Source organism: Vigna unguiculata, chromosome 5, assembly GCF_004118075.2.
Source record: "Vigna unguiculata cultivar IT97K-499-35 chromosome 5, ASM411807v1, whole genome shotgun sequence".
NCBI lineage: Eukaryota > Viridiplantae > Streptophyta > Magnoliopsida > Fabales > Fabaceae > Vigna > Vigna unguiculata.
In genome coordinates this window covers 34,879,023-34,951,111 of record NC_040283.1, presented here as the reverse complement: position 1 = coordinate 34,951,111, position 72,089 = coordinate 34,879,023, and the positions used below count along the sequence as shown (strand labels likewise).

The window sequence follows — 72,089 nt, the reverse complement described above, 5'->3', positions numbered from 1 at the left end:
CGACGTGGATGTTGTGCTAGACGGTTTTGGATGCAGTGATGGATTACGCGAGGGATTCTACACTTCTTTAGATGGAGGTCTTGATGCGATGCTTTGTTGGGGCCCAATTATGAGTGTAACTTGTATTGGGGTAACACGTGGCCACTCGAGGTTGTAGTGGTAGTTTTGGAAGTCTAGTGGAGTGTGCAAGATCGTGGCTCGTACGGTAGGGTTCCGAAAGATTGCCCTCTTTAGTGTATTTGATTGAGTTTGGTAGTCTGGGGACAACTACGGACTGCGGTTCATTTTGGGGAACTCCACTTGGTGTCGCAGATTGTGGTCATGGCAATTTATTTTTGTGTTTGGACTATTAGGTGGTGGCCTGTAGTCAGAGGGGCGAGTAGACACTCGTGCAACAAAGATCGATCAGTGTACTCATTAAAGGGTGTAGAATCAAGAGGCGTCTAGAGAAAGATTTGGACGTCTAGGATTAAGGGTTGTGGCTTGTGTAGCGCTCTTACTTGGTTTTGGTGAACATGTAAGGGTTATTCTCTTGCTAGGTTTTGGTGAGTAGGCAATGGTGGTTGCTTGTAATCCTAATAAAAGTGATGTTCTTACCGAGTTTTGGTGAACATATAAGGGTTGTTGCTTATTCTTCCCAAAAGGTGTTGGGGTGCAGGAAAGGAAACAAGTTGGTTATGAGAGAATAGTATACTATGTGATGAGACTTGGGAGTATTAGAAGTGTTGGAATATGTAATGGTTATTTATTATTTTGTGTAGTGCACTTTTATTCTTTTGAGCTCACCCTATCTGCTTGTGTTTGACGATGATCGTGTAATACTTTACACGGGAGCAGATGGTGTTGCAGGTGTTGCTGGTGAAACATATTTTCGGAGAGGGGCTAGCTTGGGAAAAAGCCTTTATGATGCTTTCTTGTTTTATGGATTTTAAACATTTTGTAAACATTTATCTTACTAGACTCGGAATTTGTAATCGACAATTATAGTTTGTGGATTTTGGTTTGTTATGGTATAGTAAATGTTTTAAATTTTCCCGCGTTTTGGGAATAGGAATTATCATAAATGTGATTTTATACTTATTTCCCTATTTTAATTATTTAAATTAGTAATATCCGGTCGGGATGTTACATTTGGTATTAGAGCAATGGTTTTCAAAAGATTTTTAGGCCTTGGGCAGTGAGCTTGTCATGTTTCGGTTGCGAAACTCTTTGTGTTTGATTAAATTGCTAAGTCACCTTGAGTGAGGCTCATGTGTTATGTTGAATGATAGTACATGTTGGGGTGCGAGTTTATAGTCTCGACACCAACATCTAGGTAGTTTTCAACCAATTTAGGTTGTGTTGGATGTCCCATCTAAATAGTAGGCCGCAAGTTCAAGGTGAATCTCATAGGCTTGTTTTTTGGAGGGAATGGGAATGAAACTTGAAGCATTAAGAACATAAACTGTCTTGGTAGAGTGATGAGGGTGCACACTCATGACTATATTAGAGATAATTTCCTTTCTTAATACTAAAGGTTTTGGTATAAGGGAGGAAAGTATAGTTTGAGTTTGTTTCCTATACTTTTCTTATGTTTGTGCTTTTGTGGGGGCGTGTTTGCTATCTGTAGGGACAGAGGAATGCAGATTCAAGGTCAAATCTAACCTACTTGCTTTGCAAGGGTTGGGTAAGGCCCTTGAGACAATCTCTTGCTCGGAGAGGTGATTATGCAAAAGGTTGAGAATCGGTGACCGAGGAATATTAGGTGGTGGTTTAGTGGGCAGAAGGCAACATCGGAGTTTAAAAACAACACATTAAACCAAGGGATCTTCTGGAACAATTTCTCGGGACTAATACCACAAGTTGTGCAAGAGAAATTGAGTTCAAATGTTAGATTAAGAAAAGGTATCAGTGCATGCGTGTGCAACAAAGTTAAGAAGTCAAATTGGTACTACATCTAAGCATAGGTCTGAGGTCAGAGGTGGAAAGTGGAAATGTTTGAGGCTAAGGCTAAAAAAAGGAGGTAGGAACTAGGAAGGGAATAAGGGAGGAAGGATCTCAAGAGGTTATTAATGAATTTTCTTGTAGTGATGGGCATTTTCAATATGCTTGATTTGTCTAGACATAACCTTTCTCATTTAAGCATATTGATGTTCAATGTCACTACTCATTATGGAACAATGAACTCAGTGCACTAGAGTTACCTTGTGGGTCCTACGCCTTTACACTTTTTGAGGTCACTATTATCACAAGTCTTAAGCCTATGGTTGAAACCTACCGCATTGTAGCCTTCCCCCATGACACTACACTCGAAGTCAAGATTCAATGGGACATAGACACTTTTTGGCAAAGAACATCATTGATGACCCCACCATGCTTGTTAGTCCTTAAGAACACTTGGCTTTCTTGGTGTATTGGTTATGCACCCATATTTTTTGGCCTTGTTCGTTCCAAATTTTCCTTAACTTTCTCAACTTAGCTTATATTGTCCATAACGACTCCCTATAAATCTGCCTACCCAAACTCCTCCTAGTCAATGTATATACCATCTTATTCAAGGATATTGACCTCTACAGCTCCTCAAAACCACAAGAGAATTTTTATGGGTCCTTGTGGTTTATCCACCTTTGGTTAGTTTTAGTCTTCAAGCCCATCATGCCCCTTGCAGAACCTCACCCTCATAGTCATCCCCTTGAGGGAACCATTTCAATTCCCCTACAAAAATTTGGGTAAGTTATGGCATTTATTTATGTGTATTGTGACATTTTCAAATGCTATTATTTATGTGTGTGGCATTTTCTAAAAATGCATAGATCTTGCCATCAAAAAGTATAATATGACATTTTAAAGTGAAATGCTGCAACAACCAACACTTTACACATTGTATAAAGTGGTGTTTTAAAGATGACTTATTTAGTTATTGAAAAACAAATCCAATGAAAAAAATGACACTTAGAAACACTATAATTACCATTACAAGAAAATCGTGTATTTCAACGACATGATCCGTCGATAAAAGTGGATATCTGTTGGTAAATTGTAATTTCTGACAGATTTTTGACGGCCAAAATTCACTTTTGCAAAATGTTTCACTCTTCTCCAAAGTTGCGATGGAGTCAACCTCGGAGGTGGCCCATCCGTTTCAACTTCTCCTTTGCAAAATGCCCTAGTGTTCCTCCTAAAAGGATGATCACTGGGCAAGAACCGACAATGACAATCAAACTAACAACTTTTCCTTTCATAATTTAACGTGAATGACTAGTGTGCACCATGCAATATGAACAAGCTAATCTATCATGTGTGCTCCAACCGAATAACATCTTATATGCAGGAAAGTCATTAATAGTCCACATCAAAGTTGCCCTCATTCGGAAATTTTGCTTCCTTGAAACATCATAAGTCCAAATACCACTCCACAGCTTATTCAAATCATCAATCAAAGGCTTTATATAAACATCTATCGATGCCTTTGGATTAGATGGACCTGGTATTAGACACGTCAAAAACATATAAGACTTAGTTATACACATCTTAGGTGGAAGATTGTAAGGAGTAACAATCACATGCCAACAAGAATAGGATGATGACGATGCCTGAATGTACGTATTAAATCCATCTGAACATAGATCAAATCAAACGTTACGGGGATCACTAGCAAAGGATGGATGCTTTCAATCAAAGTGCTTCCAAGCTTGCCCATCAGATGGATGACATACCATGCCTTGTATTTTGTTCTCATCATGCCATGTCATATGTTGTGTTGTTTGCATTGAAGCAAACTTTCTTTGTAGTCTTGGAATTATAGGCAGGTAGAACATGGACTTTAAAGGAATTGTTTTTTTTGTTCTGGCTTGGATGGATTGTGAGGTTGCCCACAAAATTTGCATTGGAGCAAGGATGCATAATTTTTTCCATTATCATTGTCATAGAAAAGCATACAACCATTCACACAACAATCAATCTTCTTAGACTCCAACCCCAACTTTGAAACTAATTTCCTTGCTTCATAATAATTGTTGGGCAAATAATTATTTGGTGGTGTTAGATCAAAAATGAGTTTTGCAATGTTGTCCAAGGCTTGATTGGGAACGTTCCAGTTGGATTTGAAGGACAAAACTCTAATGCATATTGACAATTTTTACTTTGTTACCCCTTCAAATATAGGTTCATTTTCCTTTGCTAATAAATTGTAAAATCTCTGAGTGAACTCATTTGGAGACTCTTTTAAATGACTATCGTCTTCTTCTTCAAATGAAGCATGTTGGCCAAGAGCATTATTCAACATCTCTTGCATATACATAGCTTGATTCATCTTAGAGGTATGATCAACTCTACTTGAACTAGGAAAATGTCTTTCATGTTCACCCGAATAAATAAAGGGCACTTCTTCACCGTGAAATGTCCAAATATAGTAATCTGACATGAATCCTTTTTTTGTATAGATGAACTTTAACTTCCTCATCTTTCAAAATGTAAGTACATTCGCACTTGAAGTAGGGACATTTAATCCCTCCCTCAAGAGCATAATATTTAAATTGTCGAGCAGTCTAGATAAACTGTTCAACTCCTATCACAAAAGTTTCCTTCAAGCCTGTCCTACCACTATAACAACGGTCATACACTCAACGATAGTGGCTGGGAACTTCGGCCATGTTCTATGACAAGGCAAACAAGGACAGTGTTACTTTTGTGGTAGTGAAAGAACATAGGACTTAACTAATAAACCTATTACTACTTAAGTCCAACATGAAAGGAAACCTTGGATTACCAATTCCTATTTCGTATCTTACAAACCTTCAATGGTAAGATACGTCAGAAGATAAGAGTGACAAAGTGCAGTAGAAAAGAATGAGAAGAAATTGAGGAAAGAGGTTTAAATTGATAAAAATTGTGTATAATTGGGAGCTAGTATATGAACTTTTCAACACTTAGAATTAATTGTAGTCTTATTTGAGTGTTTTAAACTTTTATAAAGTAGTATATATATTAGAAGTTGAGTTTTATGTAGATTTTAAAACATGAGTTGATCCATAGCTTTATTTTACCATGTCTTATTTGACTGTTTTAAACTTTTAAAAAGTAGTATATATATTAGAAGTTGAGTTTTATGTAGATTTTAGAAAATGAGTTTATCAATAGCTTTATTTTACCACTTTAAACTAGGTACATAAAATTAGCTTAGTTAGTGAATCTAGTGCATTAAATTATGTCTAGTTTTCATTCTTTTAGGTGAATAAAAGACTAACATGTATTTGGTAACTTGTGTGCAGGATAAAACATTCTAAATAATGGTTGAAAATTGATTGGAAATTTGAATTCGTGGCATCTAGCAGCTGCACATAAAGATGAAGCAAAATTTAATAGCATTTCTAGAATGGAAGTTTGACCTTAGGGTTGACTTTTAAATATGAAGGCTGGATTGGTGATTCAAGAGTTGGAAGCCCTAAAGAACACTAAAAGGGATTGGAATACAACGAAGGTGTCATGAAATCAACACTCATTCCACCAACCATAGTTAGTTTAGTTAGCTTTTGGTAATGACTCTATGGTATTTTTAACTAGAGTAGGTAGTTGACAACTAGGTGTGTTATTGGCTGTATAAAACACTCAAAATAGAAACCAAATCATGAATTTAAAAGTTCACACTAGTTTTAACACACAAACCAAAGACATCAAAGCTTCTTCAAAATAATAAGTTCATAACTCATACCAGAATCACCAAAATTGAATCACCTAGACTGCCCAATTAAAGTCCAATTCGAGAATAGTCTTTCTCCAATTAATCACAACCAATTTGGCACCTAACAAATCAAATAGACCAAATTTCTCAACTAGGCACAACATTTCTAATTCAAAAGTGCAATTAGAAACAAACATAATTAATAAGTAAATAAATATGCAACAATTCAGATAAAGTAACAAACATGTGACAAATTAAATTTATACAAAGATAAAAAGAATTTATGTGCAGTAGGTTTCCATAAATTTGCCAAAATAGGGAGTAGAGAACTCCATAAATCTTCCAAAATCACCTTATAAATCTTCAAACAAGTTAGAAACAATTTGATTAAATTATGTGCATCATAAGTTAATCAAGCCTTACTATTAAGCACTCCCCAAGTCCATAAATCTGCCTCAAGCCCCAAGTGAATAAATCTGCCCTAAATCCATCTCAAACACTAACACTTTAAATGCATGACTACCCTAATAAACCCCTGCACTAAACACTACCAGGCAATATCAACATTTTACAACTGAACTCAACAAATGCATAAAAAGTAGAGCATTGCACAATCTGCAATGGGAGACCGTGATGCATATGACCCAAAAACAACCATAACAAAACCTATAGGTTTTAACAGCCTATATGAATTACCCACAAGCCAGATGCAACCACAACAATTCATTCATAAACAGCCAAACAACCATCAAACAACAAACACAAGATAAGCACTGTTAATATTAGAATTTATGAACAAAACACAAATTTGGCAGTGGGTGCATTCTCAAACATTGCGACTTACCTTCCTCGACGATGCAACCACAAAATCAGCAACCTCCCTCGCAGCCCCGGTCACGTGAACATCCTAGCCTCCCTCAGCAATGATCCACATCTTTGATGTGCAGGACCTACAAAACACATTACGATTCAGACGTGATGGATTGGATGGCGAAAAAAAGAAGAAAAAAACTCATCGTGTCCGTCAATGATGTGCCGACGTGAGGCTTGCAATGGCGTCAACGATTACCGAGAAGAGAAGGCTTGAGAAACGTTGATGGCACTGGCACTAACAACACCATCATTCTGATCGGATCTCCGCGCCCGACCAGCTTCTTCCAGGCGGGGCGAGAAGGCGAGGCGAGAGATTGGAGAGAGTTAGGAGAGGGGATGTTGCGGGGAGATGACCTGATTTAGGGGAAGGAGTCTTAAATGTTTAAGTTTATTCTCGACTGACATACGGAAGGATTTACCGATGGAAACGACCGTCAAAAAAGGTCAACTGCCGTACCGACTATATTACCGATGGATCAATGGTCCACTATATATTCTCACCGAATTACCGACAAATGTTTCTATCGATAATTTTTTCATACAAATCCACCGATAAATCCATCAGTAAAGAAAAATTTTTGAAAGGAAATTGTTCTGTCGGTAAATATCTGCCGGTAATAATACATTTTTTGGTAGTGTACATTATATTACGACATTTATAAATGCCATTATTATAAATAATTCTTAAGTAAAATATTTTATTATTTATTGTTATCCACCTATATTTCTAATTCATAATTAAATATAATATTTTTAATAATGACAATTTAAATTATATAACAAAATTATGAAACTCAAATATGGGACTGTATACAAAAAAGAAAAAAAAACATATTTTTGTTTTGTTTCATTTATTGTTCAACAATTTCAATGTCTTCAAGAGGGAAATATCCAAACTTTTGTCAAATCATATTACAATTTTACATTTAAACCTATTTATAATTTGTTTTGCTTCTACCACTATATCATGCTACATCATTTGGAGATGGTGTACCATATTCAACATCATGAGCATGTAATGAATAAAGAATATAAGTAATTAAATAATTTTAAAATAGCAATACAATAAGTTTAAGTAATTTTCTTGTGAAAATTATACCTCATTACCAGATGGGTGTACCAAACCAACAACCATTTCAGCGAGAGGTTCTAGAACATATTCTTTAGGAGCATGTATGCAATCAATGTTTACATTTGGTTCTTGATAGTTGAAAGCTCACTATCAAGAAAGATACATTTGCATAAGTGTATCTTTCTTAAATTATCATTTGGCCAAAGTTCCCACCTTATACCCATTTCTTTAAGAACCTTTCGAGCTTTTAGATTTTCTTTTGATTTCGTAAGATCTTTAAGCAAAGTGTATATAAACCATTGTCACAAATGTTGTCCTCAATAAGCATGACATCTAGACAATGGTGCAACAAGTTGTTCCCAATAAGGAAAGTAAAAAATATACTTATCTTTCTCCATTATTCTACTCCAACAACTTCATCATTGTTTCCTCAACCTCTCTTATTTGTATTATATATTTCTAATGGATTTCCAAATGTAATTGTGACAACAAAAATCGCAACAGGATGACGAGCTAAAAATAAAATTTGAAAAACCAGACTTTGGAGTTGCCATCATAGTTTATTCTAGAAAACTATGAAAAAACCGAAAAGATAAGACAAGCTTTGCAAAAACTGGATTTTGGGTCCGAGAGTTGGTTACGCGTAGAGAAAGTGTTAGCACCCTACAACATCTATCCTAAGTTGGTACCTTTTATTAAATATTCAAAAATATATGTGGTTTTCAAAGTATTTAATTTTCTCCAAAAATAAGATAACATTCTTAAAGCAGAAATTATTTTTATTTTTATTTGGACTTAACAAGGATGTACCTCATTCCTATGTATTTTGTTTCAATGGAAAGTCAGGGACCTGGTATTTCTAAATGGAAACCTATTTAGAAAACTGTTTGGGGCACATTTTGATTATTTTGAAAATAAACTCGACAAGGATTGACCTTATTCCTATGTATCTCCATTCACAATAAAAAATCAAGGATCACATAGTTCTGAACGAAAACCTTTTGAAACATGTTCATTTTTTTTATATTTTTTGGTATTTTTTGAATTAATTGAAAACAAACACAAAGAGAAATGAGGAAATATTTTTTTTATGATTTTTAGATTAAGATATTTGTGAATAATAGAATAATCCCTACAAGAAAAAGGCAAAAGTTAGGTGTAAAACGAAAGTGCGTACAATATTAAAATAAAATATAATAAAAGTCGGGAATGTATAAATCAAAGAAAAATATCTGACAAACCTTCCAAACTTTTCAATTCCTTTTCTTTTTTATTAATCTCTCTTTAATTCCCAACCTTACAACTACCTTTTATAAGGTTATTGTTTTTCTCCCAAAATAGGTAAAAAAATGAGGTATGTTTGTGGAGTGGTAATTGGAGATATAGATAGAAGTGTAGAGAATTATTTTTTCGATCCTCTTTCATGTGACAGATTGTATATTTATATACACAATATAATACCAATGTAATCCTGGCCTTAATTATAATACACAATATAGGAAGGGATTAATCATGATAGCAGCACATTGCAGGATCAAAATCAAACATAATATCAAGGATTTTGATTTTAATTATTATCAAGAATATTGCTTCTAATTATTAGAGTCAAATGAATACTTTCTCTAATTGAAAAAACTGATGCAACACATCATAAAAATCAAATCATAGCAAAATATTAGGATATTATTCTAATTATTATCAGAAATATTGCTTCTAATTATTAAAATCATACATTTCTCTAAAAACAATATATTTTCTAATAGCCACGTCACATGAAGAGTATTGTGATGAGTGTAAATAACAAAGATTGGGGAAAGATATATATATATATATATATATATATATATATATATATATATATATATATAACCTTGGGTTAATGAAAATGAGTGTGATAATTGAAACAAATCGGGCTCTCCCTTCTCTCTTTTTTTTTCTTATTTTATTTTTTAATTATTTTTGTATTATACATATTTTTTATTCTTTTTGTACTAAATTTAAAGTTTGAAAATCTCTAAAGAAAACTTATTTCACCCTTTTACCCACCATCAAATAAAAACATTTTTTTTTAAAAATAATTTTTTTACTTGAACGAAATTGGTTGTTGACTGTTGCCCCTTTTTACTTATATTTTACTAGATAAAATGAAAACTAACTTTCTCATGTTATCAAAGTAAAAGATAAGTAAGGATAAAAACACTGATTTCGTCCGGGTTCAAAGAAGAAACAATGAAGAAAGAAGAGAAATTAAAAAATGAGTAATTTAAAACTGATATAGATACGATGGCCAATTCCATGAAAAGGGTAACAACCATTCCCATTGAGAGGGTTTGATATAAAATTTGAAGCTTTTTTTTACCTGTTTGATATATGGATTAGATCAATCCTAAGGAGAGGGCCTATGTCAAAATGATTTTATGATCATTACCAAGTAGTGGGCCGCGGTCCAAAAAGAAAACCTATTCGACCATCCTAAAGGACAAACCATGATCCAAAAGGAGAACCTAAATTTGACCATTGCTTAGCAGATGATTGACATCTCTAAAGGACAACCTGAATTTGATCATTGCCTACTAGAGGATTGATATACAAAAAGAGAATCTGAATTCGATCATTGTCTAGTAGGGGCCTATATACAAAAGGAGAACCTAGATTCAACCATTGTCTAGTAGAGGGCCAATATCCCTAAGCAAAACCTAAAATCAACCATTGCCTAATAGGGAGTTGACATATAAAAGGAGAACTTGGATTCGACCATTGCCTAGCAGAGAGTCGATATCCCTAAGGAGAACCTGAATTTGACCATTGCCTAGCAAATGACCGACATACAAAAGGGGAACTTGGATTCAACCATTTCCTAACAGAAGGCCGATATACAAAATAAGAACTTAAATTCAGCTATTGCCTAGCAGATTGTCGATATACTAAAAGACAACTTGGATTCAGCCATTCCTAAGTAGAGGGTCATTATCTGAAAGGATCTGGTGACCAAAACCAAGTAGCGGGTCTCGATCCAAAAAACATGGACTTGACCATTCCCAAAGGGAAGCTCGTTATCCAAAAGGAGAACCTGGATTTGATCATTTACAAGGAAAAAGTTTTATCCAAAAGAACATAGACTCGACCATTCCCAAGGAGATGGTTTTTATCTAAAAGAAAAACTTGCACGATGATGTGTACATGATATATGAATGTGTGGATGCATGGGTGGAATTCATATGAGACATTTGCTTTTCTTTTCTTTTTCATTTTTCATTTTTCTTTCCTTATCCATTTATTTAATTTTAGTACTTGTTATTTTGGGGACCATAAAAATTGGGCTTAAAGGTCATAAAAAACTGGGCTTGGGACTTGTGTAGAAATTGGGCTTAAAGGACCATAAAAAACTTTTTAAATATCAATATATATATATATATATATATATATATATATATATATATATATACTCAATGGTTGAGAAATAACGAAAATTGTTTTAGCAAGACAAAAGAGTTCTTTAAATGAAACAAAAATTAATAATAATAAGTAATTTTTTTTAACATGACCTAATAAATGAAAGGTTTATGCTATTTAACACTTAAATTGAGAGTATTAAACATACTCATATGAAAGGAAAATATACAATAAATAAAAATATTAAAAAAATAATAGTAATATTCAAATATGAGACATAAAAAGTTTTTAATTGATATACATCATTTTAACATAATTATAGAAAAGTTATAATAAGATGAAAAATATAATTGAAGATACGAATGTGTTTCATGACAAACCAAATAATTAGAAGAAATATATATATATAGGGTTACTTAATTAATTGTGAATATTTTAATAATTTAAACGAGGACGGAGATATGGTGGGGACGGGTATTATGGCGGGAATATGTACATCTTCATACCCATCCCCAAAATTCAGGGATTACCCATACACGTACCTAGGGATGGCAACGGGGCGGGGCGGGGCGGGGACGGGTTTCAGTATCCCATACCCATCCCCGTAAAAAAAATTCATCCCCATCCCCGTACCCAAACCCAACGGGTATCAAAGTTTTATCTCATCCCCATCCCCACCGGGTAACGGGTATAATCTTGTACCCATACCCGTACCCATTTCCTTACTACTTCAATATAAATTTTAATTAATTTTTATAAAATAATAAAAAATTACGATAAAGGAAACATAATATTATCAACTATTTAATATTAGGAGGATGGTTGTTTCGTCGATATCAAATACTTTGAAATGTTTACATTTTATATTGGAATACCAAATTAAATTTAATGATAACTAAAACATTTATTAAATTTGCAAACTGCAAACATTAATGAAGCCTAGTTGATAACATTTAAAAATACTTTTTTAAAAATTTAAAGGAAAACAAATATTCAATTAAAATATATTTTAAATGTTTGTTTACTTCAATTTTTTAAATTCTAGTTAATCTCTTTTTTTATACACTAATAAAAATGATAATACATCATTTAATCAAAATGACGCAAATAATAAATAATAAACATAATAAAAAAATTAACATGGATATTGTATCCAGGGATGGCAACGGGGCGGGGCGGGCACGGGTTTCGCTATCCCATACCCATCCTCGTAAAAAAAATTCACCCCCATCCCCATACCCAAACCCAACGGGTATTAAACTTTTGACCTATCCCCATCCCCACCGGGTAACGGGTATAATCCCGTACCCATACCCATACCCATTTTCTTAATACTTCAATATTAATTTTAATTAATTTTTATAAAATAATAAAATTTTTATGATAAAGGAAACATAATATTATCAAATATTCAATATTAGAATGATGATTGTTTCTTCCATATCAAATACTTTAAAATAAATTATAATTGTTTACATTTTATATAATAATACCAAATAAAATTTCATGAGAACTAAAACAATTATTAAATTTGCAAATATTAATGAAACATAATTGATAAAATTTAAAAATATTTTTTAAAAAATATAAAGAAAAACAAATATTCAAATTAAAATATATTTTAAATGTTTGTTTACTTCAATCTTTTAAAATCCTTTTTTATACACTAATAAAAGTTATAATACATCATTTGATCAAAATGATACAAATAACATAATTGATATTTTAAATGTTTGTTTACTTCAATCTTTTAAATTCTAATAAATATCTTTTTTATACACTAATAAAAGTTATAATACATCATTTGATCAAAATGATACAAAGAACAAATAATAATCATAATAAATTATAATTGTTTACATTTTAGATTATAATACCAAATAAAGTTTCATGAGAACCAACACATTTATTAAATTTACAAACATTAATGAAACCTAGTTGATAATATTTAAAAATATTTTTTAAAAAGTATAAGCGAAAAACAAATATTGAAATTAAAATATATTTTAAATGTTGTTTACTTCAATATTTTAAATTTTAATGAATATCTTTTTTATATACTAATAAAAGTTATAATACAGCATTTGATCAAAATGATACAAAGAACAAATAATAATCATAATAAAAGTTTAAAATAAATTATAATTATTTACATTTTAGATTATAATACCAAATAAAATTTCATGAGAACCAACACATTTATTAAATTTGCAAACATTAATGAAACCTAGTTGATGAAATTTAAAAATACTTTTAAAGAAATATAAAAGGAAACAAATATTCAAATTAAAATATATTTTAAATGTTTGTTTACTTCAATATTTTAAATTCTAATGAATCTCTTTTTTATACATTAATAAAAGTTATAATATATTACTTGATCAAAATGATACAAAGAACAAATAATAATCATAATTATAAAATTTTAACATAGATCTTGTATCTTTTGAACTTCAATTATGTTGGATGGTGATAAAAAAATATTAATGACAATTACATTAAATTTTTATATTGTAGTAAATAAAAGTTATTTATATAATTATAGTGAAAAAATTATAGTCTGATTGATAATGAGTTAAAAAATAAAAAATAATTAAATAAAATATATTGAAATAGTATTATACATAATGAAAATAAACAAGAAATAAAAATATTAAAAAATTAACAAATGTTTACAAACAATTTGAGAGACTATTAAAAGAAATCGCACAAAAGAAAACAAATGTATAATTAAGGGTATGATAAGTTGAAAAATATCTTAGAGATCTAAGAAAACTTTTCAAATATCAACATATATACTCAGTAGTTGAGAAATAACAAAAAATGTTTTAGTGAAATAAAAAAGTTATTCAAATGAAACAAAAACTAATAATAAGAATAATAAGTAAATGATTTTTTTTTATATTACGTAGTAAACAGAAATGTTTGTGCTATTAAATACTTAAATTGAGAGTATTAAACATTTTCATGTGAAAGAAAATATACATTAAATAAAAATATTAAAAATAATAGAAATATTCAAATGTGAGACATAATTTTTTTTAATTAACATACATATTTTGAACATAATTACATAAAGATCATGACAAGATGAAAAATATAATTAAAATGCAAATGAGTTTCATGACAAACCAAATAATTAGAATAAATAAAAAATAATATATATATATATATATATATATATATAGATGTGTGGTTATTTAATTAATTAGGAATATTTTAATAATTTAAATGGGGACGGGTAATATGGCGGGTATATGTACATCCCCATACCCATCCCCATACCCAATTGAAAAAGTCGGGGATTCCCCATACCCATACCCATACCCAGTCAATGCGGGGATTCCCGTCAAAACGGGAACGAGTTTATTTGTCATCTCTAATTGTATCTTTTGAACTCCAATATATGTTGGATGGTGATAAAAAAATATTCATGGCAATTACGTTAAATTTTAATATTGTAGTAAAGAAAAGTTATTTATACAATTATAGTGAAAAATTACAGTATGATTGATATAATGAGTTAGAAAACAAAAAATAATTAGATAAAATATTGAAATAGTATTCTACATGGTGAAAATAAACAACAAATAAAAATATTAAAAAATTAACAAATGTATGTCTTAGAAACAATTTGAGAAACTATTGAAAGAAATCGCACAAAGAAAAATGAGTGTATAATTAAAGGTATGATAAGATGAAAAATACCTTAGACATCTACGAACACTTTTCAAATATCAACATATATATACTCAATGGTTGAGAAATAATTGTTTTAGCAAAGCAAAAGAATTCTTCAAATGAAACAACAATTAATAAAAATAAGTAAATTTTTTTTATATTACCTAGTAAATGAAAGGTTTATGCTATTAAACACTTAAATTGAGAGTATTAAACATACTCATGTGAAAGGAAAATATACAATAAATAAAAATATTAAAAAATAATAGAAATATTCAAATATGAGACATAAATTTTTTTTAATTGACATACATCATTTTAACATAATTACATAAATGTTACGATGAGATGAAAAATATATTGGAAATGAGAATGAGTTTCATGACAAACCAAATAATTAGAATAAATAAAAAATTGAATATATATATATATATATATATATATATATATATATAGGGTTACTTAATTAATTGTGAATATTTTAATAATTTAAATGATGACGGAGATATGGCGGGGACGGGTATTATGGCGGGGATATGTACATCCCCATAACCATCCCCATACCTAATTGAAAAAGTCGAGGATTCCCCATACCCGTAACCATACCCAGTCAATGCGGGGATTCCCCGTCAAAATGGGGACTAGTTCGTACAATACCCACGGAGACGGATTTATTTGCCATCTCTACACGTACCGAGTCAATGCGGAAATTTTCCGTCAAAACGAGAATGAGTTGGGACAATACCTACGGAGGCAGGTTTATTTGTCATCTCTACTTGTCAAAAAGTTAACACACTAAACAAGACTGAAGTAAATTTAAGCTGTAACATGTTAAAGTTAAGCAATTATGTAGTAAGATAAACTTTATTAATTTGATGAATTTTAAAGGAATCCCGAAACAAGCTAGCCATCAAAATGCAAACTGTTCCCATTAACTAATGGAGCTGATTCTGCAGATGATAGCGTGGTAACATGCCTCGAATAATTGAAATCATGTTCGTAGTCACATAACAGATTGTAATCTGATGCGTGTAACTGGTTGTGAACAACATGATCATCCGGAATCATTTCCAGAGGCTCCTGTTTTGTGGATGAAAAAGGTGTAGATGAATGTAATTGGTATTGTTCTTTGGTTGGGAAAGGGTCACTGAAGCTTAAAAACATGGAAGAGTCAGAAGAAGAAGCTGTTTCCATCATTATCTCTGTCCTTAAAGAACCTTTGCAATTGTGTTGGCCATAATATGTTGCATTAGTATAGTACACTGAACCAGTTACAAGTTACAAGATTTGAACAACAAATAACATGCCTACCTATAACAAGAGACACAAAAACCACTACACCAATTATATCAACCTTAATGTCTTTACAAACCTGCTATTGTTAGAATGTGACACAAAAAGCATTTAACTTTATAATAAAGTGAAAAATGGGTGGATATTCTTTGGTATTCTACACTTACAAAAATGAAACACTTGTCCATATAAATTTACTTCCTTTCTATAATTTTATACAAAACAATATTTTTAGAAATAAATTCAGTTTACCCTCTTCCAGGTTTTTGTAAGCTTTTAAACTTGGAGATGCCTACCCATATTATTTTCGTTATTTTTTATAATATGGTAATGTTCTCTTTAAAATTGAATAAAAATGATTAGAATCCATCAATTTTGTTGGATATCACTACCCATTTAGTTATTTGTTTTCGCTTTGTTTGCAATTGAGATTCATTAATGAGAAACTTTCAATAAATTTCAATCAATTACAGAAAAATGTAAATTTTATACTTTATGAAATTACTTTAATTTTCATCTAAACATCATATTAATGATTTGTTTTTTCTAGAAATTGAGTCAAACCTTAATCCAATCCCAAAAAAATGTTTTGCAAATTAAGTTATTTTCTATAGTAGAAAGTTTAGAATAATATTATGTGACAACAAGTGATCTGACTAGACTATCTGAAAAACGTTAAAATACATTTTCGATACAATCTTATAAATAAGATCAGGTCTGACTAAATATTATAAAATATATTTATAAAGCAAGAACTTTCTACTTATAAACAATTTTTTAATTATTACAACCCATTTAAATTGTTTAGATAATTCTCTTATGAACACTTATTAGGAAAATAAATAAATGTAAAAGCTAAAATAAGCTTATGCAAATTAAAAGTGAAAATTAAAAAAAAAAAGTTATATAATTTTTTTAATTAATTTTAGTTTTTTAGATATACTTTTATTTCCTATTTCTCTCGCATAATTCTTTAAAAAAAATATTTATGAACATGTACTTACATAGTGTGGACATCCCCACATCATGTTGCAATGGAATTTCTACTCCTTAATCTCACTTTTCAGCATAAACTTCCCCTATGTATCTGCGACAAATCATGTGTGCTAAGAAATGGCAGAAGCTGCATTTATAAGAAATTTTAAAAGAAGTTAAATTACAGAATTTGTAGGTGATCATAATAAACTAACCAATGTCCAAATAACACAACTTAGCACCCTGATAATACCCGAATTCCATTTGGTGCCACTTTGGAAGGTGGATAATTCCTTATCTCTATATAATTTCATGAATAATTCCATGTTTTAATATATACCTAGTTGCTATAGTCAGCCTTTCTGGAACGTGACCAACCAATTGTCTTCTGATTGGTCAATTTGTTGAATGTTAATGTTTAAATTGGAAAATAATGGTGATTATCTTTTATAAGTGGACCATGTAAGCAAGTTTTATTTAAAAATAGTAATTAAGTCGTCCCCACTGTATAATATTAAGTTATTATTTTAAATATAAGATAAAACATCCTTTTAAGTAAACATATTTTTATTGTCTATTAATTAAAAATGACTTTTTGTCTAATTTTAAAATCATTAAATTAATTTTTATTCACTATTATAGTTTCAAGTTTAATGTAGTCAAGAAGAAACTATTTTAAATATAATTTCCAAACATTTATTAAGAAAATTAAATAATAGTCTATAACTAACCAATAGTGTAAACTACTTTCCAGAAAGGATTAGCCTCTTTAAATGGAAATCTCAATATCTTAAAACTTTATTCTCGACCTGTAATGGAGATATAATGGTTTATCAAAATAATAATGTTGATATAATAGAAAACTAGATAATTGTTTTCCAAAAAAAGGGAATTTTATTATAAAGGAACTTTTGCTTAAAGGAATCATTGTGTTTTCATAACATCAACTCTTAAAGGGTTGCCTCCAAGGCATTAATGACTACTGTCCGTTTTGGTAGGAAATACATACACACACACACATATATATATATATATATATATATATATATATATATATATATATATATATATATATATATATATATATATATAATATACTTGTTAAGATTCTATTAAAAAGGTTGATGGTTGTACTTTCAAAGGTTATTGACCAAACAAAATCCACTTGATTTGTGGATAGTGTATAAAAGTGTATTAGATGGGTTAGAGATGTCAACTCTCTACACATGTGTAAGCTCTTTTCATAAAGAACATGGAGCAAGAAACATATATCAAATCTAGTATCCCTACACATGTTCCAAAAGTGGGATAAGATGGTACATTGCATGTTCACGTCCTCTGTCCCTCCTTGAAGCTATTTGAAGCCCATGATTGTTTGGTATGACTCGTCCAATTCCATGGCTTTATCTACACAAGTGTGAAAACCTCCTCTGCATCTATCCTATGCTTCTTGAAAATAATATATTCTTTTGAATCCATATGTTCCAGTTAACTACAATTCATATGCATCTCCCAATCTTGTTACCTTTGTTATTAAGATACTATAACTCAGATTGATAAAACTCAATTGTAATATTAAGAGTATTTTTTGTGTAATCTCATTGGGGAGAACTCGAGCAAACACCGACTTTGGAATTGTGTGATACAAAATATACGTAAGAGTTTGTCCAGATGGAAGGGTAAACACCTATAATATAAAGGCAGGTTTCCTAAGCTTACTTTTGGTGTGTTTGTTTTATATTTCCTTCCTTAAAATTCCAAGCATGGTGGTGAATTTGAAAAGGGTTTTCTTGGGGATGGGGAAGTGAAGAGTTGGGGGGTGGGGACATGGGTTAAATGTAGAGGTAGGACACCGGCAAGAGAGCATCTGGGCATAATATTTAATTTGGAGAAGAGTAAGATTTGTACGGGGATAGCTCAGGAGGAACAATTTCTTTAAACATTAAATAGTTGAAGTTTTAGAAAATGATGCTCAAATACCTGGATATGGAAGAAAGATGAGGATGTTCGATTAAGTCTACCTATGTTGTAGGGAAACATTGGAAGAGAAGAAGGCGGTGTATTGAAAGTGTTATAGAGCACTAAGGTAATCCCAAGACACATTTTTTAGGATGGAGTTCTTGGATAAGTTGCTAACAAAGGTTAGATTACTTGTAAGGGAGGTTCAACAACAAAATATTTTATGCGATCTACGCTTAGCTTAGAGGAGAGTGCAAAACATCTCTTCTTTTCCTTGCTTAGTCAGAGTTTGTTTCACACTAATACAATCTTTGCTCAACCAAACCATAAACCAGAGAGCAACATATCTTGAGCGTCAGGTCTCGTCCAACAAGATTTGTAGGTAGAAAGCATGAGAACATTGCTTACAAACTTTGTCCAACAAAACCAAGTTCTAGCTGAATGAGTCACTTATGGAATGCTCTCTTTTTGGCTAGAAATATAATCTATGAAGGGAGAAAAAGGGAATGAAATAGGGAAGAGAAGGCTACAATACCCATCCACTAAAGACACTATCCATGATTTCCACCTCCATTTCTTCTTCATCCTTTTGTATAATTTCATGTTATTCAACTCCATGAGTAGTTAATTTGTTTTTTCCTTGACGTTAGATGTAGTCACCAAATTGTCTTGTACATTTTTCCATATTAATTATTTGTAATGCTATATTATTCTTTTTATTTGGTCTTTAATGTTATGATCACTATTTATTGTGATCAACCATAAATTAGTTGAAGTTGTAAGAAGTTTTGTCAAATCCTTATAAGTTCTTGGACCTAAGATAAGACAAACAATAAATCATTTGTTTAGAAATGACTTACTGATCATCTTTAAATCCTTGAACTTAATGCACCAGTGCAGTGAAGGCTTTTGGCCCCGGTTATTTTCGTGGTTCTGCCTCGGTTGCAGAGAGACCGAAGCCATAAAACCCTCTTTTCTGCCAAGACTCTGCAAGTAGCTTGTTAACCACATCACCACCACCGTAATCACCTTCTCCCAACATATCTTCCCTTCTCCTCTGCAATAACCCCAACTTACTCCATAACCTACTGTGAAACTTGTTCAATCCCTGTTGACCATCCTCAATTGCAACATCACAAGCATCAACCTTGGAACCAGACCCCATTACACTATCAGACGATTTCAAATTCACATCCCTCAAACTATTCTCAATGATCAACACCTTCGCCCCATAGAACAACTCGGTTGTGGCTGGAGAAACTTTATCATTAGATATCACTCTCAATTCATCAACATCTCCCATTATCGACTTCCTACGAGAATTTGATCTATCAAAACTCCTCCTCCTCCTATGCCAATCAGAATAGTAATGCTTCATTTGAGTAGAACCACCAGGACAACATTCTTCGCCATTCTCCAAAGTCACGTCTCCCTTTTCTTCTTCCCCAACCAAAACCTTATCACCAACACGAACCATGGGGGAAACCCTATGGTATGCTTTCCCAATCAAAGAACCATCCCAGGAAGCTCGAGGAGCTTTGGACGAAAACCGTGATTCATCAACGGATAGCCTCGGATCAGTGTCGCACGATCTTCTACCCAACGTGAAATTGTATTCTCCAACCTCTGATTGCGTCTCCCGCAATGACTTAAACCCAAGCTTTTCGACCGAACAAACGTTTGCGCCGGCGACGTCGCTGTGGCGGTGGTTTCTTTTCGGATTCAGCTTTCGTTTCCAGTTCATCAATCGCTTGCTGAATTCAGAAGCTGCACCGCAAAAACTCGCCGCGATGTCTTTGAAATCTCTCCATGCGCCCTTCCTGCTCCACAATTCGAGATCTATGAACTCTTTCATCGTCTTCCCCTCCCCGTCTTCATCGCCAGAAACCCTAACTGTGTCATCGCGCTCGCTCTCACCGATTTCTACGCCAGCACTGCCGGAACGGATCTCGGTGTGCCGATTCGTTGGCTTCTTGCTCTTGTAGTCGCGGGGAAGAAAAAGGGGGTTCGCCAAATTGGAACCCTAAATAAATCCTATGGCTTCGGTTCCCTTAACAACCGAAGCCATATACCCCTTTTTGGCATCGGGTCTTGCTGGACCGGGGCCTAAGCACTCTTTGGCACCAGTTTTGGGCGAACCGAGGCCTATACCACTCTTTGGCTTCGGGTGTTAGGTGAACCGAGGCATAAAACTTGGCTATAATTGCAAAAATGCCACCGCGCCATTATATGCTTCGGTTCCTGGCCAACCGAGACATATAAGGCGAGGTAAAAAAGAAATTTTGCACTAGTGATGTAAGATTTTTGAATTGAGTTGACAAGGAACTATAATTCAACAAGGTAAAACTTAGGGTTTGCTCTACAATATTGAAGTATAACTTTTAGTGGTAAGGATTGATGGCAATGAAGAAGTGGAAAATTTGTATTCATCAGCTTAATGAAACAATAGCGTAAACTAGTCAAGTCTAATCCCACCATATTTATATCGTATATTTATTTCTGACTAAGTTTCTCATTTAAAAAATGCCCAAAATAATGTAGTGTTTAATTTTAACTTCTATTTTAAGCTTTTGTTATTTAATCTCTATTTATATATTATCATTTATTTTATACTTACTAGTATAAAGTGGAGGTAGTTCTTAGTATTACACAAGGTCCTTGTGGATTTGATACTCTTACTTTTAAACAATAGATGATAATGGTGCACTTGTCATAAATTCAACAAGTTTATGGTGCCAAAGAATGAAAAGAAACAAGATGATAGAAGTTACAAGCGATCCATTAAAACTAGAAAACCACTATAATACTTGAAAGATTATCATCATCAAGTCAATAACTCTAACTATTGAGAAAATTTTGTTTCAACACAAAAAAATGCTTATCCTATTTCTTCTATTTTATCATATAAAACCTTATGAAAACAACTGGAATGGATTGATGTTATAGGAAAAGGAGATTAATGTTGACAAAAAGAAGAAGATGGACATCTTCCTCCAATAAGGAGTTTTGATGATGATGATGACTTATGAAGAAGTATGGAAGACTTGATGATGATGTATGGAAAAATGTTGAAGACTTAAAAGAATGCTTTGATTCAAGAGATGCATTGAAGACTTAAGGGTTTAATTGTTTAGGTCTTGTAATATGTGTATGTTATTTAAAATAGTTAAATTAGCATGTCAAGAGTCAAAAGGCAAAACCCAAGTAGTAGAGCACTAAGAGAATTTTATTTATTTGCAAAACTCACTGGAATAATCGATTATTCTTAGTGATAATCGATTATCTTAGTTAAAACTGAATTTTGAGAAAAGCCTATGGAATAATCGATTATCACCAGCTGATAATAGATTATCCTGGCTGATAATAGATTATCACAGCGAGAAAAATATTTTTGTAAAAGTTTATGTGATAATCGATTATCAATTATGACAATCGATTATCCTGGTCAGTTGGGCGCGACTGTTCAGTTTTTGACCTAATTTCCGGAACCCCTATTTAAGGAACATCAGAGTTACTTCTCACTTACCTTTTTGAGAAGCTAGAGTGCTAGTGTTGTGACTACAAAGAGTGTTCTCTGACTGTTCTCAAAAGAAGCTTTGAAAAACCTAGTGTGGGTAGAGCGATAACTTTTCCTGAGAGGTGTTCTGGGAGATTGAGTGTTGCTGCTGTTGCTAGGAAAGCTAAGGTCAAGATTCTCTGTGTGATTCAGAGAAAGGTGTTCATCTCTTGTGTGTTCAAGAGAGGTGTTTTCTTTCCTTACTCTTTTATTATCTGATTGTAATCTGTTATTTGTTAGTGATTTAGTTAATCTCGCTTTTAAGAGATTAACAACTGGACGTAGGGTCTTTTGATCCGAACTAATATAAATACTTTGTGTTCAATCTTTTTCTCTATCTCTTTATTTCATCTATTATTGTGTTTAAAGAAATTAATATTTTGATTTAATCGATAAATTTTGGAAAAATTTTAAAGTATTAATTTTATTACTTAAAACCAATTCACCCCCTCTTGGTTTTTGTCACGCTTAAACATTCCGTTGCACGATACTAACAATTAAAGCCCTTCAAGACAACAAACTCTACTACTTGCCTTCTCTAGAGGAGGTCATTCCCATTGCCAATAATTTGTAGGGTATACAATGACTAGATTCACCTCTAATAAATCTTAATCTGTATATTTTTTTTCTTAGTCAATTGCATTGTTTTGTGTAGGTTTAAGTGGTTAATTAGGAGTAATTAGTCTATAATTAGTTTAGTTAGGTTTCTAGTATAGTTTTGCAAATATAGCTTAATTAGGCACTTTTAATGGATTCTTAGTGTAATCCTTAGGAGTGTTATTAGTTTGGTCCAGTTTCACATGCATTTTAAGTTAATAAATCCATAATGGCATAATAGTGTAAGTCCTAGTTTGATAGATAGACTTAGAAGTATGATTGCTCTAGTTTTGGGAGTCCTTAGAAGTAGTTTGATATGATTAACATTGTTTTCTTAGATTTTTGAGTGAGATGCATAAGGAAGATCTGGAATCTTATCTCATAGTTTAGAGAAGTAGTGAGGAGAAAGTTGATCTAGCCAATAAACTTAAAAATGGCAAAGCTGACTTTTGGTGCAAATGTTGACCAAAGTTTGAACAAGAGTTGACTTTTTGCTTTTCAATTTCAAATCAGATGGCAATCTTTGGGAAAGCTTTAGGGAATTAAAAGACAATTTTTCTGACTCTGAATGCTGAGGGTCAGATTGGAACTATTGAAATGGAATTGAGTGTGAAAAGATGTTGCTTTGATGAAAGGTGAAGTGAAGTTCAATCCATGTAAAATTAGCTTGAGAAAGACCTTTGAATGAGTGAGTTTGGAACTACTTTGAGCCAGTTGGACTTAAGCACGTACTGTAGCAGGTCGTGGACATGGAAGCATCACCAAACATGAGCAAGTGACCTGGAGTAAGCTGGCACAACTGTTGGGAAACGTGCCACCCAAGTCCCAAGTGGAGATTATAAAGTAGATAGGAACAGTTTAGGGTAGTTAGTTAGTTAATGAAACTTGTAAAACCAGTAACAAGTGTTGATTATATTAACCAGGGTGCCAAATCACATTCGAACCATAACACATCACACACACGCATTCACCACCATACCTCTCTTCACCATGAAACAATTTTCTCTCTTCTCCACAACATCACAGTTGTTATTTCTGCACCATTTCCACACATTTTTGCTCCTAATTATTGTTGTTTTGATCTGTGTTGTAAACTAGTTCTTTCATTCTATTGATTACAGTTGTCGTAAACGTATTTTGTGCTATGAAATTGATGTTTTCTTTTCACCTTGACTGATTGATCATCATGAGTTTTGTCATTAGTGGCTGAAGTGAGTTCATGATTCAATTTTGAGTGATTGAGTGATGTTGATCTACAACAACACTAGATTTGACTTCGAAACGAGTTGAATTTGTAAAGGTTGTACAGTTCATCCTATTTACATATCAAAGGTCGATTGATTATGATCAACCATAAATAAATCATCGAATTGAATCATGACTTTCATTTTTGCTACATTGAACCACTATTCCATTCTTCTATAATTTTTCGTTTTCGATTAATTCACAATTCTTATGTTCAATTATAGTTTTGAATCTTCATTGTGAGCTTACATGCATTGTTTATGAACCATTTGCATAATCAATTCATCAGCCATCGCATCCAATTCATCATTCATGCATCAGTTCGTCATTTATGTTATTTAGTGTTTAAGATCTGGGAATTCGATGTTTAAACAATCACTATTGTAGTTTTGTCATTTTAACTAGTGTTATAGGCCTCGGTTATGACTTAACTGAAGCATAAAATGACGCGGTGGAATTTTTGCAATTTTTTCCAATTTTTATGCCTCTATTCAACATATACTCGAAGCAGAAAACGTCTTTCTACTTCGGTTCTTAGAAAACTAGTGCCAAAAGGTCTTATATGCCTTGGTTTTGAAGACCCAAAGCCTAAAAGTTCGCTAATATTTCAAAAATGCCACTCGTAGTGATATTTGGCCTCAGGTGGAATTGAACCGGTGCCAAAAATTATTTTTTGCCTTGGTTAAAAATTGAATTGAGGCAAAAAAATATTTTCTGCCTCAGGGGGAATTGAACCAGTGCCAAAAACTGTTTTTTGCCTTAATTAAAAATTGAACCGAGGCTAAAAGGTTTGTTAGGGTTCAAAAATCGCGAATCACCTTTTTTCTTCTTCTTCCTTGCGTGTGCGTTCTCTCTCTCATCCACCCACCTCCGCTGCTGTTGTTGCACTCCGACCACTCGCAAGTGTTCGACGTTTGGCTCATTCGCATTATGGCTTGGCGAAGTGTGATTTGGGGCTTGCGCAATGGGTATGAGTTTGTTGTTTTGCAAGTGCATGGCAGATTGATGTTGTGCATAGATAGAGATATATCGTTGATGGTGGCGAGACATATGGTCGCGACAGCGTGAAGAAACCTATCGTTGTGGCGAAGGTGGTTTCACGATTTGGGGGAGGAGACGCGATTTAGGGTTTGTGATTTTTTTTTTTTTTTGCGTTTATGCAAGTGTGGTGTTCACGTTTTCGTGTATGAAGAACATGGAGGTTCCATGGTGGTGGCGCAATTCACGAACTGCTATTACGGTGAAGCAGAAGATTGCAGTGGCTGCAGATCTTTGGTTGTGAGTTTCAGATGTGGCGGTGGCTGACAGAGTTATGGTTGATGTAAAATCTGCTAAATTTAATTAATTAAATAAATAATTAATTCATAAATGCGGGGAGTGGGAGCCTTTATGGCATTAAATGTTGATTGATGTGACGTGGAAAAGTACTAGCTCAAATGATTGAAAGTACTTGATTATGGTGAGAAGACTTGAGTTCAAGTCCTATGTATGTTATTTAATTTATTATTATTTTAGTAATATGTTGGATCATGAAGAGTGATAATATAATCCTAAAATTATAGGAATTATCACGAAACATGAATGGTTTGAATGGTTGTGCATTGATTGGACATTGGCATGGTGATGGGTTGGAACCTTGGTAGAAACAAATTAAGCTTTCCCTTTTGCTAAAATTAGTTTTGGCATGAATGTGAAAGGGTCAGAAACCCTAGTCATCATAAGTGGCAGCCAAGATGGCTGGAAAACCACCTGGTAATGGTGCTTGAATGACCATTAATCCAACCTTTAATCTATTTTAATTTTTTTATTTACTTGATGAAATAAATGGCTAAACACTTGAGAGTAAAGGGTTTTCTAGAATATTTGGCTAACAACTGAGAGTGAGTGGTGAGGCTATGTTGAGTGCGTGGAAAAAGAGAGAAGTGAGAGTGAAGAAAGAATATTGAAGGAGCAATCACTAGCTAAGGTGAATTGAGATCAAGGACTCAAGGATTGGACACATTTGAGCAAGGAATCCAGGTTAGGAGAGCTAGACTCCGTTATTTTATTTGTGACGTTATTCTTGTATGATTGATTGATTATTTGGATGCTTGCATTGTGATAAAATTGCGCGATTCCATGTTTCTGGAAATTTTCCAGAAACTGCCTAGCGGGCCTACAAAGTCGCCAGGCGACCCATACCTTTTTTTATACATTTCTAGGTTACAGATGAGGAACCGCCTGGCGGTACGAGCCTGACCGCCAGGCGACACATCTGTGCCCACCTAGTTTCTAAGTTTTTTATGAACTACCTAGCGGTGATGAACACCCGCCAGGCGACGCGAGTTAATTTGACTCGATTTTGATGTTGTGGGGTTTGTGGGATGATTGTGATCGACGAAAAAGATAGTATTGACTGTTTGTGAGTGGTTAGAAGTCATATCTCGTTGAATTATATGTAATTAGAGGTTAAATTGGATGAAAATTTGTATGAGCATCTTTTAAGGTTTGAGAATTGGGGTTTTTAGATTCTGGATCCAATTAATGGGAGAATGTTAATATAATTCCTTGAGTTGGAAGCAGTGTAAGAGAATTATGAACCTAAACTGATTAGGGTGGCTTCTTAATTGGAAAAATTGAGAGAAATTGGAGTTGAGAACTCGTGTAGGTGCAGAATCAGTACTGGAAATTCCAGAAACTGGTGCACCGCCTGGCGGGGCTTATCGTGCCGTTAGGCGACAGGTGTAGTACAACAGAGGGTGAACTTGAGTTGGCAACGAGTGTGACATTCAGTAGGGTTAGGTTTGATACTTAAAAGCATAGCTGAAAAATGTTGGATATGGTATTAGGAAGAGTGAGTGATGCATGGAGTGGAACTAGAAAGAATTATAATGATTAAGTTGTGTTAAAAGAATTTAATATAATGATAGTGCAGTAGAGATCATTGAAAACTAGAACATCATTGAATGATTAGGCATAGTCTAGCTTAAGAATGGGTTGTTAAGCAGAGTTGCCTAAGGTGAAGAAATGATATGATGCTAAGGTAAGTTATAAATGGGTATGTTAAGTGTAATTGATTTGAGTTTGATGTAACAATGGAAAATCGTGATAAGTTTCAGGTCTAATTGTGACTTTGGTCTAAATTGTAGTAATATGGTATTACTTTAGTTGATTTAAGAGAAATTTGTATGATCAAGAGAGTGAATTTATCAATGAGGATGATTGTGATACATGTTTATAGCTCATTACAAGCCCTTAGCCTAAAAACCATGATTCATCCTACCTTAGGAAATTTTAGAGCTTTAGAATTGTTTTGGGAATCGGTGCTCTAATAAGTGTAGTTGTGCGCATAAATGTTTTTTGTTCTTCGATTGCTCATTAATAAATTTATAAGCGACTTGAGAATTTTTTTTTCTTCATTAATCAATAAAAGAAATGAGAAAAGAAAAAAATGAAAAGAAAAAGAAAATAAAGAAAAGAAAGTTGGGTTTGAGCATTGTGAGAGAATTGAATTTGGGAGTGTTGGAGTTTGGAATTACTTTCATGCTTGATTTTTACTTATTCCCCATTGCTCCTCTATTTCCTTTGGTTCTTTAGCTACTTATCCATATGTTCCATATCTTATCCCCAATCCCGTTACAACCTTGAAAAGTCCTTCTGATCTTGATCTACATGTGTTTTGGTTGTTCATTTTAGGGGCTTGCCAAGTCTATTTGATGCTTGTTTTTCAAGGATTCTTTGAGAGTAAACAGCAGGCTAGATATTTTAGTGATACAATGCATATTCTATGAGGTTATGTTGCTTTCAATTTACTTTTTCAACTTAGTGAAAACTTGACATGTTTTGAATTGCTTAGATGATATTTATGGATATCTTGTAGCTTTGACTCCTTATGTGTTCGATGTGTTTCCATTTGTCTCTTTCGTGTCTGTTTATTTGTGTCTCTTTCAAATTTCTATTTGTTTTGTCTATGTTCTCCATGCTCTACTTTGCTTTGTTTTGCTTTTTTAGTTTTTTCCTAAGAGTGCAAAAGGGTAAGTATGAGTGATTTTGATCAGTCATTATTTTTCCTTAATTTATTGCCTTTTTGTGCCCATCTTGATTGTTGTTTAGTGCTTAATTGTCTATTGTTAGTGCATTTTCATCTATTGGACTTCATTGGGTCATTACTTCGAATTTTGGTTAATTTGGCATTAATTGGTCTAATTTTCGTTTCTAATTATATTTAGGTATTTTTGTGAAGCAATTTTGGAGCTGGGACACTAATCTTAAGATGAAGAGGGAGTTGTCGCATTATTCCCACATCATTGCCACGTCAGCGCCATGTCAATTCACTTATCCACATCATCATATCAACATTTTCGGCCCAGAGTGGCATTTTTGTAATTTTAAACCCTTTAATGGAAGTTTTGTAAATATGAGTGGCAGATTTGAGAGGCCACATTTTTAGGGTTTTAGAAGGGTTTCAGAGAGCTCTTTTCTTCCTCATTCTGAATTTCAAGTTTTGAGGGGAGCACTCACTTGGTGATATTTCGTTTTCTTTATTATGTGACCATTAGAGCACCACCCAACTTAGGGCTTTCGTTCCCTTCGATCGGAATTGTGTTTGTTCCTTCTTCCCTTACTATTATAATGCATTTTTGTTTCTGTTTGTGTTGAAAGTCCATTTCCATGGCTAACTAAACACTACAGTTGATTTTCGGAGAAGAATGTAATGAAATCTTGAGATTAAGTGTATGTTTTTCACTGTTTATGTTGCTCTTTATCATTTTAACCAGTGGTTTGTTGTTGAATACAAATTCTGGGCATGCTTAATATTAGGGTTTTCATTGTGGCATTGAAACTGACTTGAAATCATGCTTAATGCGTGCCTAATTTGGTAATCTGTGATAGGTGGAATTAAATTCGAATCAAAGAGTCAATGCGTTTTTTATAATCTGAAGTTGCTTTGCTTTGCTTTGCTTTTTCTAATATACCAACCACCCCCCTTGTGTTGCATATGGAATCTCTAAATGAAGATATTGATCACTAGGAGACAACCTTGGGTTGATTCCTAAGTACTACGTTTATTTGTTTTATTTGGTTGGGTACGACCTCAATCAAATTTTGGTTTCATTTGCAGTTTCAACACTTTATGGCATGACATTCTTTCAAGGGGAGGCAAGTATAACATGTTTTGAATCTACTACAACAGCTAAATAAAGCCACCATAGTAATAACCACCATCATAACCAAATACATAATTTGTTAGTACTGAAGTTGGTCAAGTAGATTAAAGAAACGAAGTAATACAAAAGATGAGGATTCTTAATTCTTTAAATTTGAGGATGAAGAGTTCTTTGATAAAATGATTTGTTGCAGGAGCCACCTAGTGGAAGAACTTGATGGATAGAAAGATTGAGCGAAAAACAAAGTTCTTTACATTTTAATTTACGCTATTAATTTCAGTTTTAATTCTTGTTTTTTTTATTTTATATAAACTACATAGGTATATAAGCACGTACTTTTAGGTGAATATTTTGATAACTAGCTGATAAAACTTTTGGGGATTACATAAAATATTTTTCTGAATTTTTGGTTGGAACAAAGAGTTGGGAACAAAACTAGAAAAACTCTTTGAGCTTTTAAATCCATAAGCGGTTGCAAAATAAGGAAAAATGGCCAATCCGAGTGCTTGAAAGTTCAAATGCATTGAAAATAGAATTCACAATTTGGAAATTAACACGAAATGAATCTACCTAGTAAGAGGAGTGAGCCAAACACTAATAGCGAGATGAGTAAGGCACTTATTTTGAGTAAATTCACTAAGTTTTGTGTTAAGTTTTTGGTTTTTATTAAGAATGATAAGCATGGATAGGATCAAGGCAAGTTCTTTTCTTGCCTACAACCAAACAACCAACCCAATACAATTAAATTATCTTTTTTAAACCTCAGTTGTACATAAAAATCCTATGCCCACAAAATAATGTCAAAATCCTACCTTCTTTATTATAACGTTCATTTTTACCTATTTTTGTATGTTTATTGTCATAAATAAATCAACTATTTCTTAGCTTTTATCTTGTATCCTCAAGTTTATTGTGTTTTGTATTAGTCTGTATTTTAAGTGTTTTATGTTTGTTTTACCTATAATCTTTTTGTTTAAGTGTGTGGAATAAATGAATAGGGAGCAATTCTAGTAGAGGAAAATAAGCAAGAACTGAATGGAGCATGTTTTAGATAAGAAAAGATCAATTTGAAGCAAATACCCAAGTCAGGCGTCACTGGAATCACTCACAGTGTTTCCAATACAAAATGTTGTCAAACTGCCTTGGGATCTGTGGGGCTAAGCACCACAGGGATGAGTGTCACAGTGTTAAGAAGTGGAAAATGGCATTGAGCGCTAGTTTAACAAAAGTCACTAGTTCATGTTTTCACTAATGGCATTCAGCAGTGCTAAGATGGCACTTAGCGGTGGCGTCCTTGAAATGTCAAAATGGGTTATTCATTCATGCTTTTCGTTAGTGTTTTGGCTTATTCCACATTTTGCATGATAGAAAAACACTTTTGGGTGCTTAGAGAACCTCTGGGATGTTGCTAGGGGTGTTGGGAAGCTCTCCAACTCCTCCTTGGGTCATCTCCTCCATTTATGGTGGTTTTCCCCCTTTTGGTCTTAAGAGGAAGATGGGTTATGATTTGGAGATGGAGATATGAATGGTAGGCACAATTAGAGCATGAAGTGGCTGCCAAGAACCTTGAGACAGGGCTTGCATCTTCTCTTTGGTTTTTATTTCTTCCTTCTCTTCTATTCGTAAACCATAGGTTCTCCACCATGAAGAGTTAACTTTATTTGTTGAGATTAGATGTAATGAACTAAATTCTAGTGCAATTTATGATGTTAATATATATATATATATATATATATATATATATATGATTTTCAATTCAAGTTAGCATTTGATTTTTTTGCTTAATGTTTATCGTGGTTTAATCACCCATGACTTGTTTGTTGGTTCTTGAAGAGTTAGAAAATGTCTTTTGATCCTAGAAATGAAATTGACTACCTAATGGAGCTTGTATCTAGGGATAGAATATGATTCATTAGTAATCCAAAGAATCCTGAACTTAATGCATGATTGCTTGTTGATGATCCAAGGGATTGGACTTTGATGAGTTATGATAGGCTCAAAGTCGCTAGGAATAGAATTTGAGTAAATTAGTAAGTTAATTTTAACTTGAATATGGAATTGAGATGCTTGTGAATACATGAGAATGAAGTGAATGAAATATAGTCTTGACAATTGTATATACTATATGTTAAATTTTTGTTGCACCTCAACTGTTTTATAAAATACCAAAAAGAGTTTCTTAGTGTTTTTGTGAACTTTGTTGTCTAATTGAGTTGTGAATTGCAAGAGTTGTCATGTGTCGCACAAGTCTTTGTGGAGAGAACGATATTTATTACTTGCTACGTGTGAACATTGCACTTGTTGTTTTCCACTAACACCTTACTTATAAGGGAGATAGAGCAATATGTTTCTTGTCAAGGCAAAAAGGAATATGTTTCTGAAGGAAAAAGAAAGAGAGGTCAAAGTGTTATCAACAAAGTGTAAAAAATAAAGGTTGATAAGTGTCTAGATTACTTAATTAGATATATCAAACTAGCATCCAATTAGTATATTTTTAAGTAAATTGAACCCCTTTAGCTTAGAAATACAAAGTTGGGTAATGAGAATTAGTTAGTTGTTAATTTAATGAGTTTATGATGAAGTGCAACACCTTTGCACGAATAGAAGAAATGTCGTAGTTGAGCATTGAGACTAGTGTTGATTGTTGAAAGGCAGTTTGTTAAGATTTAGAATGTGACTTTCATAACTGTGCACCAAAAGATGTGTTAAGCCTTGTCGGAAACACTCAAGGGAAAGAAACCGTAGTCAAATTAGATCTGGAGGGCTAGACTCTGAAGATGAAAAACTTATCCACAAGAGTAACTAACTCCCTTATTTATGGGGTTAGATGTAATGTATTTTTAACTCTTTGTAAATTTCATTATTCAATATAATTATTTTCCTTCACTCTTGTATTCTAATCTTGTTTTAATTGCATATTCTAGATTGATTGTATGTGTTAGAGTACTTTTGATTGAAAGATGGTTTGAGAAACCTAATTAGGATAGAACAACTAGTATATTTCACATGCTAGACATAGATGTGGAACATTTAGTCATTCATAACATCAGAGCCTTAATCCTTAATGAGAACTTATAATAAAAATTGCTAGACATCGGGATTTTATTATTCAAGTTTAGACTTGTCTATAAGATATTACGACTTGTTACAAAAGGTGAATGCTAGAAAAGGAAATAAAAGTATATTGTTTGGAGTTTTTTCTTTGAATTGAATCATGAAACTCAATCCTAGTGAAGCCTTTATCATATATTATTGCACACCATATATTCTATAAAAATACAAAAAGAGTTTTATTTTTGTTTTTCTGAAATTTGTTGTCTAATACAATTATGTATTGCAAGAGTTGTCAAGTGTTGCACAAATCTCTTGGGAAATGATACTTGGACTTTTCACTTTAATGCTTGGGCGATTTGATACATTTGTCAATCACGTAACAATGTTGGCCAAGCTTCCTTATGGTTGATTGGATGGAACAATAACTTCTTTGTACTCTCTTTTCACTTATGCAATCATATTTAGATGTTTATGTTTTTCATTGATTTAGTTTATTCTTAATGCTTATCTCAGGATATGCCTTAAAGCTTGATCTAGTTGTTGGAGGGTCCTAGGAATGCGATTTTAGTAGTTGAACTAACTAAATCAAACCAAATACTGAAAGTCATCAAGGATGGGATTGTGCGTTTGGCTCCACTATTCTAACTCTTAATGCAAGTATTGAACAAATCTTATCTCAAGGAATTGGTAAGTTGTTCATGACTTAGATAAGCACTACAAGATAAATTTACATGTTCTTGGCCTTAGAGGATAGGGTAAGCAATAGTCATCACCAAATGACCAACAAGAATATCTACCAGACATGGGGATATATCTAGTTGTATCATCCAAAGAGAAACTACCCAAAAGGGAGCAAATCTTTTAGATTGAACATTCGTAAGGTTATTGATAATCTTACTACAAGGAATCAGTGTAATGTTATTTTAGATTGTATTTTTTCAATCTATCACATTTTGTAGCTAATAATACAACTTTGAATCTAGCCTCTCTGCATTCAAGCTATACAAAACATGTTATTTTGTTTGTTGAACTTCACTACATTTATCCAAATTTCTAACCCAAAAATCAACTATCAATACTCCCTATGAATACGACATTTCCCATTCAGTTGTACTACAATTGACTTGGTGCACTTACCAATAGGTCATAGAGCTAATATTTCTTTTATAACTTGATCTATCAACTCGTTATTGTGTGAGCCTAGGACTTAATTCATAGTGGCCATAAAAAGCACAACACTTGTCGATGAAAGATATTTGGATAATATTGTGGATAAAGGAGACATGTGTGGATAGAGGAAATTAGTGTGATAAGAGGGATAGGTGTGAGGAGATTTATGAATATGAATGAACGAGAAGAATGTAACAATATAAAAAGCCAACTCTTATTAAATGAACTCTCTTAACGTTGACTAAACTATGGTAATCCAAATATTTATTTTTCTTAAGAGTTCAAATTAATTTTATTCATTTTTTTATTTTTTAAAACTTAATTAAATTTTTGTAATATGTTAGACTCATCTAAATTGACTATAATACATCACAGTTTAGCTAATAATATTTAAAACTAATTTAGTGTCTTTCATAGTTACAACACATGAAAAAGAAGACAGTCTTAACTAACTACAAACAACCACAAAATCTTGCACCGCTTTTTCAACCCTATAAATTACGAGCATTCATAATATTACTTGACAAAAAAATGTTAAGACTGAATATTCTACCTCACCACCACCTATTTATAAGTACATATAGACAATAAATCAATTCTCACGATCCTCACCAATAGTTAGATTATTGTCCTTTGATGATTACAAACTTTCAACTCTATAACCTAACAAAATATCGAACAAAAATTGATTTCTTAAAACTTATCATTATTTATACTTATTCTGGAGTTCAGTATATGAAAATATTTTAACATCTCAAATTATTGAAACACCTCCACAACAAAACTAAGAGATTCTAAAACATTTCGATTACATGTTGATAAACAGTTAGATCAATAAAACTATTAATCAACTAATAATCAACAAAACAATTAATCAACTAATAAAAAATTAAAATTGACATAAGTTATTAGCAAAATCTATATAAATAAAAATTCATTAAAAATAGTATAAATAAGTCACAAGATAAACATTATTTTATAACCTTATATTTACTTCTTATTTTTAATCGAGCATATTGGTCAAATTCTCGGAAGACATTCTCGACAAAGCATAAGTGAAATAATCAGAAAAAAGATATCTCAACTAATAATCATTTGTATAGTAACACTTTTCTTGTATAGTTTATGTTTTATTTCTTTTAAAAAAATTAAAAGTAGACACCAACAATCGAATTGAAACTAATACTTGTATGAAGTGAAAGCAAGTAGCAAAAATAACACTATAATGAAATACCTTCATGTCTTCAACGTTGAAGCACTTGACCCCTGGTTGCCAGTTTTCACAGTTTTCCCGAAAAAACCGCTTATATCCATTGGAAGGAGATAACATGGTAATTGTGAAAGATTTGAGGTTGTTCTTTAAGAAACAACAAGTTCTTCAGTAAAACGCCATTACTCTTCTTCATCTGCGCTAACAAGGTGGTTCAGAAAATCGCGTTCTCTGATAAGTGCTTCTTCTGGGTCCAATCTGCGATCCAAAGGCTCATTGATCTCCATTGTCTTTGGTTTTCTTTTCTGATTGTTTTGTTAGAAAAGCCTAAGGTGAAACCTAGCACGTGCATTATTAGCAAGAAATAATCCAAAGTTATAATTATGAATTCGGAATCTGGAGACAAGTGCAAGTGCTCAACCAACTTTTGCACTCTCCAACGCCGGTGGGAGCCAACCGATGAAGGTTGACAACAAATGTGCAGAGTGACGTCACCAGAATTGCGTAATGGGGTTTTAGTATGACGTCAGCCACCTCCATTATGAATTTTTTTCTTATTAATCTATTATGAATAATTGCACTTGCCCAACCAACATTTCTAATTAGTGATAAATTAAATACAAATAGATGAGTGATTTATTTGATGATGTGATAAAATATATTTCTTTAATAATTAATATATTTAAAAATTATCAAAGTATTTATAAACATAAATAAATGATAAGAGATATTTAAAAGTTTATCAATTTAATAGACACTCGTTATAAATCTAATATGCTCTTTTATAAGATATTTTTATTATTTATTATAGTATTCTAATTTTAAAAAATATATTAATATCAAGTTAATTTTAAGAAATATAAACGATAATTTTTTATAAAATCTAAATAAAAAATTATATTTTGCAACAAATGTTTTTGATATTTATGTAACTATTTTGATTTATTTTATTTTAATAGAAAAACGTATATTAATAAAGTATTAACAATTATTTTTTTACTGAACCTATGACTAAATTTTCCTTTTTTTCATATCAGTTGCTGTCTCTGGAGATCCGAATCATAATACAAATGTTTGTAGGTTATGGTCTCTTATAAAATGAGAGTTTTCTTTTAGCATTTTAAGTGCTACTCATCAACAGTTTTCAATTTCTATTTCTCTTTCTGGGTTTGATTTTCACGTGCATGGTGTTTATGGCATCCACACTTATACTGGTAGGCGTGATCTTTGGAATCTTAATACTTTTCAGGGAGGTGATTTTAATCTTATGCTAAGTTCGAATGAGGTCAAAGGGGATGCACAACCTAACTATGCTTTTTGCGCCTAATAATTAGATTAATTCAAGGGAGTTTATCTCTTAGTTTAAGACGGTGATTTGTAACATTTTTCTTCATGTACTATAATAAAATTATATGAAATCAATTTTAATAACAAAAAATAATTATTCATTATAATGAACAATTTAGATACTATATAAATTAAAAAATTATTCGTTATTAAAATAGTTACTATTATAAATAAAAAATTTATAATTGGTCACTAATTATTAAAGATCAATTTAGTAATTAAGTCATTTTGGTAATTAAAATCTAGGTAGCAAATTTTTAGTAATCAATTTTCTTTGGTAATTAAAACCATGGTATCTAATTTTAAAAACTAATTTAGTGATCAATTATAATTTTTAATAATAACTAGTGACTATTTTAGTAATCAATAATTTTTAATTTTATAAATTAGTATCTAAATTAATCACTACAAGTTGCTAAGGATAAAAGACCTCATTCTATCCTTCTATAAAACTTCTAAGGTGTTATATAATACTAAACAAGTTGTTCTTTTAGTTTATTATATTTTAGTTCTGATTTTTGCTCTTATGTCTTGGAATATTCGTTGATAATTCAGTCTTAATCTTTAACTATAACTCATTACCCTACTTAACTTTGATAATATATTTTATGTAAGTTAAATAGTAAATTTTTACATATTTGAACATGTCTAATGTAATAAAACAATAAATTTGTATACATTTGAAATAAGAGAAAGTAATAGGTTCTCATTTGCAAACACGTGGAACAAGAGAAGTGTTAGCAGGTTTTCATTTGTAAATGTTTGGAATAAAGAAAAGTAGATTAGTAGATCACAAAAGCTTTAAATGAGTAAAGTATAACTTGAGTATTAATCATATATACTTTGGATCCATAGAAATAATTATATATTTAGGAACTCTAAAATAGATAGTGAGGAAGTGTTCACATTAGTACAAATTAAATCTTGGACATGGATCACAAGTAAGTACCCAAAAACATTTTTTTCATATTCTGACTGGTGTTTGAGCCCGATCACTTGCCTCAAATCTATGTGCTAAGAACTTTTGATGCTAATGAAGAGAGGTGTTGGGTAGTTCTCGTAGTAGATGACTAAATATAAGCCCAAAGGAAAAGGTGGAAGTAATGAAAATGTGTGGAATGCTAAAAGTAGAGATGCCAAAAATATACTTGCTCTTATTCTTATAAAGATAAAAGGTTGTGCAAGAATATGTTGAGAACTAACATGCAGGTGGAATCCATGAGAAAGGAGTAATAGCCAAGAAGATCGAGTTCAAACATCAAGCCAAGTGGAGTTGGGAAGCTTAAATGAAAAGCTATTAAGGGACCTTTGCAATAAGGTTTGATTGCCTTAACATGTCCTATAGGTATAAAAGTAGGAACAATATGTAAAGAATATAAAAGTAGGAACAATATGTAAAGAATATGAAGGTTGAAGATTATTCTTTGGAGTCATTACATGTATGAGCTCTTTAAATATAAATGTGGGATGGATTACTAAAAAGTATTTTGAACATCATCATGGTGGTATTAGTTATAGTGCTCATGTCAATGTAAATTAGCTACTTTATTATTGTTTTAGTGTCGGAACTATTATGGAGTTACAATATAATAGTAATCAAGTTGTAATGTTTTTGTAATTTGTAAAAGGGTTAGGGCATCCCAAATGTCCTATTATATTTATTTAATTTTTGTTGCTGATAAAAAAAAAACTTTGGAATGAATAAGATTGTTATCAAATTAATTGAAGCTTGTTTGAGTTCTTCACTTGTAAATTAAATGAATAAAAATCATTTGAAAGCTATGAAGAATTTTAAAGAAAAGCAACTTGTTTTTTTTTTCCATATTTGTTTAATTTCTTTTATATAGTCTATTATCTTTTTTTTTACCATTTTATATTTGGGTTAAATATGATTTTTATTCTTTAATTTCTATACGAAATTAGAATTCATTCTTATCTCAAATGTTACATTATTTTTATTTTATTAATGAATAAATGTAATTTTCGTCGTTTGATAAGGTTAAAGTTATTTTTGATATGAAAAATAATATGATTCCTGTGTCCAAGTGTTGACACATTTCTTTTGTTCCATCAACAAATATTTATGCTCAGTTTGATAGAAAGAATTACATTCATTCGTTAAAAAGTTATTAAAAATTAAAAAAAAATTTCACCTTTTGTGGACAAAATTCAATTTTGAATGAAAGTTAAAAAGTAAAAACAATTTGACTTTTTAACTTCTTACTACTGCATATTCAAATAATATTGTTTTAAGTACAATTCTAAATTTGTTGGAAAACAATGAGTTAACCTTATTTATATTTTGTTTTTTTTCACCCGCAATGCAGCATATGATTAATACGTAATACATTAATCTAGTGACATTTATTTGATTGTACCAGTGATAACAATCCATAATACTTTGGCAAGATTTAAGGTACAAAGGTTTTATTGAAGAAACTAGTTAATACAACATTGAGATCTAAGCTGTACAATTCTAACTAGAAGAAGCTATCCTCCGAAACAAATACCTACTCATCAAAATCCAAACTGTCCACAAACATCCTCAAATTGAACGGGTTCACCCGACGACAGGAAAGTGGCATTCCTCGAATAATCAAAAGAAACATCATAATCGTATAATAGGAGGTTCTCTAACGCAGACAACTGGTTCTGAGCACAATGTTCATCGCGAATCACTTTCTGAGGCTCCTGCTTGATTGATGCAAGTAGTGGCGAGGGAAACGGGTTTTCTTGTTTACTATGAAGGCTGTTATTAAAGCTAAGTAACGTGGAAGATGCAGAAGGAGAAAGAGGTTCCAAAATAATCTCGGGATTCGAAGGGCTTCGACAAGTGTGATGGCCGTAATAGGTTGTTCGGTACAATGGAGGATCATCTTGAATCCTCTGCACCTGTTTCATTGCTGAGCATCTTTGATCATTCTTGTATGTGCACCTGTAGTAGCTCCTGCAAAACCATGTTGGATTCATCATTCCGAAATCAAAAGAGAGAGAGAGAGAAAATTATAGTTAATTTGGTTTGAAACTGAAGAATATACCTTAGGTATTTTGCGTGCAATGTCATTTTTTGTCCGTACTTTCTCCATGCATAGCCATCTTCAATCAGTATGGAGCTGTCCTTCTCCCAAGTTGGCGAAATTGATCTTTATACATTAAGACAAAATTATCAATTTAACAATTCATATATTTCAAGTATTTTCACACCTAATCCAATTATCAATTCACTAGAATAGTTAAGAAAAATTGCGACAAATAAGAATTAATCCGAATAACCTGTAATCATAGTCATTTATGTCTGGAATTCATTAAAGAATGTTCTTACTAATCATATTATTCATTAGGGTTGATCTAGTGATGATAAATTATATATGTATTTTACATAAAATCTTGAACTTAATGTTATATTGTATAGAAAAAATATCTTAATAATCATTTTACTATTTATACACTCCTTTAAATACACCCTCTTGAGCTAAATTTTATTGAAGGTTACAAAAATTGGTTTGTATTACTTTGTAACGAGTTTCACTTAAGATTTTGAAGTTTTAATAAATTAAAATAGAGAATATATTGCACTAGAAAGTGCTTATTGGCTCAGTAACTATGAATCATGAAATTCTTACTTTCTTTTGTAGCACCTTCTTCGATTATTAGGGTTGAGAATTTTGCGACTCTTGCAGGTTTGAAGCAGAGACTCGATCTGAGGGCAATTGGTTGATGATGAGAGAGACGGTGTGAGTTGATTGGAGTTCAAAAGCAAAAGAGTGTTGGTGAATGAGCACAAGACCTTGCGAACAAGATCTTCAACAAATGGTAACACTGACTTTGACCTATCCTCATGTTGAAGATGAGTGTTCAATTTATCATGACCAAGTGCTTCAAGTAACTGGTTTGCCATGTCACGCCCTCTCATCAATTCTTCTTCCATTGCCTTTTTTCCATTTGAAAACTCACTCCCCATTAGTTTCCTTTCTGGTTTTGGTTAAGTGTTTGACACTGCAAAAACAGAGAGAACACTGCCTTTTATTCAACCCAGCACTTCCTCCACTTGCCCATTTAAAAAATGTTACATCAAAACTTCCACAGCACAAATTTGACAGCTTTCGGACACAAGCTAATGTTTTACGTGAAGAACACGCACCGATGAAAATGTGCAACGTAAGCAGTGGTTTTGTCTGATTGCAAGTGTGAAGGAACGAGGAAAGAGAAGCAGTGTGGTTTTTTTCAAGGGATTGCATGGTGAGCTCATAATGGTAACTTCACGCTGAGATAACAGCGAGGGATTAGACAATAATACCCTTTGGTATTTTATGTATATTGGTGAGGGTAATTAGGGATATATGCATGTACGGACAAGAACGAGGTAGGGGGTTGATTCCTTTTCTTGTTAAGATTTAGAATTTAGATTATATTATGAATTCTATTATTATCACTATCGTTGTCGATGGTTGATGTGTTTTTCATTTGTTGGAAAGTTTTGTTGATACGTTTTAAATTTGGTAAAGCTGCTATCTTTTGAAATTTGAATGGTCAGTTTGATTATTCTATGTGAACGTGTGTAATTTGGAAAGAACGGGTTAGTTTCTACGTTGATGTAACAACATCCAGCATAAAGATTAATCCTAAAGAATTAAAAACAAAAATGTTGGAAAATAATGGTTGGTTGGTTTGTTGGTGATGGCTCGAGGTTCAACTTTTGGAAGGAAACCCTTAGATCAAACCTACACTGGATGTAGTGTACTATTTTAAATTAAAAAATATTCTCTTCTAAAATTTAAAAAAAATAATATTTATCTAGTTTTCAAATAATAACATATATTTAAATTGTTTTTTCTGTTGTAACTTAGGACATTAGAAGTGATCTTCATCTCGTAATTCTAAAAGTAACTATTTATTTATTCAATTATTTGTATGAGAAAATTGATAGATAAACATTTTTGAACAATTTGGAATTTTACAATTAATGAAGACTAACCTACACGGGAAAATATAATGTATAGGGTACATTTGTATCTTATAATTGTATACCCTACAAACTTAATGTTGTTTTGTTAGCCAATTCTTTAAGTTATCTAATTATAAAATTATATGTTTTAATTCATCTCTTTTATTTTAATTAAAAATAATATATTAGTTAATACTTAAATAAAAAATTTTAAAAATGAAAATTTTAAAAGTTAAAATATATAAAAATCAAATTTAAAAAAAATCAATGAATTGCATTAAATCACACTCTGATTTTAAAATAAATGTTAACTTTCCTTATATTATCATCATTATTATTAAATTATCAATATTAATTCTTATTTTAATTTATATTTATAGTAAATATAATGATAAGTTAATAAATTTAATTATATATTTCTATTGTATTTAGTTTTTTTCTTATGTTTAAATAGTATTTTCTCAAAAATAAAATATGTATATTCTATTATTCAGATTATAATTTAGTAATAATATAGTTTTTATTACATTTTTAATATATAATGATTTCATCATTTAAGTTTTTTTTTGTTTATAAAATATCCATGTTTCTGAAATTTAAAAAATTTATGAATTTTTAATTTTCATAAATTTATAATTAAATAAGAAAGGTGAGTATAAGAAAAGTGAAGGTTTATTCAAAATGTAAAAACATGAGTGCCATTTTACGAAATAAATTATTATTTTAAAGTTAAAGGGTGTGACTGCCACTATCATACCTTAAGAAAAATAAATAAAGCATTTTACCCTCACTAGTGAAGTAAGAGCTTTCTGTCCCGGTTATTTTCCACATTTTGTCTTGAATTTGGAACCGAGGCATATTGGGAGTTGGCCTCAGTTATCACCTGAAGGCATATACCCAGTTTTATGTCTTGGTTGTTTCAAAATCGGTGTCATATACCCAGTTTCACGATCGCAAAGAACCACCTTCCAGATGCCCTGCAAGGGTCTTTCCGACGTGGGCGAGCAATTCACGATCTTGACAAAATGTTGAGACTCCCAGTTCCGCCTAGTGAGCCTCTCCTTCTACTTGCAGCGCTGTCTCCGAGACCGGTCCCCGCCAGGACTCCGCGGATTCGCGAAATGCTGGTAAATCTCTACCATCAATTTCTCCGGTGGCGATCCACTCTCCACCACCTCATCTCTGCAATCATCACTGATAAAACCCCTAAACTGCTTTCCCTTGAGAAGGAAGAAATTTTAGTCGGAGTGCGGGAGCGTCAAGAGAATAAGACAGCAGAGCAGAATGAGAGAAAGTTCTTCAACAATTGGCCACAACCCCGAATGCAGAGGTGGAAGGGACCGAGAGAGAAGGTCATGTCGGTGGCACAAAGGAAGAGCGGAGAAGAATCGACGGAAGATGGAGTGGAGTTGGTCGAAGAGGGTTTTACAGACACTGCAATGGTCTTTGCCTTTGAAAATTGGATATGGAACGATGGCGTTGGAGAGTGTTTGGTACAATTTAACGTATTTTGCGTCGTCCATTAGGGTTCCATAGCATCGGAGGTGGTCGAAGGTGGCCGGAGGGTGTGGTGGCAGTGGGTGCAGCGGAGAGAGAGAGAGAGAGAGCGAGGGGAAGGAGTTGCAGAGGCGCAGGCGCGGGGAAGAAGAAGGGTTCGCGAAATTCGAACCCTAAATAAACCCTATGGCTTCGGTTGTTAGGGAAACCGAAGCCATAGACCCCCTTTTGGCACCGAGTCTCCTTGGACTGAGGCCAAACACCTAAGGTCCAGCCACTTTTTGGCTTCGGGTCTTACTGACAAAGGCCTATACCACTATTTGGCACCGGTTTTGGGTGAACCGGGGTCTATACCCCTCTTTGGCTTTAGGTATTTGGAGAATCGAGGCTTAAAACTTGGCTCTAATTGCAAAAATGTCACCGCGCCATTATATGCTTCAGTTCCTAGCCAACCGAAAACCGATACATATAAGGCAAGGTAAAATGGGAATTCTGCACTGGTGCCTTAAATAAAATTAACATAACCATCAATGGTGTATAATAGGGCATTTTTTTCTCTTGTATCTTGATTTTCTATAAGGGCTTACCCTTTCACGAATTTAATATATTTTCTTTTTTCTAACAAAATAATTGCATGTATTTCATATCTATCCCTTTTAAGTTTATGTTAATTTCTTAGCAATTTAAATATAAATTCTTAACTAAAACCTTCAATAATTCCTTATGTTTTAATTGTTTAAGAACAATTTTTTTCTAAGAGTCGCTGAACTAAGTTCAAGTCAATAAATCATTTAATTGATGGTCAATTAAGAGAATAAATTAAAAAAATTAGTTAGGATTGAAATCACTCGGAATTTCATTGAAATTACAACAAAATCATAGTTTAACCTAACCTAGACTAGAGAATCTATAAATTATGAGAAAATGGATAAATTAATTAGTGAAAAGGGAAAAGAAAAAAAAAAGGGTGAAAGTACATGGAAGCTTCAACATGGATATGTTCCCATTGTGAATCTTCATCGGAAGAAACTACAAAACAAGTTATGTAACCAATTCATACACAAAAGTCCCTAAAATTGACTTTGAATCACACTTATATAATGTTCATTTGTCATCGCGCATCAATATGAACCCCATTGTTGAGAAAGCATTATCCATTGTGGTGTTAGGTTCATGCTTAGTCAGGGTTAGAAATCCTAAGTAAACTATAATTATAATTGATTATAAATATATAATAAGTAAGTAAAAGTTTTCCTTATAAACCTATTTTATAGAATTGACTTAAGTTTAAACCTATTTTGTAAGATAATATTATCAAAACTATATTTATTGACAGATGTTATTGAATCGTCTACAAATATTTTATTCCTTCGATGAATCTAATATTTAGAATGATGAAGTGTGAAAATTTCTATATGGATTTTCTTACAATTGTTGTTATAAATAATTTAATGGTTTATAATAATGAATAAATCACATAGTGTATAATTAAAAACTATAATACAACTTTGTTACAACTAAATATTATAATACAAATTTGTTATGTATATTCTTCAAATTATTAATCAATTATAAATATTATATATTTAAAAATAATAGTGATTTGGTTTAGTTTGATTTGATTCTTTTCAATTTGAAATTTAAATCAAACAATTAATAAACATACCCATGAAATCCTTAAAAAGTTAATATTTATTAGTTTTCGTTTTTTTAAATTAATTCTTAATTGATTTTTTGAATCTATTTCGTTTTGAAAAATCATAATGGATTTTCTAGCTAAACAAACGTTATGCAATATGTTTTGTAAATAATTTAAACATTAAGAAATGCAAGAAAACACATCACCAATTCGGTCATTTAACATCTAATTTTAATAATTATTGCACAATTATTCTCATATTTACTTAATAAATTTACACTACTATAAATTCTCATATTACAAGGGATTTTTCTTACAAATTTGTTAAAAAAAATTGCAAGAAAAGATTTTTTTTTCTGACATTTTTCTTAAGAATTTTAATCGGAAGGTAATTTCTTTGTGGATAATTATTTCCTATAAAATTATAAAATTTGCAAGTATTTCCTATAAAATTTGTTGCAAAAAGTGTTTTATATAAAATATTTTGTAAGAAAATGGGTAGCAATTTCTTGCAAATTTTTTTTCACAATAAAATTTGTAAATATTTTTTACGAAAAAATTTTCAAAACAAAATTGACACGAAATATGAGTCTTTTTAATAGTGTTACATGTATCATAATTCTATAGTTATATATATATATATATATATATATATATATATATATATATATATATATAAATACAGATATATTTATATATATAACAAACATTAGCATATATCTAGTTCTTATTTCAACGTACATAATATATATGTTAACACAGAATACTTATACACCATTGTTACAACGAATTAGCATAAAATGTTTTTCATTTTAATTTTGTTGAACTGAGATATAACTTGAAATAGGTTTTTTTTTTAATGAGTATTTTTTTTCATTCATACATATATACTCAAACTCCAATCCTAATCAGTGCATTGTAATTTTATGATGATTTATTACATTTATATAAAATGAGTATCTATGGCCAATCTCCACTTACATGGAAACTAACCAGTACTTTCGCAGTCGAAGTATTAAATGTTTAATCAAACCGACAATTCAAAGATTACAGCATTAGTCACATTTAAAAGGTGCCAACTACCAACAAATATACCGATTATAATTGAATTGTTAGATGATGTAACCACGTAGTGCAAGGATTCCTAATTACCCTTTTTATGTTTAATTTACATAATTGTTCTAATGTCAATATAACCAATTGTTGTATGGAAATTTTTGGTTTAATCATTGGCAAATGTATAAGATGAGGGAATAAAATATTTTTTTCAGATATTTAATAATAAATTAAAAAAAACAAGGGTAAACTTGCACATCTTCATCCGTCACTGTTTGCCTAATACTCTCTCTATATATATATTTCAAATTTCACATACATATATATAAAAATAAAAATAAAAATATTTGTAATGTCTGAAAGATATTACCAAAAGTATACCTCGTTTAACTTTAATAATGTGTTAAGCTATCCACACAAGATGGAAGTCCCATATAGTTTCCATAACATTTATTGATTCATAAAAAAAGAAATGCAAATATTGGTACCTCTCTCTCACTGTCACAGCATGCAAAGGCCAAGGGCATTATTGTCTAACAGATTAATATGTTCTCAGCATGAAGATAGCATACTGAGCTCAGCCTCCATTTCCAAGAAAACAAACACACTCCTTCTCTTCCCACGCATTGGACCTCTCCAATGGGAGAAAGCCCTCTTACGGACGTGGCATATTTTCAGTGGTGCGTGTTCTTCACGTAAGACATTGACTCGTGAGCCAAACCTGACAATTTTTGTCAGGAATTTTTATCAGCGGCTACATTTTTTAAATACGCAAGTGGAAAGTGTACCATGTTGAATAAAACCTATGGTGTCTGTCTCTCTGTTTGGCGGCCATAACAGGAATAGTGTTATGCCAAGAAGGAAAATGGAGAATCAGATTCCAAATGGCAAAAGGGCAATGGAAGAAGAGCTGAACAGAGGGCGTGACATGGCAAATCAGTTGCTTGAAGTTCTTGCTTATGACAAATCCATCACTCATCTTCAAAAGGAAGAAGAAGAAGGGTCAAACTCAGTGTTACCATTTGTTGAAGATCTTGTGCGCAAGGTTCTGTGTTCATTCACGAACACCCTTCTGCTTTTGAACTCCACCAACGATGTTTCCCATGAGGTGGTGGCTTCCATCACTCTCAGAGATGTCTCTTCTTCCACCACCACTTCCCCAAAGAAGTTGGAGTCTGTGGATGAAATTTGCAAGAGTCGCAAAATTCTCAGCACTGAAAACCGAAGAAGAGGCTACAAGAGAAAGTGAGCATCATAATCCATGCTTTTATGTTTGATTTTGTTGCTATTGGATTTGGATCTGATTGTTTTTTCTTTAAGAAAATATGACATCAAGAAGTTACAGGATGTGAAAGTGAAAGATACACCCAGATTTGATTTTGGAATAGCTAGATCAATCACTATTTTTGTAAAGGGATTAAGTCAACCAATCATCCACAGAAAATAATATTTTTTTTATCAGAAATTATAATTCTATAAAATAAAACTTGAGTAATATTTGAAAATCCGGTAAAACAAGAAGATATATCTGTGTAGTGCATGTCTATCATGAAAAAAAGTAATTTGTCTTCTCTTTGACATCATCAGTACATTTTTTATGATTTTTTTAACCAAATTCATTAATTTCTCAGCATTGCAATATTTCAATTTAATTTTTTGTGTTTTATAACTCTCCATAGTCATATATATTTTTTATTTTTAAACAGTTAACTATTCTAATTAAACTATGTTTAAGATAATAAAGAACAGTGTTATTACACGATCAGATACATTTTTATTTAGGGTCAAACGGGAGAAACATGAAGAATAATGACGTTTATCCACAGCATATTTAAGTTAATTTTCTTGATATTTATGTATTTAATTAAGAACCTCATTATAGGGACTATTTTATCAATACCAAATTTAATATGATGAAAGCTACTAGATTCATATCCTAAATATTCAATAAAATTTTTACTATTCATAATTCTACTAAATTGATAGTCTCTTGCGAGAGGGAAGATATGATATGGAAGAAAGTTGAGTAAAAATAACATAAGAAGATTTACAAAGGCTTTGAATTCGAAAAGAGAAAGGCTAGTTGTCAAATGCATCTTGGCTAAAGGCTCTAGAAATAAATGATCATGATTACACAATTATTAGGATTATTAATTATAACAATTCCAATAATTTTAAATATTCTGGTCAATTGATAAATATTGGATTAGTTGGGAAAACATTTAAATATGAGAATTCTAACATTGATATTTTGTCTTCTTATGTCAAGATCAATTGCTCCAAGTTGGGAGAAGGACAGCTCCATACTAGTTGAAGATGGCTATGTATGGAGAAAATATGGACAGAAAATGACATTGAACGCCAAATACCTCAGGTATGTTCATCACTCTTCAGTTTCAAATGAATCAATCTTCTTCAGTTGTTCATGTGTCAAAGCCTTGATTTCTAAACCATGATTCCAAAAATGGTTGAAAATGTATGTAGGAGCTACTACAGGTGCACTCACAAGAATGATCAGGGATGTCATGCAATGAAACAGGTGCAGAGAATTCAAGATGTTCCTCCTTTGTACCGAACAACCTATTACGGCCATCACACATGTAAAAGCCCTATGAATCCTGAGATTGTTCTGGAACCTCTTTCTCCTTCTGGATCTTCCACGTTACTTAGCTTTAGTAACAGCTTTCATTGCAAACAAGAAAACCCGTTTCCCTCATCACTACTTGCTTCAACCAAACATGCTCACAATCAATTATCCTCTCTCGAAGACCTCTTATTACATGATTGTGAAGTTGATTGCAATTATTCTAGGCGTGTGGCTAATAGCATGCTATCATCTGCTGAATCCGTTGAATTTGAGAATGTTTTTATGAGCAGTTTGGATTTTGTTGGCTAGGTATTTGTTTGTGTCGGTCAACAAATTCTTTTCTGGGTCGTTTAGAGAGTAAGTTTCATGATGTAATTGAAAAGAGCTTAATCTGTTGTATTATTAGCTATTTGATTAGTAAGAATGTTTTATTTTATCCTTAAATTTTGTCAAAACAATAGAAAAGAAGAACCTGTCTGTAGTGTTTTTTTTTTCGCAATAGGGTGATTATTATTTTAATCTGTTATCCACAACACATAAAAGTAAGCAATATGGTGAGATGAAAGACAATTAAAAAATTATTAGTGAAATGGCCTCTAAAATTTGATAAACGTTTATCATTATCCGATATCATATATTGGTAATACTTTTACTGTGTATATATGAATAAGTTGGTCATTAGCCAAGTGCTGGTACCATTTATATGGATTATTGATGATTTCTAAACCTGAATTTTGGTGTAGTTTATTCTCTCAGAGAATTTAATTTCAAATAACATTATGCAGTAGTGTTGAAGGAGAAGGAGCTGAAGTGGGTTTTAACCTTTTCAGACTCGTAAACTTAGGTTACAAGGAATTTGGGAAGGTATGCTGAAAATAAAAAGAAATACAATGGTGGAAGTCATAATGAAACAGAAAGGGAAGACGCTGAAAAATCAGTTAATGGAGTGAAATGAAATTCATTATGGTAGTAATAAGAAAATCACAATGGTAAAGAAAGAGTTAGAACAGAAATAGTAATAGGGGTCCAAATTGAGAATAAGGTTTGAAAGTGAGTGAGGGAGAAAGGAGTACGTATATGACGATATAGTTTCATTAACTCTGTCTTACATTGCAACTTATGGTGGATGAAATCGAGATTCCAATGGTTCAAAGAATTAGTTTAAATTCTAAAGTTTTTCCATTCATGCATTGTGCAGAAGAGAAAAATAGAAACAATTATAAGCCTAAATTTTGAAAGGGACAATGAAATAGATTAAGGAAAAAAAATTGAAGATAGCAAATGTGGTGCTGGACACAGGTTTTTAATAGTAACTTCAGAGATCTTGCAATAGCAAAGTGTGTGGAACTAAGATTGACAAATCAAAGCAAATAAGCAAGAAAACAAGAGAAAAATAAGATAATAGTCAATGAAAATCATAGGATCTTCTACAAATATAGCAGTCACAAACATCATGGGTGAGACAAAAATACAAGAATGCTATCTATGAGTTGATTGAGTAGTAGAACTAGTTTTTTTCTGGGCATATGTAATTGTGTGAAGATGTTTTAAGGGTGTGTTTACTAACCTATGTATTCTCCTATATACAGGAGTTGGAACATTCCTATTTAATGTATTTTTTATACCGATAGAGAAAAAATAAAGATTTTAATTAAGTATGTAATGAAATTTATGGATTGTCCATCGAAAACTAGTATTCGATGCTCTATTCTTTCTTTTTATTCTTCTTTCTATTATTAACTTTATTTTATAATACGTTATCAGTACGAAGGCTATCCTGAGTTAGTGGAGACATTTTATCTTTAAGGACAATGATCTGCGTACCTCAATCCAAGTTCATTCTAATTATTTCCTTATTGACAATTTTGTCTTATATTCTTCTTTTTTTGCAATAAAAAAAAATTTGATTTTATCAATTTTCATATTTGACTTATTATTATTAGTATATATATATATATATATATATATATATATATATATATATATATATATATATATATATATATATATATTATTCTTTTGACTATGATGATTATTATTATTATAAATATTGTCTATATTAATTTTATAGTTTCATAAATAAAATTTGATTATTATCAATATTTTATGAGTCAACTTTAAACAAGTCAAGCCTTACAAAATTTGAATTTGTGACACTTGATATTATAAGGAAGAATTACTCAATTGTTTTGGTATTTCACAAGTATTCTCAACTTATTTCATGCCTTCTAAAAGCTAAACAAAACAATGAGTTTTTGATGAAAGAAATCATGAGATCAAATTGGTTATGCTTCATTCCCAAAAGTGAATGCAGCAATATCCATGAGACTAAATTAGTTATGCTTCATTCCTAGAAGTGAATGCAACAACATCTAATTCATATTTTCATGGTCATAAAGGAAATTTTAAAGAGACATTTTGTCATCAAAAGTGGAACAATAGTGTGAAGAAAGGAAAAGAAAGAAAATGAAAACAATGACAAATAATATGAAAATATAAATTATCACTGTGGTAGTAAAGGCCATTTGGGTCGTACTTGTCTTACATCAAAGCATCCTATAAAACAGGGATAAGAACATACAAACACACTTTGTGTTTATAAACATGATGATTTTGATTTTGGCCATATGGATGTCACTTATCTTGATATTGTTGTTTTTCTTAGCTAAACTAAATGGAATGGAATATGGAAACATTGATCATCTCATTGGTGATGGAAGTGTTAAGAATATTTTTTTTATAAAATGACAAAAGAAGTTTCTATGTGACAACATAAAATATATTTTTATATATTAAATTATTTTTATTATAATTTAATTTAAGGTGAATTCTTTATGGCATTATTACTATATAAAATATGCATGTTTAATGTTAGTTATGTATACGTAAGAATCAATTTTTCCTTTATATTATGAAATGTGTTGACATGTGAAGCCAAGGTGGTATGTCTCTTGAAGATTTGATGAAGATTTGATGAAGCTTTTTGAACTACTTAGAAACCATTACCATTGGAATAAAGCCTACATTAATGAAGATAAGGAGATTTGGTGGTATTCATGTTGACCAAGGCTGGAACGTGTGCTCTCCACATGGATACATCATTAAGAAATTGTATTTGATGTTTGTAATTCACATTGTAGACCTTGTAGCATTAATTTGATGTATTTGGTCTTTGTTGTATTTTTTAATCCGTTGAATGATTTTTCAACAGGTTAAAATGTCTCTTTTAATCTGTTGAATGGTTTTTCAACAGGTTAAAAGGTTGGTTGCAGTAGTCTTAAACTATGCCTTATTCAATCAGTTGATTTATTTTTTAATCGACTGATTTCACTTAAGTTAAGTGAAATCAACCGATTGATTTGGAAATCAACCTGTTGAATTTCGTAATAGTTTGACTATAAGTATTGTGATTTTCGAAAGAGAGGTAACTTGATCATTTTTTAGCGCAAAATTATTATGGAAACTTGGGAAAACTCTCTCTTTCGTGATCATTCAGACTGCAGTTGTTGAAGATTGATCTTGGATCAATTCTTGGAGCTTTTGGCTTATGTTTGAAACTTGGAGAAGGTTGTTTGTGGTACGCACGACTGTGCTACCACTGAGGTTTGATCTTTCTCAAGCATTGTGTGTGTGTCTGGTGGTTTTCCAGGTCTGTAAGAGGATTCTTGTTGTGCTGGTGTGATTCTTGTGTGATTCAAGAGTCTTGTGTGTGGGTTTTTCTTATTTTGAAAGTGTAAGTGTGTAAAACTTTGTAAATCTTTTGAAATAGTGCAAGGTAGGCTCGGGTTGCCTTGACAAACTTGATGTAGCTCAGGTTTGAGTGAACCAGTATAAAAATCTTGTGATCTAAGCTTTTATCTAACTCTTCTCTCTTGCATAATCATTTAAAGTTTAAAGAACTTGAGTTTAAATTATCTTTTCATGTTCTTGTGTGTTTTCATGACATCTGCAGCATTGAGCATGTTTACATAGTCAATTAGAACCTGTCTTGATCATTCTTGTGCACTGTACCTGGTTTAAAACTCGAATATGCATTTCTGCATTTTTCCCAGTATTTTAGTCGACTATTTTTCTATTTCAATCGATTGATTATACCAGTACAAAATATGTCTAGTAAAATCGATTGATTAACTCTATTTTTGACCGATTGAAAGTATATTATCTAGTGGCTTTTGCATCTTAACTTGGTGATCGAATTCATTTAATTAAAGGTGGTTTTTAGCTTTCAAAGATAGCCTATTTTTTTAACTAGCCAATTCAACTCCCCCTTCTTGGCATTTCAACCATTTCAACAAAATGTATATGGGAGATGAGTGTATAATAAACATTTATTTTTATTATTATTAATATTATTATTATTATATATATATCACAAATAATGTCTCCACTAACGATATTAACATTATTTTTATATCACAAATAATGTTTTGATGGCTTCAGAAGAGCTACTAGGCTTCTGCAAAGAAGTGTAATAGAAACTTATTAAGTTATAAAGATATTTGTCTAAATAGATATCATATTGAGACAAACAATGAAGGAGATATGAAATATCTTTATATCAATGGACTTGGGTTGAATAAAAAATAAAATGTGTATTGGAGAAATTATCAATCTTCTCTTATGACTTGTACTACACATGTATTAGTACAATTGAAATGCATGCCACTACAAACCAGAAGTTTATGAATAAAAAAAAGTTATTCAAAATGTTTGTCAAAGGAGAATGTTTGTTTATTATCAACTTGCAATCATACATTTGCAAAGTTATTAGCACAATTAGTTAATGATATGTTCATGCTCAAAATGGACTTGTAGAATTATGAATAAAACGTCTAAAAGTGGTTGCAAGACCATTACTTATAAGAGCTAATCTTCTAATGACTACTTGGAGATATACAATTTTACATGCTACAATATTGATTCGCATCAAGCCAACAAGTTATCATAATTACTCTATTATGCAATTGGTTTTCGATCAGTAACCTAATTGTCTCATTTAAGAATTTTTGTATATGATCGAATTTCCCCACCAAAAGGGACTATGATGAGTCTTTAGAGACAATTGAAAATATATGTTGAACATGATTCTCAATTGTCGCAACCCAAATCACGACGGGACTACGAACCCAAAAAAACAAATAAAAAAAAGGAGAGGTTTGGAGTCACCACCATAGTTATTATAGGAAACTACGGAAAACCATAGAAAAAAAAGCAAGGTCTACGAAAACAGATTTGGGGTACGAGAATTGGTTACGCGTAGGGAAGGTGTTAGCACCCTACAACGCCCGTCCTAAGACGGTACCTTTAATTAAAATACAAATGAATGTGGTCTCCTTTAAATGTTTATTTTCCAAATAAATAAATAAATAATAAATAAAGATGACAAAGAAAATTCAAAAGAAACAAAAAAAAGATTTTTGTTTTTTGGGTCCGACAAGGCTTACTCCTTGCTCCTATGTATCTCCATTCATGATGGAGAATCAGAGTCACATAGTTCTTTTGAAAAACTTGTAGGAAAAAAAATTTGAAAACAACTTGATTGTTTTTTTTTTGTTGAGTGAAAATGTTGATATTTTAAATTTTCAAAAATATGTTGAATAAAACAAAAACATTAAATACGAGACCAATGCAGATGAACATTTAAAAAACATATTTTATTATTATTTTTTACTTAAAAACGAAGAAAAGGAAAAAAAAAAATACTAAGCTGATGCGGACGATCATTATAATATTTCTTTTTAAAAGCAATTTTTAATTATTTACTTAGAAACAAAAGTCATTATAGAAATTGAGTATAATATGGACCATTTTAAAAACTATTAATATGATAAGGAAAAACATGGAAAAACTAATGTTCAGCACAAAAACCCACATCAATGTATGATTCTTTTTTTTTTCAAATATATTAACGATATACAAATATATACTTAAAAAACGAGACCCACCTATTTATCATCATTTTGATTGAATTAGAAAGTACAACTAAACCTACGCCACTTTTCAAAACCCATTACGCTTTGAATCGAATCAGGCTTTTAGATTTAAAGGGTTTTAAATAATAAAAGAAATGATTAAATGGTTATAGGCTTGGAAAAATCATGTATGGACTAACAACTACGGTAAAAAACATCGAAGACCAAAATCAAATCATTCTCAACGCAGATAAAGATTAATACAATCTTACCAATACTCTTCCCCAGAAGAATCGCACCAAACGAAATTTGCCACAAAAACAAACGTCTCAATGAAGTTGGCAGCAAGGTGGGGTGGTTGAATCAGTAAATTCAGAAGTGAGAGAGTGGGTTTTTGTTGCTTAAGATTATGGAAAAGAACTCAAGAGAAAGATGAACCATGGGTTTTGGATTTTTTAAGAGAGGTCTCTCAAGTTAGAAAAAATTTATTTTCTCTTTTTTTGCTAGATGGGTTTATATACCCAACAACTTAAATCTAAAATAACCTCATAAAAAGGTCCATCTTAAATACAACGAATTTTAAAAGGCGAGAATTGGTCTTAATATTATCACATTATAGGAATCAAATCATAGAAAAAACAGAGCATAAAATCAAACGTGACCATGACAAATTAATTATAAAAAGATATTCTTGAGAAACATATTACTATTTTCCTCATTTGGAAAAAGAGTGTCACAAAATCAATTACACTTAGGAAAAAACAATTCTAAATATTAAAACAAATTTTGCTTCTAAAAAAGAAACTCATCATTAACTTCTTGAGTTGGTTGTAAGAAAAAATGGTGTGGGTGTATAGAGTATTTTGGGCTAAAATAGAAATAAAGCCTCAAAAGAAAATACATAAAAGATTAAAACAATCTTTTTTTTCTTTTTATTTATTTATTTATTATAATTACTATTATTATCCTATTATTATTATTTAGAAAAAGAAACAACCAAAGAATAATTTTACTTATTTTTTTTATTTTTTATTTATTTTTTATTTAATATTTTTAAAAAAAAAATAAATTATTATTATTTATTCTATTATTTATTTAGCTTGATGAAATTGGGTGTTTACATCAATCAATAATAAAATATCTTGATCTGTTAAGAGGAGACATATTTACAGTTTGATTTGTCAATTGTCATTTTTTATGAATAAGTTTTTTCAACATTAGAGGGAGAAAGAAAACAATTGAAAATGATTGGTTGGAATTAGTTAGTATTATCTTGTCTTGATCCTTCTACAAAAGAATGTGAACTTGAAGTTCAAATGATAATTCATTTACAAATTAGCCAATCAATTATCAAATGTTTTTACTAACACAAATAGGATAATTAAATCACATATACCAAATGTTAATGCTCCAAATAGAATTGATATTAATTCTTAACACGATTCAAGTGTGGTAAGCCTATTGGTTCCAAAGATAAAAATCATCAAATGAAAAAAAGAGCTAAAAAGATAAGATGACCTAATCGAGGAAATGTAAATCACAAAAGATTCATTTGACATAATTAATAATTTGGTTCCAGAAGAACCCCAGGTACCTGAAATTGTTGAAATGATGAGATCTCAATAAATTATGTCATGAATAAGATAATATGGAACCAAAATGAAGTCAACGTTGACGATGCTTTAGCATATAATACAACGATGAATGTTATGAGTGACAATGAGGATCAAGATTGTTGACAAAGAAATTATTAGCCAAATGGAAAGATGAAATAGAAGCAATTGCTTGTTAAACAAAAGGTTTTTGGACTTGTAGTCTGTGCACCTAAAGGTGTAAAAAACTCATTGAGTACAAATGGATTATTGCGTAAAATAGTATTATAAAGAATGATAATTATATGAAAGGTTAAAAAGTTAAAAAGTTAAAAAAGTCACTTCTATGGATTAAAACAATCAAGACGTATAATTATCCTTGTAAGTACTTCTTAAAAGAAAGGTACTTATCCTTGTATTTATGTGAAAATATCGGAAAATTAATTTGTCATAATTTTTGTTTATGAATATAACATAAACATTGTTAGAACTCCTAATGAGCTCATAAAGACAATAGATTACTTAAAGAAAGAATTTGAGATGAACGATCTTGAAAGTACAAAGTTTTGTTTGAGATTACAAATTGAATATTTAAATAAAAGTGTTTTTGTACACCAGGAGGTTAGGTTTATATAATGAAGGTGCTTAAAAGGTTCTATATGGAAAAGTTATATCATTTTTGCACTTCAACTATGAGGCTGTTAAATGTTGATAAACGTCCTTTTAGACCTCACAATGATGAAGAACTTCTTGGTCAAGAAATACCATATTTTTAATATTATAAGAGTACTAATGTATTTTGCTTATTATAATCGACTTGATATAGTATTTGCTATAAATTTGTTAAGCAATATATAATTCTTCACCTACAAGAAGACATTGAATTAGTGTAAAATATATATTTCGTTACCTTAAGGATACTTTGAATATAGGCTTATTTTATATAATGATTCAAAATAAAATGAGTTATGTACATGCACGTTATTTTATCTGATCCTCACAACGATTGTTCATAAACAAGATACTTCCTCACATGTGGTGGCACAATGATTTCATGGCGGTCTGTGAAATAACCATAATAGCAACATCGTCAAATCATGCAACTTTTAGCATTACATGAGGAAAAATGTAATCAACAACCATATATGAAGACAACAATGCATTTATTGCTCAATTGAAAGAAGGATATATTAAAGATTTATTTACAAAGTCTTTACCAAGGAGAACTTCAGAGCAATTGATTCACAAGATTGGACTTTATCATCTTAAAGACCTAAGTTTACATGAGGGAGAGAAATAGAATATGTGATGAATAATATTATATCTAAGAATGAAGAATGATGTACTCTTTTGCCTGGACTAGGCTTTTATCCCAAAGAGTTTTTCCTAACGAGACACGTTCTTTGGTCAATGGACACCCAAGGGGGAGTGTTGTGAAATTTATGGATTGTCCATTAAGTTGCAGACAGTTACTCAGTGTGATTACTATTGAAAATATTTACATTATTTACATTAAGTATGTAACCATTGAGTTGTACCCTTTGGGTTATCTTCTGTACCTATAAATAAAGACTTTTCTCTCTTAATAATGATACACAAAAAACTAATATTTGATACTCTATTATTTCTCTTTATTCTTCTCTCTATTATTAACTTTATTTTATAATAAAGTAGTACTTTTTAGAAGCATTTTCGAGATCCATACACTATAAGAAAATCTTCTATTAACAATCATTTTTAATGATAAAAAAATATTAGTCACTTTAGTTACCAATTTAAATACCAATTTATAAAACAAAAAATTATTGGTTATTGAAATAGTTACTATTATGAACAAAAAATTATAATTGATCTCTAAACTTTAGCTACCAAATTTTTGGCTACCAAAGGAATTAGTTTATAAATTGGTCATAAACATTAGCTACCAAAGAAATTCGTTTCTAATTAATTAGTGATCAATTTAGCAACTAATTATAATTTTTCATCTATAATAGTGACTATTTTAATAACCAATAATTTTTTATTTTGTAAATTGATATATAAATTAGTCACTATAGTGACTAATAATTTTTTATCACTAAAATTAGTTATTATTTAAGAATTTTCTTGTAGTGATAAGTCAATTTGAGATTAGGTTTCATGAAGGTTGCAACATTTCATATATGGACAATTCAAACTTAGTGGTTCTTTCTTTAGAGAGGAGATTCAAGACGTTGATGGGTTGATAGGTCTGTGAAAGCTAAGAGTTTAGGGTTTGATAGTATTAACTTTTTCTTTCCCAAAGGAGTTTTGACATATCATATTTGAATTTCGAGACTTTCTTTTCATGTAAATTAGTAGACAGACCCATGCATATGCACGAGTTGTATTTTTTTATTTTGTATATTAAAATAATAAAGTAGTAAAAATATTATATAATGAAATATCATGAAAATTAAGTTATATTGTTGTAAATGTTATCAATAAAGTAATGAAGTAGTAAATTTAAGTGATATGATAATAATTTTAGTTTTAAATATAATAAATAAAATTGATTTCACAATATGATGCAATTAATTAATTTTAAGCAATAATTATAATAGTCTCTAACCTATGCTTGTAGGAACGATTTTTTTTATTATTTTATTTCAAATCTTTTTAGAATAATAATATAATTGTTAATATATTTATTTAACCTTTAAAAGTACTAATAATATTATAAATTATAAATATTTAAAAGAATTAAATTCTATTTAGCAATAGTATAAAGTTTTTTATAATTAAAAAAAAACTAATAAGAATAACAATATTATGAATAATAATAATTATTATAATAATAATAATAATAATACCGATAATAGCAAACTCATAATAATAATAATAATAATAATAATAATATTATTATATATGTAATGATAATAATCTATAATTATATGTAAATAAATAAAACAATCAAGATATACATTAACAACAAAACAAATAAAAGGACAAGTAATATAAATATGATAATGTAATAAATAACATTAAGATGTATGTCTAACTATAATAATAATAATATCATTATAATAATATCTCATAGTTTAAAAAAAAATAACAGTAATAATATTACAACAACTACATATATAGAGATACACATTTTTTGTGTCCTCTTTTGGTTTTTACAATTTTGTCCACTTAATTATTATTTGTTAAATTTAAATAATTCTTCATAATAAAAAATTATTTGCCAGTTTTATCATTTTAATAATTTTAGTAACTATTTTTTTAATTCAAATAATTACACATATACAGAGATAAAATGAACAACAAAATAAATAAAAGTGTTAGTGATTGAGATATGATCCTGTAGTAAATAAAAATAAAATGTGTGTCTAAAAATAATAATAATAATAATAATACAACTATAATAATATCACGTAGTGATTAAAATATTAATAATAATAATAATAATACAACTACATATATTAAGAGATAAACATCTTTGGTATCCTTTTTTGTTTTTTTTCAATTTTATCCTCTTAATTATTATATTTTAAATTTAAATAATTATTTATAATAAAAAAAATTTTTAGTTTTATTATTTTACTAATTTTAGTAACTATTTTCTTGAATTAAAATAATTGTTCAAATGTAAAGATAAATGAACAACAAATCAAATAAGAAGGGAAATGATGAAGGCATGACCACCTCCTTATAAGCTCCATCAAGAAGGATCACTAGAAGCATGTCTAGAGGGGAGTCTTCTATTCCATCACCTTTATCATTGTTTTGCATTACTTTAGTTTGAATTCCCTAAGTTGGTTTCTAGTTGATTTATTTTGGTTGACTTGTTGACTTTGATCCAAAGTTGACCTTTGACCAAGATTAGATTAACTTAAACCAACATGATAATCCTTGTTTGTCTTGTTTTGTAGGTAACTAAGAGAAAGTAGACCATGGCTAGGTGGCACTTGGTGATTGGAGCACTTGGATGAAGTGGAAGAGAGAGGAAAGCAAAAAGCATAAAGCAAAAGCAAAAGTAGACATGTACCTTGTCTCCTTTTGCCTTTGTGGTTTATGCCTTAGAAGGTCACTTGGTCTCCTTCCTCTTTTGGCCTAGAATCCTCATGGAATGCCTCCACCAATCATCTCCCTTCACTTGGCCAAGACTCACTCTCACATTAGGTTTAGGGTTTGCTAGTTAATCCTTTTTCATGTTTTTGTATTTGCTAAAGGACCCCTATGAACTCCTATTTAAAGGGTGCTCCTTGTCTTGTAAAAGGGTTGATCATTTTGTTTCTAAACTATTGTGTTTCAACCATTAAATTTTCGTGAGCTCTCCTTCCTAGAAGTGAACTCACCTTTGCCTTATCTTGCTTGCAAGTGGCGGCACCATCACTCATCTCTAGGGCTTGGTTGGCTTAGATCCCCCCCTATGAGTGGCGTGCTTCTTCCATGCTTCATCTTCTATGCTTTCCATTTTTATTGTTTCTTCTTTCATTTTGCTCTTTAGTGTTGTTATTGCCGTGTGTGTTTAAGCTTGAATCCAACTCTCTTCTTCCTTTCATGAGCTTGAGAAATGAACCTTCACATCTAGATAACATGCTATCTTAATGTCCAGTGGGAATTTTCAAAAAGCTTTCTTAAACAACTTCACCATATTCATAACTCTAAAAGGAAACAAGATAATCCTTCATTATTTGGTATCTAGAGCTTTGGTTGTCCTTGAATATGGTGTTTTCATGTTCTAACCTTGTCTTGTGTAGCTATCTTTGAATGGTCCACATAAAAACAATGCTGGCAGAAACTATTCACGATTTTAAAAGATTAAACTGCACCTGCTCAGTGGTCCAAAAATTACGTTCTTGATGTCAAAAGAAAGCTCTGTGAGTCTAGCTTTTAACAAAAAAAGAACTAATGCATTTGGAGTTCTGTGGAGAGAGTTATGATTGAAATAGTGAGCAAAGGTCAGAGCTGCGAGATCACCGCGAATCAACGTTTTTCAGGTTATGTTGGGCAGTTTTGGCTACTGTTTTTGTTACTCTTCTTACTCCTAAATGTGGTTGGATAACATGTGTTTTGATACTTGCTCTTTGAGCCTCAAATCCATGAGTTTAAATGCATGATAGCTACATGTTTGTGTCTTTGTGTATGTCATGTTGAGTCTCTAAATGTGTCTAACTTTTGCTTGAGTCTCTTGTCATATGCTTCTTTGAGTTTTCTTGTTCTTGTTTCTAAGTTTTTGAACTATTGCATGAGATCTATGTCTTGTGTTGTTGTATGCTCCTTGAAATTGATTTTGACCTAATTTTAAGGAACTAAGTGTTCAAGACCCTAAAACATCCTTCTTATCATTTTAAGTACCTAGTTTTGAAAAGAAAAAGTGTTTTCAAGACCAAAAACAGTTTGGCCGAGAGCTTTTACAATGCTTGGTGAATCCATTTGGCCATTTTTACTAGGTGTTATGCTACCAAAATTTATACTTGGGTTTTGGGTGATATTGGCAAATTAGTTCCATGCTTTGACTTGGTTATGATCTTTCATGGTGTATGCATAATTTGAGGTATAATCTTGGCTTGTTCAAATGCTTTCCATAGACTCCTTAAAAGTGCTTTTCATTGTTTTAGTCTTGTTCAAGTTTTGTCTTTAAAAACAAGTTTCCTTAGAAGTTAAACTTTCTTGTTTTTTTTTAGCTTTGCTTGCTTGTCTTTAGGTAATCTTTGTTTTGTCTTAGTAGTTTTCTTTTCCTTGTCTTCCTAGAGTGTTGTGGCCGAGCCACTTGTTTGAGCTTTGAAAAGGTTTTCATCTCTTTAAAGGTGTTTTCACTTGTTTGGAAGGTTTTTGAGTGCTAGCCTTGCTTGTGTGCTTTGGGAGTGTGATCAAAAACACTTGGGTGCTTGAGAAGACCACACTTGGTCTTGGGTTTGGAATTGTTTGTTAGCTAACCTTTTCCTTGTCTCGGTTTTTGGTGAGTTTTTGGTGTAGGAACATGAATATGGATCCAATCTTGGAGGTAGAAGAAGAGGAGGAGTCGGCCTCACCTTATTTCCCTCCCATGGTGACTCCTATGGCCCAAGAAAGTGGACAAATAACCCTTGCCAACATCTTACGTGAGATGGAAGTGAGTAGGAGAGAAACTTTTGACCAATTGAGGGCGGATAGGAGGAAAAGTGAGATCTTCCTACAAGAGCACATCCAAAGACTTGAGCTTAGGGAAGATGAGAGGAGAAGGAGGAGGTCCTCTTCCGAGGACTCTAGCCATGGTGGAAGAAGAAGAAGACACGGCTATGATGGTGGAGGAAGGCGCAATCAACTCCCACAAAGACAACCTCCACCAATCAAGATTCCAAAGTTCAAGGGGGAGAATGATCCAAAACTCTACATAGAGTGGGAGCAAAAAGTGGACCAAATCTTCAATATTCATTTAGTTAGTAATCAAGAACAAGTAGATTTAGTAGTTTTAGAATTTGAAGATTATGCCATGACATGGTGGCATCAATTGTGTATGGACAATATTAACCAAGAGCCACCCGCGGCCTCTTGGATGGACATTAAAACTTTGATGCGCGCTAGATTTGTTCCTTCCTACTATAGGAGGGAGACTCTTTTGAAGCTCCAAAGGCTTCAACAAGGGTCTATGTGTGTGAATGAATATTTTAAAATGATGGAGTTAATGCTTCTCAAAGTAGGACTCCAATTTGAAAGTGAAGAAGAAAAGGTAGCTAGATTTGTGAGTGGTCTTAGAAGAGAAGTTCAAGATGTAGTTGAGTTGTATGAGTATTCCACTCTTGACAAAATTTTACACTTGGCCTTAAAAGTTGAAAGTCAATTGAAAAAGAAACAAGAGCCCAAGAGGAATACTTCATACAATGAATACTACTCTAGAACTTGGAAAGGAAAAGAAAGAAAGGATGAGAAACCTCCTTCCAAAGACCACCCACCTAGGACCAATTCGTCTAGAACCTCCCATGAAAATGCAAACTCTTCTCAAAGTTCAAGAACTAGTTCCATCAAATGTTTTAAGTGTTTGGGCTATGGTCACATTGCTTCAAATTGCCCAACAAAAAGGAACATGATCTTGAACCCTAAAGGAGAGGTTGAAAGTGAACATTCTTCTCCCCCCTCCCCTAAAAGTTCTTCCTCCCACACTTCTTCCCAATCTTCAAGTGAGGATGAAATCAAACCTAATGAAGGAGGTTTGTTGGTGGTTAGGCGCATGCTAGGCCAAGTGCCTAAAGAATTTGAAAATCAAAGAGAAAATATTTTTCACTCAAGGTGCCAAATCAACAACAAAACTTGCTCCCTTATAATTGATAGTGGAAGTTGTGTTAATGTGGCTAGCACAAGGGTTGTGGACAAGCTTGGCTTGAAAACCATCCCTCATGCCAAGCCCTATAAGCTTTCTTGGCTTAGTGAGGAAGGTGAAATTAAAGTGGACAAACAAGTCCTTATTAACTTCTCCATTGGAAACTACAAGGATGAGGTATTATGTGACTTAGTGCCCATGGAAGCAACTCACATTTTATTAGGAAGGCCATGGTAATTTGATAGAAAAGCTTTTCATGATGGTCATGCTAACAAGTTTACCTTTAGCTTCCAAGGCCAAAAGATCACATTACTACCTCTTTCACCAAGAGAAGTCAATGAGGACCAATTGCAAATGATTAAGAAAAGAAAAGAAGAGAAGGCGCAAAAGAAGGCGCAAGGGCATGAGTCCAAGAAGAGCATGATCACTCTTAAGGGGGTGAAGAAGGTAATGCTTGCCCAAAAACCCATCTTCCTAGCTTATCCTAGTGAATCTTCCCCCTCCTTCCAAAACCCTCACTCTAGATGTCCCTTAGACTTGTCATTAGTCTTAGATGAGTTCAAAGATGTTTTTCAAGAACCTCCAAAGGGTCTCCCACCCCTAAGAGGTATAGAACACCAAATTGATTTCATACAAGGCTCATCTTTGCCTAATAGGCCAGCCTATAGGACTAGTCCCGAGGAGGCTAAAGAAATTCAAAAACAAGTGAATGAGTTGTTAGAAAAGGGGTGGGTGCAACATAGCATGAGTCCTTGTGCAATGCCCGTGATCCTAGTCCCCAAAAAGGATGGAACATGGAGAATGTGCATAGATTGTAGGGCTATCAACAACATAACCATCAAGTATAGGCATCCCATTCCTAGGTTAGATGATTTGATTGATGAGTTACATGGTGCAACCATATTTTCCAAAATAGACTTGAAAAGTGGGTACAATCAAATTAGAATCAAAGAAGGTGATGAATGGAAAACCTCTTTCAAGACTAAGTTTGGATTATATGAGTGGTTAGTCATGCCTTTTGGCTTGACCAATGCACCTAGTACATTCATGAGACTCATGCACCATGTTCTTAGAGAGTTCTAAGGGAAGTTTGTTGTGGTATACTTTGATGACATTCTCATTTATAGTATGTCTCAAGAGGACCACTTGCATCATTTAAGGAGTGTGTTAGAAACCTTAAGAAAGGCATCCTTGTATGCTAACATGGAAAAATGTGTGTTTGGGATGGATCATGTGATCTTCCTAGGTTTCAAAATAAATCAACATGGGGTCCATGTGGACCAAGAAAAAGTGATGGCAATCAAGGATTGGCCTCCCCCAAAGAATGTAAGTGAGCTTAGGTCTTTCCATGGGTTAGCTAGTTTCTATAGGAGGTTTGTGCCAAACTTTAGCACCATAGCTGCCCCTCTCAATGAATTGGTCAAGAAAGGTGTGGCCTATAAGTGGGGCAAAGATCAAGAAAAGGCTTTTGAAACTTTAAAACAAAAATTGATCAATGCACCACTCTTAGCTCTCCCTAACTTCTCCAAAACTTTTGAAATTGAGTGTGATGCATCCAATGTAGGCATTGGGGCTGTGCTTCTCCAAAAAGGGCACCCCATAGCTTATTTTAGTGAGAAACTCAAGGGGAGTCACATCAACTACTCCACCTATGACAAAGAGCTTTATGCTCTTGTGAGAAATTTGCAAACTTGGCAACACTATCTTCTTTCAAAGGAGTTTGTGATACATAGTGACCATGAGTCACTCAAATTTTTGAAAAGCCAAGGCAAGTTAAACAAGAGATATGCTAGGTGGGTAAAGTTCTTAGAACAATTCCCATATGTGATCAAACATAAGCAAGGAAAGGCTAACATTGTGGCGGATGCACTTTCAAGAAGGCATTCCCTCCTTTCCATTCTTGAAACTAAATTTCTTAGTTTTGATCATATTAAGGAATTGTATCCAAAGGATGTTGATTTCTCCCCCATTCTTAGTGAGTGCCACCAAGGGGCTTACAAAGACTTTTACCTTCTTAATCAATATCTTTTCAAAGGTAAGAGACTTTGCATTCCCCAAGGTTCCTTAAGAGCCTCACTCATTAGAGAAGCACATGAGGGAGGATTAATGGGGCATTTTGGGCCAAACAAGACTTTGGAAGTCTTGAAAGAACACTTCTATTGGCCTCACATGAGGAAGCATGTAGATAGGCATTGCAAAGGTTGCATAGCATGCATGAAAGCCAAGTCTAGAGTGCAACCCCATGGTCTTTACACCCCCTTGCCTATCCCTTTCAAGCCTTGGGTTGACATTTCTATGGATTTTGTCTTAGGTCTCCCAAGGACCAAAAAAGGTAAGGATTCCATTTTTGTAGTGGTGGATAGGTTCTCTAAGATGGCCAATTTCATTCCTTGCCATAAGATTGATGATGCAACTTATATTGCAAATCTTTTCTTCAAGGAAGTGGTAAGACTACATGGCCTACCTAGGTCCATTGTAAGTGATAGGGACTCCAAGTTCCTAAGCCATTTTTGGAGAACCTTGTGGGGTAAACTTGGCACCAAGCTTCTTTTCTCCACCACTTGTCATCCCCAAAGTGATGGCCAAACCGAGGTGGTTAATAGAACCCTAGGGCAAATGCTAAGATGTATGATAGTGCAAAACATTAGAGAGTGGGAGGAACTTCTTCCCCACATAGAGTTTGCCTACAATAGGGTTGTGCATTCCACCACTTCTCATTCCCCTTTTGAGGTTGTGTATGGGTTCAATCCCCTAACTCCCTTAGACCTCCTTCCCCTACCCACTCATGAGGCATGGACTTGCCAAGATGGTGAGACCAAAGCCAAGTACATCCAAGACTTGCATTCACAAGTTAAGGAAACCATTGAGAGGAGAGTTAAGAAACAACAAGAGGATGGTAATAAGGGAAGAAAGGAAGTCATCTTCCAAGAGGGAGATTGGGTTTGGCTTCACTTGAGAAAGGAGAGATTCCCTACTCAAAGGAAGTCTAAGCTCCTCCCCAGAGAGGATGGCCCCTTTCAAGTCATTAAGAGAATTAACAACAATGCTTATGAGTTAGACTTACCCCCAAGCTACAACATAAGTAACTCATTTAATGTTTGTGACCTTTCTCCTTTTGATGTAGGGTTTAAGAATTCGTGGTCGAATTCTCTCCAAGAAAGGGAGGATGATGAAGGCATGACCACCTCCTTAGAAGCTCCATCAAGAAGGATCACTAGAAGCATGTCTAGAGGGGAGTCTTCTATTCCATCACCTTTATCTTTGTTTTGCATTACTTTAGTTTGAATTCCCTAAGTTGGTTTCTAGTTGATTTATTTTGGTTGACTTGTTGACTTTGATCCAAAGTTGACCTTTGACCAATATTAGATTAACTTAAACCAACATGATAATCCTTGTTTGTCTTGTTTTGTAGGTAATTAAGAGAAAGTAGAGCATGGCTAGGTGGCACTTGGTAATTGGAGCACTTGGATGAAGTGGAAGAGAGAGGAAAGCAAAAAGCATAAAGCAAAAGCAAAAGTAGACATGTACCTTGTCTCCTTTTGCCTTTGTGGTTTATGCCTTAGAAGGTCATTTGGTCTCCTTCCTCTTTTGGCCTAGAATCCTCATGGGAATGCCTCCACCAATCATCTTCCTTCACTTGGCCAAGACTCACTCTCACATTAGGTTTAGGGTTTGCTAGTTAATCCTTTTTTATGTTTTTGTATTTGCTAAAGGACCCCTATGAACTCCTATTTAAAGGGTGCTCCTTGTCTTGTAAAAGGGTTGATCATTTTGTTTCTAAACTATTGTGTTTCAACCATTAAATTTTCGTGAGCTCTCCTTCCTAGAAGTGAACTCACCTTTGCCTTATCTTGCTTGCAAGTGGCGGCATCATCACTCATCTCTAGGGCTTGGTTGGCTTAGATCCCCCCCTATGAGTGGCGTGCTTCTTCCATGCTTCATCTTCTATGCTTTCCATTTTTATTGTTTCTTCTTTCATTTTGCTCTTTAGTGTTGTTATTGCCGTGTGTGTTTAAGCTTGAATGCAACTCTCTTCTTCCTTTCATGAGCTTGAGAAATGAACCTTCACATCTAGATAGCATGCTATCTTAATGTCCAGTGGGAATTTTCAAAAAGCTTTCCTAAACAACTTCACCATATTCATAACTCTAAAAGGAAACAAGATAATCCTTCATCAGGAAAAATTGAAACATGATCGTACATAGTAAGTAAAAGTAAAATATGACCATAATAATAACTATTATAATAATTATAGCTCTTATTAATAATAATAATAGTAGTAGTAATATAATAATAGAAATAATTATAGTTAATAATAATACTTATACTTGATAGTAATAATGATCATATAGTGTAAATGATAAATTTAAGGGTGTTTTGTTTTATTGTCAAAGAAACAAAATCTATATATGTGGGAGACTTTTGGCTAATATCTTTGACTGATTGAGTGTGTGTGTGTGTGTGTGTATAAGATGGTGATTGAGTGCAATAATATGATGTTTGTTAAAATATTATGAAAAGGATGGGGAAGGAAGCACATGTTCAAATGATTTTTTACTTCTAAACAACTTTGATATGAGATCTTTATATTATTGATAGAGTAAGCTTGTAACAATGAGTTAATAGACGATTTTGAAGAATGAACGTAGAAAAATATTAATTAATTGGACTAGATTTTGGAAAAGCTTATTGTGTGAATTGTCCATTCTTGATTGCATTGTAAGAATTTGTTTTTCAATAAATCACACATTGGATTTGGAAATTTGTCTACAACAAAGTCTTACACCGAAGAATTCAACGTGGTTAGAAATTTAAGTGTGATGGGGATCCCGTGAGCTTGTAACGTAATTGTTCCTACCACGCTCAACAGTCTCACATCATTTAGGAGTCAAGGTCAAAGGAGGATTAAATGTCTCTTCTTCCTTCCATCATTTGAGACATCTTTTAAGGACAATACCATGACGGAGTTCCACAATTCAAAGTGAATAATATCTCGAATGCATAGTGATTAACTTTAATGATGATAGTCGGCAGACTTGGGATTGAAACATTGGCGCCCAACGTGGGCCGACAACGAGGTTCAAAGATGAACCATCAATTATCTTAAGTCCCCAGTGCAGGAAGGGGATTAGGGCGAGGCCAACATTTTGCCTCGGTTTTAATGGGAATCGAAGCCATATAGTAGCGAATTTTAAATTGTGAATAACTTTCGGCTTCGGTTATAGTTTGAAACCGAAGGCATATAGTGTGCTTTTTGGCCACGGTTGTGGTCTGACCTAAGGCCATATGTTACTTTCTACTTCAGTTGGGTTAGCAATCGAGGCCACATGTCTTTTTTTTTAAAATTATTTTTTCTATTTTTGTTGATTCCCACAATTTAAAACCTGCATATTTTCAACAAACCAGCCAAAACAAAAAATAGACAATACATTTAATGAATCCCAAAGGCATCCACAGTTCAAATACATCTAAAAGTCTTTTGTAATAACAAATATCCTAATCAATACTATTGTACATCTAAATTATAAATTTTGCACATGTTATTCTACAAAACTTTATGGTCTTCACGAAAATTGGTGCAATACTCTTGAATGTCTACAAAATAAGACATTAACTTCAGTTAGTTATAGAAAGATAATGTTGCAAAGTATTTGTTTCAATTCAAATATATATTATCATTTTCTAACTAGTTGTAATACGAGCACATAAAATGATTGTCATCCATTGCATTACATAGTAATCGCATTTTTAAGGTCAGTTTGTCTATTACACTACAATATATCAACATTATTACAATTAATTAAGGTAGAAAATCAAATCAAACAACTATAAATATATGGATAAAAACACCAAACCTAGAGGGAACATCATGCAAGACATTTTACCTTAGTTGTTGATCTCCCTAACAACATGTTATGTCCAACAATTTAAGTATGATTTATTAATGTTATTCAATTATCTCATTAAATATCATTTATTCAATTCATAACTTATAGAAAAAAGATTGTTAATTTTATCCGTGGGAGCATAAATGGTTCTAGTGGAGGAGATAAGGGTGGACGGGTGCCATAACTCTCGAATTGGTGTTGGAATTGGCGCATAATGTTTTTAGTCACCTTCTTAGTGATTTCTTCCGTTAGTCTTTCTTCATAATCAACACTATGTTTGCATGAAGACTTTCGAGAGGAGCCACCAAAATATTAGCACATGTTGACTCCTGATCCAGCACCACACATACATCCAAGGTGCTCAGGCCATCCAATTGCAACAAGAAATATGTCATGATGACCTTCTGGAGTGAATCCTCCTTGGAAGCTATACTCAACCAACGAGTCTTGCAATGTAACAAAGAAAAGTTATAGAAAATCATACAATATGAAAGACTTATAAATGACAAACAAGTTATTTAAAGAAAAGTTATATCTTACAATTTTCTTAGAGATTTCTTGTGCACTTTTAGAAGTGTAGTTGCCTGATTGCGTAAACGGGCTAACTTCCACTTTTCATGACGAGATGGTGGTGAAGGAGGCTCTAGATCTTCACCCTCAAAGGTGGGGCCCAAATTTTTTCTTTTCGGATATTATCTTCTCTTCATATTTTTTTATACCCACCATGAGACAATATGTGCGGGTTTTTATTTTGAGCACTTATACTTTGAGCCTTTTTATGAATTAGTTGAAATTGTACGCAATTATCAATTGAGCAATTCATGATTTCAAATAAACATACTTGTCATTCCTCAGATGTTCGAAGTTCAACAAATTGACACTAGGTCTCTTCATCAATCCATGTGTATTTGACACATGCGTTTTCATTCTTTTTAGCTCCAAAGACATACCTAGATGTCAACTTGGTCTTAAATCCACGAAATTAGTTACCAATAAATTCTGTCATATCATGTTTTGATCAACTTCAGTCACATGATCAAAAGATGGAGTAAGGATGAATATTCTCTCTTGTGCCAACATTCCTAAATAGCTTTTGAAGATGTCTGCATTAGGACCTATAGTTATACTAGTGTCGATGTTAATATCGACAGGTATTTTTTGACCATTAGCTTTTCTAATTTTAAGAGTTGCCTCAACCTAGTGGCTCCTTTGATGGGTCTCTTAGTGGGTGCTTCATCCTCTGATGAATTATGATGCTCAACCATATATCTATGAAATGAAAACATCACAAAACATTAATAATCAACATATAAAATCAAATATAAAACATTTTTTAACAAAACACATAAATTTTTACAAGAACATGAAATTCATACATAAAGTTATGGATTAATCACATGCATATTCTCTCATTGTGATCTTCTCGATTTGCATGTACATCATCAACTAGAAGGTGTCAACTATATTAAGATTACTCAGATTCTCTTCATTAACATCATTTTGTTTTTCTCCATGAAGAGCGATAAACCAATGTTCAGATGCAGGATCTTTAACATAGAAAACCTGAGATGTTTGTTGTGCCATGATAAATGGCTCGTCTTGATAACCCACCATTCAAAAATCAACTAGAGTCATTTCTGATTCATCCATTTTGACACCACTCTTATCGTAAACCCATTTACATTTGAATAATGGAATAATAAACATAGTATAATCAACCTCCCATATCTCATGTATTACACCATAGTATGTCATTAATCCAAATACAAGATTTTGATATTTAGATGCAGAAAATTGTAGAGACTCAGCTCAAGTCTGACTCCACTATTTTGTACTGTGCTTTTATCATTCAAAGACTTCGTATAGAATGAGCAATTATTAATTTCTTAACCTGTATAACAGATGACATCAAATTTCAACCCATTCGCTAACCACATCAAAGTCTTAGAAGATGGTGAGTATTTCAAAACCTCAAATTTAAACCATAGTATGAATGTTCTGTTATGCTTCATCGATTGCCATTTCTCTTATTGTCTTGGATTGTTCTCTTTCACAATGGCTACGTATGCAGATAAGAAAGGGATCACCTCATCTATCTTGTTCAATATGTATAGGTGTGCTTGCAATAACTCTCTGTGATCTTTGCTAATCACACTCACACCTCAGATGTTGTTACTTATAGAACACATGTTCAACCACGATCTTTGATGAACTATTATCGGTTTTGCTTTTGTCATGTAATTTGAACAAAACTCAATACTTTTGTCAGCAATATACCTTTCGATCATTGAAGGTTCTGGACAATATTGATTTTTCTCATACCCTTTCAAAATTTTCATGTAACGTTCAATGAGATACATCCATCTTAAATATATTGGTCCACAAAACTTGATTTCTCTCACCAAATGAACAAGTAAATGTACTATGATGTCAAAAAATGATGGAGGGAAAAACATCTCCAACTGACACAAGATGGTAACAATCTCGGCTTGAAGTTCATCTTACTTTAAAGAATCAATTATTTTGCTACAAATTGAAGAGAAAAATGCACACAAACACGTTATAGTTTGTCTAACATTTTTTGGTAAAATTTCATGAATAACTATAGGTAACAATTATTGCATTAAGATGTGACAATAGTAAGACTTTAGGCCAACAAGCTTCAAGTCTTACATGGACACTAAACTTTGAATATTTGAAGAATATCTTTGAGGTACCTTGACACTTGTTAAACATAAGCAAAAACTTATCTTCTCTTGCCTGGACATAGTGTAACATTGAAGGGGCAAATAAGTACGCTTACCAACCTCCTTTCAACCAAATCCAAACTTTTCTTTGAAGTACCTTGAAATTTGTTAAACATAAGCAAAAACTTATCTTCTTAGCTTCATTTCAACCAAATCCAAACGAGCATTTACTCCATCTCCTGTCTTTCCCTGAATATTAAGTAATGTACCAATAAAACTATCACACACATTCTTCTCTACATGCATCACATCTATGCAATGCCTAAATTGTAACTTTGACCAATATGGAAGATCAAAGAATATTGATTTTTTCTTCCAAGGGTTTGATGCAGATGAATTCTTGGATGTTTTCCGAAATACATGATGTACTTTATTAACCTTTTCATGAATTTGAAGGTCATTCAATGGATTTGGAGCTTCGTCATTCTCTTGATGTCCATTGAATGCTTTCTTTAACTTTCGATAAGGATGATTAACTTGTAAAAACCTTCGATGGCGCAGATATATAGTCTTCCTTCCATTTTTCAATTGATGAGATGTAGTGTTTTCTTCACAAATAAGACATGCTTTATGACCTTTGACACTGTACTCCGACAAATTACAGTAAGCTGAAAAGTCATTAATGGTGCAAAATAACATTGAATGCATCATGAAAGTTTCAGAAGCAACAACATCTAATACTTCAACACCATAAACCCACAACAATTTCAAGTCTTCAATTAGTGGATTGA

At 32.1% G+C, this 72,089-nt stretch overlaps 3 protein-coding genes across 3 annotated transcripts; 1 reads left to right on the top strand and 2 right to left on the bottom strand.

Moving 5' to 3' along the window:
• Positions 1–19,824: 19,824 nt before the first annotated feature.
• On the bottom strand, positions 19,825–35,171 carry LOC114184654 (protein OCTOPUS-like). The gene is made up of 3 exons (XM_028071969.1): positions 35,091–35,171; positions 34,909–35,031; positions 19,825–20,928 (listed from the first exon to the last, which is right to left on the bottom strand). Exons 1-3 carry the CDS (start codon positions 35,169–35,171, stop codon positions 19,825–19,827), a joined length of 1,308 nt encoding a protein of 435 aa, XP_027927770.1.
• Positions 35,172–38,637: 3,466 nt separating this feature from the next.
• Positions 38,638–40,240, bottom strand: LOC114185956 (WRKY DNA-binding transcription factor 70-like). Its single transcript, XM_028073947.1, has 3 exons — positions 39,855–40,240; positions 39,270–39,374; positions 38,638–39,178 (listed from the first exon to the last, which is right to left on the bottom strand). The coding sequence occupies exons 1-3, from the start codon at positions 40,190–40,192 to the stop codon at positions 38,749–38,751; spliced, it is 873 nt and encodes a 290-aa protein (XP_027929748.1). The 5' UTR covers positions 40,193–40,240; the 3' UTR covers positions 38,638–38,748.
• Positions 40,241–46,158: 5,918 nt separating this feature from the next.
• Positions 46,159–48,399, top strand: LOC114185715 (WRKY DNA-binding transcription factor 70-like). The gene is made up of 3 exons (XM_028073593.1): positions 46,159–46,613; positions 47,638–47,742; positions 47,853–48,399. The coding sequence occupies exons 1-3, from the start codon at positions 46,174–46,176 to the stop codon at positions 48,262–48,264; spliced, it is 957 nt and encodes a 318-aa protein (XP_027929394.1). The 5' UTR covers positions 46,159–46,173; the 3' UTR covers positions 48,265–48,399.
• Positions 48,400–72,089: the final 23,690 nt, after the last annotated feature.

Excerpts from the sequence above, each read along its gene's own strand:
- LOC114185715 (XM_028073593.1), top strand. The coding sequence starts at position 46,174 with ATGGTGTCTGTCTCTCTGTTTGGCGGCCATAACAGGAATAGTGTTATG. Across the intron at positions 46,614-47,637 it reads AGAAGAGGCTACAAGAGAAA|ATCAATTGCTCCAAGTTGGG; the intron begins GTGAGCATCATA and ends TCTTATGTCAAG. Across the intron at positions 47,743-47,852 it reads TTGAACGCCAAATACCTCAG|GAGCTACTACAGGTGCACTC; the intron begins GTATGTTCATCA and ends AAATGTATGTAG.
- LOC114184654 (XM_028071969.1), bottom strand. The coding sequence starts at position 35,171 with ATGGAGATCAATGAGCCTTTGGATCGCAGATTGGACCCAGAAGAAGCA. Across the intron at positions 35,032-35,090 it reads GCGATTTTCTGAACCACCTT|AACAACCTCAAATCTTTCAC; the intron begins GTTAGCGCAGAT and ends TGTTTCTTAAAG. Across the intron at positions 20,929-34,908 it reads TCAACGTTGAAGACATGAAG|GGTTCCAATTTGGCGAACCC; the intron begins GTATTTCATTAT and ends GGATTTATTTAG.
- LOC114185956 (XM_028073947.1), bottom strand. The coding sequence starts at position 40,192 with ATGGGGAGTGAGTTTTCAAATGGAAAAAAGGCAATGGAAGAAGAATTG. Across the intron at positions 39,375-39,854 it reads AGAAGGTGCTACAAAAGAAA|ATCAATTTCGCCAACTTGGG; the intron begins GTAAGAATTTCA and ends TAATGTATAAAG. Across the intron at positions 39,179-39,269 it reads TTGCACGCAAAATACCTAAG|GAGCTACTACAGGTGCACAT; the intron begins GTATATTCTTCA and ends ATGGTTTTGCAG.